A 72,089-nucleotide genomic window follows, 5' to 3' on the forward strand; every position below is an offset into this window, starting at 1 on the left:
CCCTATTTGCCTTAGCTTCTTCTTCTATCAAATCAGCTGGAGAAGGAAGTGGCAAACCATCACTCCAGTACCTTTGCCAAGAAAATGCCAAAAGTGGTCAGGAAGAGATGGACGGAGCTGAAAACAACAAAAAATGGAGTCTCTCACTCAAAGAGTACAGACATTGCTGCTTTACAAAAAGTTTTTTTTTACTATTTCACAGCTTTACTACCTATGTATTATTATGTCTATCTTTCCATAATTCCTCCAACATTGATTGGTGCCATTTTTAGTCATTTTTGCCAATAAGATGAAAATTTATGGTTGTTTTGATTTGAATTTCTCTCTTAGTGATTTGGTTCATTTTTAAATGATTGTGAATACTTTGCAATTCTTTTAAGATCTACTTATTCATATTCAAGATATATATGTACATATATAAGCAATTTATATATTTATACACACAAATATATACATATATTATATAAATTGACCATTTATCTTTTAAGGGATGGCTATTAGTTTCACAAATATATTTTTACATATATTCATTTATATATATTTACACATATATACACACATCTACATATAACTGATATGTATTATGTTTATACAGTTATTTTATATATTATAATGTACATATAATAGTAATATATAAACTATATATGGGTATGTGTGTATCCGTGTAACAAAATATTTCAAACTCTTTATTGCATATCCATTCTTTTCTCTTCATAATTATACTCAGATTTTCAGGAAACGATCCTCTGGTCTGCATCCTGAGCTCTATAGCTCTTCAGGACAAATTATTCCATTTCTTCCCCTTTTTATAGTAGTGGCAAAAAGTTTTTTTATATTTGAATGCCTTTGTATTTCAAGGTCTGTCTTTTAATGATCTAAAGGATTTGTTTATAAATTGAATTGTTAAATTTAACCATTATGTGTCTGGAATTTGTAAACTTAGGTTTGTTTGTTTGTTGTTGTTTTTTCTAGAGGCTATCTGTGATTTTCTTCAATTGGAATTTCATTTTCTATGTTTAGAAGTTCTGGGCAATTCCCATTTATTATTTCCTTTGTCATAATGTTAAAGGGTTTTTTCTTGTTCATTCGGCTAGAAGATCTATGATCCTTAGGTTGTTTCTGTGCAGCCTGTTTTTGAGTTCAGGATGTTTTCCTTGAATAGAGAGCATATTTTCTTTTAATGTTATTTTTAAAAAAAATTCTCTTCTTCTAAGCTGTCCTTTACTTCTACGTATTTGTACTCTCAACCTATTGTTCTCTCCTTTGTTTCTTGAGTGAAGCTTGCTGTCGCAGATCCAAATTCTTCTATTTCTATTCTATTATGTTCATTATTTTTGCTGTGTAAAGCATAAATTCGGATCTCATAATTCTTATTTCACTTTTAAACTACTCAGGAATAGCACAGCCTGGTCCTATATCTCTCTTAAAGTCCATGGAGTCCTTTATCATTAATATATTGGATCATTTCCCTTTCTTTTGAAGTATTTATTCAAAGATATTACTGTTTCGTCATTTTCAGTCATATCTGCCTCTTCAGGATCTCTTCATTGAGATTTTCTTGGTAAATATACTGGAGTGGTTTGCAGTTTCCTTCTTCAGTTCATTTTACAGATGAGGAAACTGAAGCGAACAGGCTTAAATGACTTGCCCAGAGTTACTCAGCTCATAAATATATGAGGCTGGATTTGAAGTCAGGTCTTTCTGACTCCAGGTCCGGCACTCTATCTCCTAGGTCACCTAGCTTCCTGAACTGATTTACTCACTTACTAGATCTGGAGGTCATGTTTTCTTCTGGTGTTACTATATTTTCTTTTGATTTATCTATGTTCAAGATCTTTGAGATTTTTTTCTTGCTGATATCTGTTTCTCTGTCTGTGTCTCTGTGTCTGTGTCTCTGTGTCTCTGTCTCTCTCTCTCTCTCTTTTCCCACCTCACCCCCACTCTGCCTTCTTTTCTTTATCACAACTTTCCTTACTCCCTCCCCTCTGATTGTATATATTCAGAACTGCACTCTACAGTTATAATTATGTAAAATATGATCATTGGTTCTCACAAATAATTCTATTATTTCATAGAATTCTCACTAATTTCATGAAATAATTCTCACTAATCAGAATCTACCTGTCCTAAGTCAGCCAGTCAATCAACACACATTTATTACTATGTCCCAAGTAAAAGACCAAGTCACTAATTTGTGAATAGAAGTGTTCTCCCACCAGAAGTTCCATACATTCCATTTGATCATACCACTACCTGTTAGTCAAACACCTCCAGCAAGGATGAAAATGGCATCCAGATCAGCTTCTACACTGAAGGCAAAGTGTTTAACTTGAAAAAGCTACCCGATAAGACCAGAGTGGAGAGAGAGTTGGTGCGTGACTTTTTGATCGTAGATAGATCAATTTTCTGCTACCTGTGCTGATTTTGATCTGACAGTTAACACCAAGAGAACAGAGGCTACACCAGCCAGCACTGTATCATCCCTATGTGGAACTAATCAGGGAGGAGGAGAAAAAAGGTTAACACTACCATTGCCAATTCAAAAGGAAAGAGTTTCACAAGAGAGAGAGAAGTAAAAAGAAAAAAAAAATATTTTCCCTGGAGTGAATTAAAGAAGACTATGGCAAGGCCAAAACATAGAAGGAGAGTTTTTTTTTTTCTATCAGATATCCCCTTTCTTTCCACTTTGCTCCATGGACATATAGAACAAGGAAAACATATTTTGAATAAATAAAAACATCAGCTGGCCTAAGGTCAGGTCCTAAGGAACGAGTTAAGACTCCCAAAGTCTGTCCTTTCCTTTCATCAACATACAGAGTGAAAGGCTTTCCCAGATTGGGTAGGTCTAGTGCTGGGGTGGTGATCAAATTAGTTTTCAGAGTCTCAAAAGCTTTAGCCTGGTCTGAGTTAGTGCCCTGGGTAGGGTCATAAAGGGGTTTAGCAATAAAACCAAAATTAGGAATCCAGAGTCTACAAAATTCAGCCATGCCTAAAAACACTGGAACTTGTTTCTTAGTGGCTGGAACAGGGATAGACAGGATTATCCTTTTGCTCTCAGAGGTTAAGGAGAGAGAGGAAGGCATGAGTTCATGGCCCAGATACTTTATGGACTGGCGTGCTATCTGGATTTTGTTCAGAGACCCTATAGCCTTGAACTCCCAAGAAATTAAGGGCTTCTGTGGCAGCAGCCAAAGAACCCGCCTGGGTGAGGCTACAAATAAGAATGTCATGCACATACTGAATTAAGCTACTACCTGCTAGTTTCAGGTCCTGCAAAAATAAATTGTCAATATTCTTCATTGGGTTTTTTTGGAGGAAGGAGTATAGTGTTACATGGAGATGAACAAGGGACAAGGATTTTTTACTTAAGGAATTTTTCAGTTAAAGGTTGTAGTTCTTACCAGGCCTCAGGCTCAATCAGATACTGGCTGAGATGGGGGAGCACTTTAGGGTCTGAGAGGCTAACAATGGCTGGGGTAGCAGAAGTAGCTCACCCTGGAATTCCCAGATCCTAAATAATTGACTCGACTGTCTCCCACACACTCAAGCGAACATGGGGAGATTTAGTGAACAGAGGGAAAAGGGAGATGGGGGGAGTAACTAAAGAAAATTGGCTTCCCAATTTCACCATCAGGTCCCTTTCCAGCAAGAGGGCAGGGCTAGAAGAGGGCATAAGGAAGGAGTGTTTAAACAACAGCTCCTTAAGTAGGCTGGGGAGGGGATATGTCTGGAGACATTTCTTAGTTTCCCCTTCAATGCCTATGATCTGAGATGTCAACAGGCAGGTAGGGCCAGTGTAACTGGTTAAAGCAGAGAATTTAGCCATGTTAAAGTGGGTAACCTTACCTTCAGCCTTTGTTTTTGCCCTCTCTAAACAGAGAGAGAGGTAGAGAAAGTGGGAGCACTGTCAGGACCCAGGTTTTCCTGTCATTCCAAATCTTGAGAAGACTGGAGGACAGGGTACTGGGGAGCGGCTCCACCACTTTACCAACCTAAGGGACATTCTTTCCTCCAATGTCCCTCCTGGTCACATGGGCACAGTTCCATAGGCGTCAATTTCCTGGGACTCCCTGGGGGGGCCCTGGAGGGGCACTCCTTGGATCAATGACCATCTTTGTGGCATCAAAAGCAGGTTTCCCCACTGGCCAAGTAGCCAGGATTCCTCCAAGGGGGCACCCTGGACGGGTGCTCCCTGGGTCTTTTACTGGCCATGGCAGTAGCCAAGAATTAAGCATGTTCCCTGTCCCTGCCCTTCCCCTGCATTCTCTTTCCTCTGCTACAACGAAGCCTCTGTTGTTAAAGACTCCAAAGGCGATCTCCAATAATTAGGCCTGAGGTGTTTGGGGTCCCATTCTCAATTTCTGCAGTTTCCTTCTAATATCTGGGGCAGACTGATTAATGAAATACATGCTAAAGATCGCTGCTTCTTCTATGGAGTCAGGATCCAAATTTGTATGCTTTTTAAAAGTTTCTACTAGCCAGTCTTGTAAAAGGGCAGGGTTTTTCTTTTATCCATGAGTAATTTCCCTAACTTTTTGAAAATTTACTTGTTTTTGAAATGCAGTTTTTAGGCCTTCTAACAGGCAAATTACTGTATGATCTCTCTTTCCTCTGCCCTCACTCTTTTGATAATCCCATCCTGGGTCACTGGTGGGAACAGCAGCGGCTCCTGGGGGGTATTTTATGGGATCATTGATAGCCATACGATCCTCAAACTTTTGAGTATGTTGCCAACTTCTCCCCTTCTCCTCAATGGCACAACAGGCAGAAAAAAGAATATGCAGATCCTTCCAAAAAAGTTTGAATTGTAGGGATAGGTCCTTAAAACCCTCAGTAAACCTACTGGGGTCTTCAGTTATCTTCGCAGTTTCTCTTTAACCTGAATGAGATACAGATCATGCACTTCCCTCTTGAGAAAAAACCTTGAAGGTGCTGTGGGGACAGAGGCTTGGTTAAAGAGATAGGAAGTCCCAGTTTTCATGAGGGAGGGACTGGGAAATGCTGACTCATCTGGTTTGGGCTTGAAGGCCAGGGCATCTGGCTGGCAAGATCAGCTGGCACCTGAGGAGGCAAAGGGTTTAGAGGAGGAGATACCCCAGACACTGCCTTGGGGGTGGGGCCTGAGGCCTGAGTGAATGTTGCCCCAGAGAGAGGGGCTGCAGACGGAGGCACCTCAGCAAGACCTGTGGCTGGGAACTGAACAGGGGTTGCCAAGCGGGGAGGGGCCATGGGAGGAGATACAGGATAGGAAATATGGAAAGTAAATGAGGCAGGAATTGAGGAGGGTTGGGGTAGAGGAAAAGGGAAGGGAAACCAGGGGAAAGAAGGGATGGCCAGGGTTAGGGGAGGTAAGGGAGCAACTGAAGAGGCTGAGGAAGAATGGGGTGGGGATAGGAATTGGAATGGTGGAAACAGAGTTAGGGAAGGTGGTGAGGCCAAGACCCTAAGGTCCAATTCACTGCATTATCCTTTTGTGGGGAAACTCTGGCTACAAGCATCTTACAATCTTTTCTGAGAATATGGTCTTGAGAGAGCTTGACAAAGGCCCTTGTGTAAGGTATTTCTATCCATTTTTCCTTTTGGCGACAATATAATTCTATCTGTAAAAGAGTATTACATTGTAAGGTCCCAAAAATGGACTATACTTTAAGGTCTTCCAGGTGATACTGAGGCCAAATTGTGCTGCAAAAGAACACCAAATTTTTCTTTTTAACTTCTTTAGAAAAGTTAATTTTTTGAGGAGCCAAGATGGCAGAGTAGAAAGATACACATATGCTAGTTCTTAACCCACAGCCCACAAAATATCTGCAAAGAAGAACTCCCCACAAATTCTGGAGCAGCAGAAGCCACACAACAATTGAATGGAGGAGATTTCTGCTCCAGAGAGACCTGAAAAACTGGCACAAAAGGTCCATCACACCCCAGACCCAGAGCAGAGCCCAGCCCTGCCTTGGACATGTGGCACCGAGAGGAGCAGATCTGAGCAGGCTTCAGGGACAGAATCTCCAGTGGCAGCACAGGTCCCTCCACCCACAGGCACTGAAGGTCAGTGAGAGGGTCTTTTTAGCTTGCTGAGAGAGGAGTAGGGTGTCTCCATAACTTAGGCCCCCTTGGGAGGCAGCAGTGGAGGCAGCAGCAGACAAGGGTTCCCAAAGCAGGCAGAAGCTCAGATCCATTGTTGAAGGTCTCAGTATAAGCTCCCTGAGGGAACTAAGCCCTGTGTGGTGGTCCTGTCCCCACCCAAGCACCTAAACTTAATCTCACACTGAATAGCATCCTTGCCCCCGCCAAAGCCCTAAGGCTGGGAAGCAGCATTTGAATCTCAGACCCCAAGCACTGGCTGGGCAGATCTGGAGGTGAGGTGGGTGTGGAGAGGACACTCAGAAGTCAAGTAACTGGCTGGGAAAATGCCCAGAAAAGGGAAAAAAAAATAAGACTATAGAAGGCTACTTTCTTGGTGAACAGATATCTCCCCCCATCCTTTCCGAGGAGGAAGAACAATGCTTACCATCAGGGAAAGACATAAATGTCAAGGTCTCTGTACCCAAACATCCAAAATAAATATTCAATGGGCTCAGGCCATGGAAGAGCTCGAAAAGGATTTTGAAAATCAAGTTAGAGAGGTGGAGGAAAAACTGGAAGAGAAATGAGAGAGATGCAAGAAAAGCATGAAAAGCAGATCAACACCTTGCTAAAGGAGACCCCAAAAAATGCTGAAGAAAATAACACCTTGAAAAATAGGCTAACTCAATTGGCAAAATAGGTTCAAAAAGCCAATGAGGAGAAGAATGCTTTCAAAAGCAGAATTAGCCAAATGGAAAAGGAGGTTCAAAAGCTCACTGAAGAAAATAGTTCTTTCAAAATTAGAATGGAACAGATGGAGGCTAACGACTTTATGAGAAACCAAGAAATCACAAAACAAAACCAAAAGAATGACAAAATGGAAGATAATGTGAAATATCTCATTGGAAAAACAACTGACCTGGAAAATAGATCCAGGAGAGACAATTTAAAAATTATGGGACTACCTGAAAGCCTTGATCAAAAAAAAGAGCCTAGACATCATCTTTCATGAAATTATCAAGGAAAACTGCCCTGATATTCTAGAACCAGAGGGCAAAATAAGTATTCAAGGAATCCACCAATCACCACCTGAAAGAGATCCAAAAAGAGAAACTCCTAGGAACATTGTGGCCAAATTCCAGAGTTCCCAGGTCAAGGAGAAAATATTGCAAGCAGCTAGAAAGAAACAATTCAAGTAGAGCGTGGAATGTGATATTCCAAAAGTCAAAGGAACTAGGACTAAAACCAAGAATCACCTACCCAGCAAAACTGAGTATAATAGTTCAGGGGAAAAAACGGTCTTTCAATAAAATAGAGGACTTTCAAGCATTCTTGATGAAAAGACCAGAGCTGAAAAGAAAATTTGACTTTCAAACACAAGAATGAAGAGAAGCATGAAAAGGTAAACAGCAAAGAGAAGTCCTAAGGGACTTACTAAAGTTGAACTGTTTACATTCCTACATGGAAAGACAATATTTGTAACTCTTGAAACTTTTCAGTGTCTGAGTAGTTGGTGGGATTACACACACACACACACACACACACACACACACACACAGGGCACAGAGTGAATGGAATAGGATGGGATCATATCTTAAAAAAAATGAAATTAAGCAGTGAGAGAGAAATATATTGGGAGGAGAAAGGGAGAAATGGAATGGGGCAAATTATCTCTCATAAAAGAGGCAAGCAAAAGGCTTTTTAGTGGAGGGAAAAAGAGGGGAGGTGAGAGATAAACATGAAGTTTACTCTCATCACATTTGACTAAGGAAGGAATAAAATGCACAATCATTTTGGTATGAAAACCTATCTTACAATACAGGAAAGTGGGGGAGAGGATAAGCAGGGTGGGGGGGATGATGGAAGAGAGGGCAATGGGAGGAGGGAGCAATTTGAAGTCAACACTCTTCAGGAGGGACAGGATCAAAAGAGAGAATAGAAGCAATGGGGGGGCAGGATAGGATGGAGGGAAATATAGTTAGTCTTACACAACACGACTATCATGGAAGTCATTTGCAAAATTACACAGATATGGCCTATATTGAATTGCTTGCCTTCCCAAACAGAATGGGTGGGGAGGAAGGGATGAAGAGAAGTTTGATCCCAAAGTTTTGGGAACAACTGTCGCGTATTGTTCTTGCTACTAGGAAATAAGATATACAGGTAATGGGATATAGAAAGTTATCTGTCCCTACAGGACAAAAGAGAAGATGGGGACAGGGAAGGGACGGATGATAGAAGAGAGGGCAGATTGGTGATAGGGGCAATCAGAATGCTTGGTGTTTTGTAATGGGGAGAAAATTTGGAACCCAAAATTTTGTGAAAATGAATGTTAAAAGTTAAATAAATTAATTAATAAAATAAAATAAAATACAAAAAAAAATGAAATTAAGCAGTGAGAGAGAAATATATTGGGAGGAGAAAGGGAGAAATGGAATGAAGCAAATTATCTCTCATAAAAGAGGCAAGCAAAAACTTTTTAGTGGAGCGAAAAAGAGGGGAGTTGAGAGAAAAACATGAAGTTTACTCTCATCACATTTGACTAAAGGAAGGAATAAAATGCACACTCATTTTGCTATGAAAACCTATCTTACAATACAGGAAAGTGGGCGAGAAGGGGATAAAGAGGGTGGGGGGGATGATGGAAGGGAGAGCAATGGGAAGAGGGAGCAATTTGAAGTCAGCACTCTTGGGGAGGGACAGGATCCAAAGAGAGAACAGAAGCTATGGGGGACAGGATAGGATGGAGGGAAATATAGTTAGTCTTCTACAACATGACTATTATGGAAGTCATTTGCAAAACTACACAGATATGGCCTGTATTGAATTGCTTGCCTTCCCAAAGGGAATGGGTGGGGAGGGAGGGATGAAGAGAAGTTGGAACTCAAAGTTTTAGGAACAACTGTCGAGTACTGTTCTTGCTATTAGGAAATAAGAAATACATGTAATGAGCTATAGAAAGTTATCTTGCCCTACAGGACAAAAGAGAAGATGGGTACAAGGAGATGGGGAAGGGAGGGATGATAGAAGAGAGGGCAGATTGGTGATAGGGTCAATTAGAATGCTCAGTGTTTTGGGGTGGAGAGAGAGGACAAATGGGGAGAAAATTTGGAACCCAAAATTTTGTGAAAATGAATGTTAAAAGTTAAATAAATAAATTTTTAAAAAAAAGTTAGTTTTTTTCCAATTTTGTAAGAGACAACCCAAAGGTGAATTTTTGGGGATTGAAGAGGATTGACCCTTTATAGGCATGGGACTGGAAGTCCTTCCCTCCATAAAGGAGGATGTGGGAATAAATCTTGAAAAAAAACAAGAGGAAAAAAAAATTAACTGACTTTTCCCTAATTCCCTAGCACCCATGAATTTAGAGAGTCAGGCACACATTTCCCAATAAGGTGTTTGTCCTCTATGCTTTGGAACATGTGCCCAGGTCCACCACCTCAAACATAGCCACTGGACTGACAACTTGAGAGCATCAGGCTGAGTGCAAGACAGACTTCTAGCTGCCTGACCTACTGGGACCTGAAGTCAGGTCCAAAAACCTCCTCCAATGTGCTTGGAGAGCAAGAAGGGCATAGGGAGAGGGGGATGCTTACATACCTTCCAGTCTTTGCAGAATAACTTGAGATTAGCAGTTCTTCCTGGTCAGGGAACCATAAATGATGAGGTTTAGGGGTGCTAGGAACCCCAAAATACCGACACACCGGGTCCTGCTTGAATGAATTTGACACAAACCTTCTTAAAGCCAAAGAAAAACAAAGTTTATTAAAGATTCACCATACTGGGTTGACTCTTAAGAAGACTAAACATTTGTAATACTTGTATTCACAAGCAGGCCAGATAGAATCTCAGCTAGACAGAGTCTGAGCTGGACTGAATCTGAGCACCTTCATGCAGGCAAGATGGAACTTAAGTACAGAAAAAGACTCAGGGAAGCATCCAGGCGTCACCAGGTAGTCTTGGGGTCCTAGGGATGGTCTTCATAGATCAACCCCTGGGAGGATCCTGATGGGAGTGGCTGGTAGTTCAGACAATCGACAAACCAGTCAGGGCAGCTTGGACTTCAAAAGAATGCTAAGTAGTCAGGAATATCAAAAAGATGCTAGAATCAAAGGAAGAGAATGCTAAATGGTGATCAGACAGGGAGTATCTGGGCTGAGAGAAATGGAAAGGGAATCCAAGGAGCCCTCCCATCCCCCCTGCAGACAAATGTGACAAAAGTCCCCCTGATTCACGGGGAAAAGGTCTTGGCTTGGGTTTGTACCTCATCAACAGTAAATGGAGAAATTTTGAATGCTGTGGTTAAGTTCATTTTCCTTGGCAGTATACTTCCTAGGGATGCACACATAGATGATGAAGTTGATGCATATATTGCCAGAGCTAGCTCAGTGTTTGGGTGGCTCCAGAAAAAAGTGTGGGAAAGAAGAAGAATCTGGCTGGATACAAAACTGAAGGTCTCCAGAGCCTAGAACATACTCCTCCTTCACCTTTACCTACTGGCTTCTCTGATTATCTTCAAGATCAGGTTCAAGTATCACTTTCTACAGAAGGCTTTTATTGATTCTTCCCTTTTCTTCTCCTCTTCACCTCAGCCTATGCTAGTGCCTTTCCTCTTAAGATGACCTCCTATTTAGACTATATGTCATTTTTTTGTACATCTTCATTTGCATATTGTCACCCCCATTAGAATGTGAGCTCTGAGGGCAAGGTCCATATATTTTTCTCTTTCTTTATATACTCAGCTCTTAACAAGAGTCCCTGGAATATAGTAAATGCCTGATAAGTGTCTGTTAACTGACTGAATGCTGTGAATCTTTTAAGCATGTTCTTGAATTTCAGTGCACTATATTTCAACAGAGAAAGATACATTTTTGTCCAGAGGCCAAAGAGCTTTTTGTATTCATTCAGAATCTGTGAAAAGCTTGAATTTGCATTTTTCCTTACCTGATTACTTGGTTTTTCTCTTGGAAATAACAATTGCTGAGTAAAATTAAGATAACCATCTGAAATCTAGCCTACTGCTAGGCTAAGGTCAAACTCAGACGTAAGAAGCCAGTGCTATGCCTGCAGACAATGATAATATGGTGGGTGATGATGATAACAACAAACACAGGGGAAAGGTTGTGACACATGCCATTAAGCCTTTATTTCCACTCAGCTAGGCTTTCTTTTTACTTGTATTTACTTGGAAAAAACAACAAGACACAAAGATAAAGCTTTCTCTGATAATAAAGTGATGAATTGGCTGAAGAAAGATGGTAGTGCTATTGACTTGGGTTATAAACTTGGAGAAGGGTACCAAGCCTCAAAACCAGCTTCTTTATAGTTACCATGGGCTGGGGTGGTTGAAACCAAGGACTAATCTACTCATGATAAACAGTGTTCTAAATCCAGATGTTTTTTCCTAAGCATAAGATAAATAAATAGAACCACATAAGCTACATTAACTTTAAGAGGTAGATTTTCCTTACCATGAATTCATATAACATACACAAGCCCTCTTATTGGCATTGTGGAGGAATTGTTTTCTTTCATGTCATGTAAATGGCATTGTGCTCTTCCCTGAAGGGTCTGGCTGGAACTCAAAAAGCAAAGAAAGACAAATTAAGACTTCCATCTTTTTAAGCTGTCCTTTTGTTCTTCTAAGCAGTGCTAACCTTCCATGGCAATGAACTTCTTGCTCAAGCAGGAAGGAGACTTGCCTTTGGTCATGAATCTATAGTTGAAAAGATAACAAATTTCAAACTGAATGGGTCTTTAGAGATCATCAAGCTCAGCCTTCCTCCCTTTACATGTAATGTGTATACGTAACTTGTCCCAGTATCACTTCTCTGGGTTTACTTGGACTAAGTTCAATCTATAAGGCTATTCATATTTCATATCCTTTAGTTCATGTACCCATTTGGGGTTTCTCCTAAAAAGATCAGAATCAAGCCCAGGTCTCCACAAAAGAGAAAAGGATCATCTGGTCTACTCAATGTGAAGTCCCTTTTCTTTTATTCTTTTTATCTCAAAATCCCTTGACCGTCTTCCACTCTGTTCCTGTCAGTCTTTAACAAAGAGCTGTCCCTTCTCCTTGCAAAGGATAGCCCCTTTACGTATGTGTCTGATCCCACTCCAACCCATCTTCTCTAGCAGATTACAACCTCAGTTCCCTTCTCCCCCTAATCTTTAATATTTTCTTATCTATTTTTTCTTTATCTATTACTTTCAACCAATCCTTTTCCTTCCCCTTTAAAAAACTTCACTAATTGCTACTACCCCTTCAAGCTATTATCTGATTTCTTTCCTCTTTGACATGCTCCTTTAAAAAATATCAACAATTGCTGCCTCTACTTCTTCTCTTACTTAACCCTATTCAATTTGACTTCTAATCTCTTCACTCAACTGAAACAGCTCACTCCAAAATTACCAGTGATATATTGTCAGATAAGATGGCTTTTTCTCCATCATCATCCTTATACTGCATTTGATACTATTGACCAGCCTCTCCTCTTGAATGCTCTTCTGGTCTCCTCTCTGGATACTCTTCAGTCTCTGGGCTTTTGTGACATTAATTCTACCTGTTTCTCCTTCTACCCATCTTCCTCTCAGTCTCTTACTGCTTTATCATTTATTCCTCAGGTTTGGTCCTAGACCCACTCCTCCACTGCTTCTACACTCTCTTTCTTAGAGACCACTTCAGTTTCTATGACTTTAACCATCATCTTTAAGCAAATAATTCGTGCAGATATACTAAGCCACCAAGTGCCTACTTGTAAGTCTCTTCTTTAAAAAAATTATTTTTTGACATTCTTTTTTTTAAATCTTAAGTTCCCAAATCTCCCCTTCCCTCCATTAACTCCCTAAGCCATTGAGAAGACAAGCAATATGATATCAATTAAACATGTGAAGTCATGAAAAAATATATTTCCTAATTAGCCATGTTATAAAATGCAAGAAACATAAAGAATGTAAAAAAAAGTGTACTTCAATCTGCATTCACAATATATTATTTCTCTCTCGAGGTATGGGTAGCATTTTTCATCATGGTTCCTTTAGAATTCTCTTTGATTGAACAGAATAGCTATCAGCATTACAATATTGCAGTTACTGTGCATAGTATTCTCCTGGTTCTGCTTACTTCATTTTGCATCAGTTCATATAAATCTCTCCAGTTTTTTTTTTCTGAAACCATCCTGCTTGTCATTTCTTTAGCACAATAGTATTCCATTATAATCATATTGCATCATAACTTATGCAGCCATTTTCCTATTGATAGGCATTCCTTTAATTTCCAATTATTTGCCATCAGAAAAAGAGCTTCTATAAACATTAACAGCTTTACTATATTTATTAATATAATCATGTAACTTTTGTTGTTTTTATTAATGTGGTCAATTATAGTTATTTTTCCCTAATATTGAACCTAACGTAAATCCCAGCTGATGGTAGTGTATAATCTTTTTGTTGTATTGCTGTAATTTTTTTGTTAGTATTTTATTAAATTTTTTGCATCAATATTTATTGGGGAAATTGGCCTATAACTTTCTTTCTCTGTTTTTTGCTCTTCTGGGTTTAGAAATTAAAACTATACTTGTGTCATAAAGGAATTTGTTAGGATTCTTCTTTATTTTTTTCAGAGAGTTTATATAATATTGGGATTTATTACTGTTCATTAAGTGTTTGGTAGAATTTACTTGAAAATGCATCTGGTCCTGGGTATTTGTGTTTTTAGGGAGCTCATTTATGGTTTGTTCAGCTTCTTTTTCTAAGAGAGTTAAGTATTCTATTTCTTCTTTTTTAATCTGGTCAATTTTTGTTTTGGTAGACATTCTTCCATTTCATTTACATTGTCATTTCATTTAGATCTAGATTGTCATTTCATTTAAATTAATAAATTATTGGCATATAATTGAGCAAAATAACTCCTAATAATTGCTATAATTTCATCTTGATTGGTGTTACATTCATGCTTTTAATTTTTGATACTGGCAGTTTGATTTTCTTCTTTCCTTTTAAAAAATCAAATAAATAAATCACTTGTTTTATTATTTTTTAATAAAGTTAGTTTTATTTACTCTTCCCATTTTATTTATTGTTCAATTTTTTGTTTGTTTTGTTTTCAGTTTTATTATTCTTTCCTTTGAGTTTTAGGATTTTGGGAGCAGGAGTATTTAACTGGAGATTTTTAATTTATTCTTGTTCTAGGGTTTTTTTTAGTTGCATACCCAGGACCAGAAGGATTTACAAATGAATTCTACCAAACACTTAAGGAACAATTAGTAAAGAAATTATATAAACATTTTCCCATCACAACTCTATCCCTTACTCTTTTCTGATTCTCTGGTTCTTTCTTGGTCCTGAAATTTCTCTCCTTGGTTCACTATTGTGGCATTGACCAGGAGTTCCTCCTCTTGGTCATTGTAGAGAAAGTTGATAAGGCCCTTAGAGATTATCAAGTCCAACTCCCTCATTTTATATTTGAGGAAACTGGGGTCCCAGGGCCCAGTGGGTTTGATCCAGGACTTTATGTGCTTGTCCAGGAATTCCTGCTTTGATTTTCTATATCCTCTATGCTGCTGATAGCTCTCAGCCTTTCAGTCCTAGCTTGGCCCAATAACTCTTTTCTAGTTCACCACTACATTTTCTGAGGCCATGTAGTTCCTTCCTTTCCTGGGTTCACTTAGTTATCTGGTGCACATGGTTCTCTTGTGGAGGAGGAGGAGTGGTTCTTTGGGGCTGTCCTATAGAGAACGAGAGTATACAGTTCTCTCTTCCACATTGCAACTTTCCCTCTTGCAGTTTTGATATATTGAGGGTCAACATTAAGAACTTTTGGGGGAAATTTTAGGGGGAGATTTGTAGAAGCTGCAGGTGACACACAAAGTCCAGCAGATGACACAGAGCCTATGACCAAATACTTAATCTAAATTTTAAAATAAGGTACTGGAGACAACCCATAAAAGAAAAAAGAAAAAAAAAAATCAGACTTTTTTGGTATGATGTGGAAGGAATAACTGCATTTGTGTCTGAGCAGTTTTCTTTTTGGAACCTCAACTCTGATTCTACTCATCTGTCTCTAGTTTCTCTTTTAAAATCCAAACCCAAGAATATAACCAGGTGCTTTGGGTTTGGTCTTGAATGAATAACCTGCAAATGTTAAAGGCCAAGTACCTAGGGTACAGTCAATTCCCACCTCATGAAGAAGGCATAATGACAAAACAAAGGCTTTAACTATGACTAGAAGTTAATACAAGGAATCTCACAAAAAGTTCTTACCACCCTGTATATATGGAATAGAGGGATTCTTTCCAACTCACTGGACAAACATTATCACAAATGTGGGCTGGTAGCACAGATGTGGTTCATGTTGATTATACATGCCTTATTTTATTCTGCTTTACTTAGCCCATTAACAAGACAGCATTTCAATCTGCAGCAAGACTGAAAGATTCCTGGTAAGTTGAGGACAGCCTTAAAAGGTTCACAAGATGGTCAAAATAGCTCTTGGTGCATTCTGAATAATTTTAGATTTTCTGGTGGTCAATTGAGTGTCTAGCAAGTAATCCCAACAGATTAAGCCATTGTAGGGTGTTCAGATCACAAATGTAGAACTGCAAAAGAGCTTGGAGCTAAATCTGTCCAACTCTGCCATTTAATTTAAGGCAGAAGTGACAAGAACTCTGAATTTGAATTTAGAGCTTAGTTATAGTGTTTATTTTATGTGTGACTTTAAGCAACTAATTTAACCTCTGTGGACCCCAATTATCTTTTTCTGTAACGTAAAGAGGAAAAAAGAAAGGAAGAACATCAAAGAAATAAACATAAAATACCCATAAGAGAGCAGAGAGGGGAAAAAATGGCATCATCAAATGTAACACACACTTTAAAATGTGTGCAACAGAAGTATGTAGTTTCGCGTAAAATCTTTTTCTCTTTATATTTGAAATGTTCATGTTTCTTGATATTTGCTGATTTCATAACACATTATTAAAAATAAAATTAAGGAAATTGTACTAGATGACCTCCGAAATCCTTCTAGCTCTAAATCCTATGATCTTAATTCTAGTGCTTTTGTGCTAAGTAGCAAGGCTGACCCCAGGCCAAACTGAGAAACAGGCAGGATTCAGCTTTAGTAACTGCACTCCCACCTCTCTCCCTCTCCCTCTCTGTCTCTCTCTGTCTCTCTCTCTGTCTCTGTCTCTGTCTCTGTCTGTCTCTGTCTCTCTCATACACACACACACACACACACACACACACACACACACACACACACCCCTTTCTAAATTCTCCATTCCAATATGTCCATCATTCTCATGTGGCCCCCCCCTAGCTGGCTGCCAAGTCTTCTTTATTCTGTTAGCCACTCTAGGCAACCTTTTTCCTTTACCTTCAGATCCTACACATTATTTTACAAGCCGAGCTGTGATCTGTGCTGCAAAATGGGAAAATATCTACAGTGCAATAATTGACTGCTATCCTCTGCAGTCTCAGCATAATAGGAAAGGTGCAGGAAATGAGAGAAAGAAAGGAAACTTGGGGCTGGGGTTAGAGGAGCAGTGCTCAGAAGCAGCAATCTTTTTTGTTGCTGTTTAAAGTTTGTTTGAGGAAGTAATGGTATTTGGAAGCAAGGGTACTGAAGACTGGTAGAAATTTGTTGTATTTCAACAGTTGAAAAATGTTGCTCTAAACCAAGGGTTCTTAACCTGAGGTCTGCAAACTCGTGATTTAAAAAAAATAAAACATTTTGACAACTATTTCAATATAATCAATTCCATTGTAATCTTAGATATTTTATTTTATTCATTTAAAAACATTTACCTGAGAAGGTATTAATTAGGCTTCAATAACTAGACTATCAAGGGGATCCATGAAATGAAGTAAGTTAAGAATTCCTGGTCTAGATTTTTCCCAATTTTCTCTCACATTAAAACTTATCTATGCTATCCAAAATTCCGTTAAATTCTCCTTAGAGTTTCTAAAACATTGGATATTTATTGAACAAATTGATTTTTGCTAGTGAATTAATGAATCCTAACACATTCTGTTACCCCTTCCCAGAGTAGTTCTCTGGAGACATCAATGCTTAAACCAGGGGTCAATTGCTTTTCAGATATTGCTGAGCTCTGATCTTCTGGAAAAAATAACCAGTTTGATTTAGTTCAATTTAATTCATTAAGCATTTCTTAAGTACCTTCTTACCTAGTAAGTAGTGTAGTAGATGAAGTGTTGAATTTGGCATCAAGAAGATCTGAATTCAAATTCTATCTTCAACACTTACTAATTGGGTGACCCAGGACAAATAATTTAATCTGTGTGCCTCAGTTTCCCCATCTGTAAAACAGACAATAATAGGAATTGTTATGATGGTCAAGAGATAAGGTATTCAAAGAATTTTCTAAACTTTAAACAATTTACACATTAGCTAGTGGGATTCTTTGCACTATGAACTCTGCTAAGCATTGACCAGAAGATAGAACAAAGAATTTTTCCCCAAACCCTCTCTTTAAAGAGGGCTCCAAGACTGGCCATTGTTTAACTTTCCATAAGCTGTATTCCTTGGACAAGACTCTACACCAAGTGCTGTTCCCTTCCAACATTTTTCAGGTTTCTTTTGCATGTTTTCTTTCCCCATTAGATTTCTAAGTTCCTTGAGGAGTTATCTTTTTTTTTTTCATTTTGTATCCCCAGAACTTATCACAATGCCTGGAACATAATAGGTACCCAATAAATGTATATTGACTGTTGACTACTGATGTTGGGAATATAGTAACAAAAATTATATAGTCTCTATTAATAAAAGGCTTATGCAGACAATTAAAATGTACATGCAAAGTAAGTGGAAACTAATTTCCAGTAGGAACAGCACTAGAAACTGGAGGGTCAGAAACATCTCATGTTACAGATGGTGCTTGAGGTGATTCTTGAAGGGAGCTAGGATTCCAAGAGTTGGAGATAAGAAAGGAGTTCATTATAGAAATGAGGTTCAGTGTGTTCAAAGATATGGAGGTGGGAGATGGAATATCACAGAAGAAAAAGAAAATAGGTAATTTTCATTGGTACATAAATCATGTGTAAAAGGGTAGTATGAAATTAGTCTAGAAATACAAATCAGAACCTGATTGTAAAGGGGTTTATGTGCCAAAAAGAAGAGCTTGTGTGCTTTTTTTTTTTTCTTAGGACAGTAGCTAAAGATTTTTCACCAGGGAAGTGATATGATCACACATGAGTTGTGCTTTAAGGACAGCGACTGGGTAATCCATGGAGGACGCATTGGAGAGGAAAGAAACTAAAGGGTAGGAAACCAGTTAGGAGATTCCTACAATAGTTTAAGTGAGAGGTAAGGAGGACCTGAACTAGGATGACTGTTGCATGACTGGAGAAAAGGAGGGAAATGTGTGAGATGTTAAGCAGGCACAATAGACAAGATCTGGCAAATAATTGAACATGGCAGATAAGGAAGGTTAGATCCAAAGGTGATGCTAAGGTTGAGAATCTGAATGACTAAAGAATAATAGTATTCTCAATTAAAACAGGAGAGTTGAGAGGATGGGTGGTTTTGAGGCAATCGTGTGTTGGTTAGTTTAACAACCGGCTCTTTGAAAAGGCATTCCACACTTTTAAGTTTATTCTGCATTTTTAACATTTTCTCTATAGTTCTCCTAAATTTTGACAATAAACAAAACTATAACTCAAGCTTTAATTTATAGTGTTTGCTGATTTTCAAGGTATAAATGCTCACACTGAAAATTTAACAATTGGCTCAGTTCAAGCTACAATACACTCTCAATTTGGGGGAGGTGTGGAGATAATGACCCCTTCTGTTTCTAGTATATTGAGTTTGGAAGGCCTTCAGAACATCCAGGTGGAAATGTCCAGTGGTATTTGTTGATGTAGGACTAGAGCTCATGAGAAACATGAGTCCTGGATATGTAAATTTGCTCTCAATAATAAAAATAATCCTCCTATTCTGTCTATGTTAACCATGTAATCAAGAGGTCATTTCTATAGCAATAGAATCGGAATGGGAAGGTCAGTTGGTCAGAAGCATAGCAATGGTTCTTTTCAGTTCTGGCTCTCAATGGAGGTTTCATCTCCCAATTTTCTTTCCTTTTCTCCTATATAGAGTCCAGGTCAACTTGGCTCCTTTGACATTAAGAGCTAGGTCCAGGGATGCCTAAAGATATCCAGATGACTGTTCTATCTTCTTTCTCTTTCATTGTTACTATCGCTTCAGCTAGGACTGCAACTAGTCTTTGGTGCCAAAAGGTCTGTAAGGGTCTCTTTGGCTGAGATTTCAGGAGCAGGTATCAAGGAGGACAAGAAGGACAAAGTTTCAAGACTACTATTGCAATTCCCATTTCATTTCAAGATCCAGTTCAAATAATCATATTTTTGGTAGGAACAATATCCCAACCCCTACTTCTTGCAAGTTAGCTGGTTTTCCCCTGAAAACATATTGATCGCCTCGGGGGACTAACAGCTCAAAATGTTTATATCACTTCGTGGCTACCAAAGTACAATACAATCCCACAATGCTCTGACCAAGATGGGCAATTCAGGCAAGTTTGCTTATAGTCTGCTAAATTGGCTCAGTGTCCTTAATGCCTATCTTTACTGAATATGCTTTTGCTGTGGTTAAGAAAATATTCTTTTGTTAACAGTTGAATAACTTCAGAGTATTTTATTTTGTTCTAATATCAACCCTAAACTACCAGGTGAGTGATCTGAATCAGGTCCAGTTCCGAATACTTTCATTTGTGAAGATTCATCTGATCTCTTCATTTAGAAATTACCCTTCCTTTCTAAACTCTCTTGTATCTCAGTTAAACATGCATTTAATCACATTCTACTCTGTCTTCAAGTAAAGTGGACTTTTCAGCCCAAGACCTAATTTCAGAAAAAATGTGTCTAATAATGTAGGGTCAAAACTTTTTGTGAAAATAAGCTACCCTAGGTGATCCATTTATGAGGTATGGCCAAGCCCTCTGCATGATTTAGAAAGAAAGCAATGTCATGGGATAAAAACAGTAGGTTACACCTTCTGGATGACCTTTAATAGCTAGTTCAATTATTTCAAGAAGGAAGGATCTCAGCAATGAAGATCTCAGCTGATGAAACTCATACATGTTGAATGAATGATTCTCCCCCACCCCCACCCCTGGTACCTATGTCTATGAGTTTTAGTCTTGTTAGAAGTGTTTCTCCATGGACACACACACACACACAGACACACGCACATGCATGCCACCTTTTTGAGTCCTCCATCTAGGACCTACCATTCTTCAGGCACATGCTTCACTTCTCTCTGTACTTTTGTAAGTTTCCAGTTTATAAATGTTTATTAATCTTCCCCCTCTCTTCAACGATAGAAGATTCTTCAACCTCTACTTGACCCGACTCTCTGCACCTATTTAACAGTTCTCCCATACATTTAAACTTTATTTCATGTTTTGTCTTCCTTTAGAATGTAAGTTCCTACTAATTCATTGTTGGTGGAGCTGTGAGTTGATCCAACCATTTTGGAGACCAATTTGGAACTATGTCCAAAGGGCTACAAAAATGTGCATACCCTTTGACCTAGGGATATTGCTTCTAGGACTGTATCCCAAAGAGATCATAAAAATGGGAAATGGTTCCACATGTACAAAAATATTTATAACAGCTCTTTTTGTGCGGGCCAAGAACTGGAAATCGAGGGAATACCCATCAATTAGGGAATGGCTGAACAAGTTGTGGTATATGATTGTAATGGAATACTATTGTGCTGTAAGAAATGATGAACTGTTGGACTTCCAAAAAACCTGGAAAGACTTATATGTACTGATGCTGAATGAAATGAAATGAAATGAAATGAGGAGAAGATTATATACGTAGTAATAGCCTCACATAGTGTGTGAGGACTGGTTCTGATAGACTAAGCCATTTAGAGCAATGTAGGGACCCAAAACATCCCCAAAGGACTCGACACAAAATGCCATCCACATCCAGAGAAAGAACTGTGGAATTGGAACACATAATGAAACACTCTTTTCTCTTGTGTTATGTTATGTTTTGTTTTTTTTCTTATGGTTTCTCCCATTGATTTTAATTCTTCTAGGTTACATGACTAATGCAAAAATGTATTTAATACGAATGTAGGTCTAGAACTCATATAAAATTGCCATCTCAGGGAGGGAGGGGACAGGAAGGGAAGGAAGAGGGAGGGGAGAAAATTTAAGACTTATGGAAGTGATAGTTGGAAACTGAAAACAGATAAATTAATTAAATTTTAAAAATAAATTTTAAAAAAAGGAAAAAAGAATGTAAGTTCTTTGAGGGCAGGGACTCTCTTTTTGCTTATGGAACCCCTGTCACAATGCCCATTGATATGGCACTGTCTATTGGTAGAGATGATAGTTCTGCTCTGCATAAGAGGTGAGGTAGAGTTGGTAAGAGAGAGCTTCAGTTGTCAGCTAATCTTCCTTTGCAGACTCATCATTTAGGTGCTCTCAGCTTCCACCTTTGAGAAAGAAGAAGACAACTCCACTTCAAGATGCAGAAGGAAGAGACTGGAAAGTTGTGCAAGGAATGGTAGACTCTATAATGTTCCTATTCCCAGCTTGCTACTCTAGAGACTTCAGAGGCATTTCTCCTCAGGTAAGATCCAGGATCCTCTCTTGGTTCAGCTGAATTATCTCATCGCCAATGGGAGAACTCCTTCGTTCTCTGTTGTCTGATATATATTGTCTTTTGTATACCTTCTCTGATTTTTGGTTTGCTGTGATTTAGATGAATGGATCTCTTTGCTATTCTTTATGTGCATTCATTGTGGAATTAGTATTAATTGGGAAAGGGGTCAAACCTTGGATATAGATCTTGGGGTCCCTTTTCCCACAAAAATTACAAACTAACCAAAAATTAGATGACTCCAGTCCCCTAGAAGAACAAATTTTAAGGGAGCAGATAGAAAAACATCTAGCCTAGTACACTCTCCTCTCTGAAGGGAGTAGAGTGGCTTCTGTCCTGTTTTCCTTCCTGGCAGGAAAGAAAGTGTATTTTGGAGAAAGGAGAGGGGAGAAGAAACTAGAGATGTCTATTCTGCCCCACATTTGGCCCACACACAAGGACAAGCCCTGGTCATATGTAGGTTTCTCTATACATTTGGGGACCACTCCCTCTTCTATTGCTACACTGGAATTTATATCACCAGCACTTTGTGGTGTGCTTGGCACAGAGTAAGTGTTTAATAAAATTTTCTCTCCCTCTTCTTCCCTCCTTCCTTCTTTCCTTGCTTCCCTTCGTCTTTGTTTCCTTACCTTCCACATTCCTTCCATCATTCTTTCCTTCCCTTCTTCTTTCTTTCCTTCTTTCTTCCTTTCACCCTTCCTTCATTCCTTCCTTCCATCTTTTCTTCCCTCTTTCCTTCTTTCCCTCCTTCATTCATTGCTTCTTTCTTTCCCTCATTCCTTATTTCCTTCTTTCCTCGTCTTGCCTTTCCTTCATTTCTTCCATCTTACCTTCTCTCCTTCCTTCATTACTTCTTTCTTTTCCTCATTCCTTCTTTCTTTTTTTATCCTTTTCTTCCCTTCTATCCTCCCTCCCTTCTTTATTTCTTTCCTTTTTTCCTCAATCCTATCATTGAAAAAATACTATAAGCTGACTTTTTGTATCACATAGTGTTTTATAATTAATAACATATTTACAAAGCACATAAGATTTTGAAAAGTATTTTACATCCATTCTCTTATTTAAATTTCACAGCAGTCCTTTGAGATAGATATTATGACTCACCTATCATCATATAACCAGTTCCAGAAGCAATATTTTCACCCAAATATCCCTGAATCCAAATCCAGGGCTCTATCTACTATGTCACAATGGTTTTCCTAAATGATTTTCAATGATAAAGACTGAAAAAAAATAAATGATTTTCATGTGGATTTGATTTTTCTGTCCAAATGGTTCTTGGATGTATATATATCCTTACTTCCATTCAAATTTTCTGTTAGTACATCTTTCTGGTTGTAACATGGAAAGAGGGAGTTCTTGTTTTTTGTGCTAGGTCTTCAGGACCACATTTAACTTCCCCAGATTTTGTCTTGTCTCACTCAGTTCTTATCTGTAAGGTTCCTGACCATACCTCATGCTCTCCCTCTTATTTATTACTTTTCAAAACCTTAAGACTTCAGGACCATTTGCATATTTTGAGGTTCATTATTAACTCACCCAATGGATGGTCAGCAAATATCCTGGCAATCATTCAGGGAAAAATCCCCCAACTCAATCAACATTTCCCTTCAACATTACATCACTATTTAAAAAAAAATCAATCTTGGATGATTTTGTACAGTAATTTTAGGTTCAATTAACATATCTAACCAAGGTGTTATCAATGTAACATACTTTTATTTATAAATTAATCCCCAGGTAAAATAAAATTGTAGTTTACATTAAATCGATATAAAGCTTATAACACTAAACGGTGAATCAGTTAATTAATTAGCAGCTATGAAAGCACTTTGGCACTGAACCTACACTAAAGTGCTGACAAATACATTTAGTGCTCTATCTCAGGCTTCCTCTTTAATTAGTTTCTCAATATAGAACTGGTTGAATGACTATGCATACAGAGGTATGATTAATAATAAGTGTAAACCTGAAATGAGGACAGAAGTTGAGTGTCACAGGGGTCTGTCCTTAGTTCTATTTGATATTTTTTAAAGCAGTGTCTTAAATGAAAGGCAAACATGTTATAACAATCTGTTATAACTGTTGCAGCATTTTAAAACTCCATGAAATTCAGAGAAGTAACTAAGACAATGGATGACAGAATTCAGATCCAAGAAAATCTAGATGTTGTAGAACAATGAACCTGATCTAAAAAAGAAAAATAAATGCAATAATGATAAATATAAAGTCCTATATTTGAGTTAAAGCTCAGTTGTACAAATATGTCATAGAATAAAGTAGTTATGGTGAGTAAATAATTTGTGTGGAAAAAAAATCAGAAAATTTAGTGAACTACAAACCCAAAATGTCAGCAGTGTGGTGTGAAGGCCAAAAAGGAAGGAAGAAGGAAAGAAAAGAAGAAAGGAAGGAAGGAAAGAAGGAAGGAAGGAAAGAAAAAGAAAGGAAGAAAGGAAGGAAGGAAGAAGGGAAGGAAGGGAAGGAGAGAGGGAAGGAGAGAGGGAAGAAACAGAAAAGAAAGAAAAAAGGAAGGGAGAGAGGAAAAAAGAAAAAGATCATTTGATTTTAGGTGTGATTAAGAGTAGCATAGCATCTAGAATGAATGAAGTGAGACTATGCTATGCTCTCCTTTGGGTGTATTATATTTTATTCTCAGTTTCCCATTTTGAAAATGATACTGAATGGATTGAAATGCACCCAGAAGAGGACTACCAAGATGGTGAGACTCAAAACCTTGTTATACAAGGATCAGTTGAAGGAGCTGAGAATTTATAACCAAGAGAAGAATTATAGAGGGAAGCAGTGAGGGATGGTAATCGTCTTCTTGTATTCAATGGGAATACCAGTATTAGACTTATTTTCTTTTGCCCAGTAAAAAGAACTGAGAACTAGAGTTAGGTGGAAGTTATAGAGCACTAGTTTTTGGCTCAGTATAAAGAACCATTTCCTAATGATCAGAACTGTCCAAAAGAGAAATGTGACTAGAGGTCTTCAAGCAGTGGCTGGATGCCAACTTGTTCAGAATGAAATAGAGAAGATTTCTTCTCAAAAATGGACTGGTGCAGTTGACCCTTCCAGGTTTCAGGTTTTCTGCTTTTTTGACTTTGTGCTGTCCTCATTTCCCCCCTCAGTACTTCCTTCACTTGGTCTCCATTACCTCATCCTTTATTTTCTCTACTACAGTGAAGCTACAGTAATGATCAAAGAGCACTAGAGTCCTAAAGGAAGGTAATTGATACAATTGCATCTCGTGTATTCCCTAGAAGAACTTTTGAGTTCAAACCAAGACACTGTCACCAGCTCATTGTCAGAGCTTACAGTGTTAGGATCTGCACAATGGATTTGCTTATAATACTTCACAGAGATGCCCTCTCAGGATGACTGGGTAAGTTTCCTTTGGCTTCACAAACACCAGATGCTGAACAATGACAAATGATTTTCCAAATTCATTCCACTTGAATGAGGGCAGGCAGCCTGGGAAATTACTGTTCCTTCAAAATGTCAATCACATTGACTTCAGTAGAACTAGAAAGATACCTAGTGTATGTACTTTCTAACTTGTAGCAAGTGGTAATTAAACCGAATTTCTCTTGGAGGGAGCCTGAGGGAACTGTCTAGAGAGTGAGTGAGTAGTAGAACCTGTTCTGCCATTTTGCAGTGAAAAGTGACTTGATATTTGTATTTGTTGCAAAGGTGAGTGAAAGCAGGAAGTAAGTTTGAGTTCTGACTATTTTTCTCTCTTACTTTTGTACCCAGGCCTCTTGTCCATTCTTTGGCTACCTGGAAGAACTGTGGTTATTCTTTCTTTGTGTGAGATCTCTTTGATCTATCCTAAACACCATTAAGTTATCTTGGATGTACCATTATTTCTGGGGCATCATATTCAGATAACTATAGAATTTCACTGTGGGATGTTAAATATTATTATCTATTCAATTCAGTTCCAAGAAGATTTAAGTGTTCATCATGTGTCAGGGACTGTTTGAGGTATGGCAGGAATACAAAGAATTAAATAAAAATGAAAGCTCCTGATCTCAAGGATTTTACAGCTGGTACACACATTGGGTGCAAATAGATAAAATGTAAGTATAAGATAATTTATTGATGGGCTGAGAATGCAGAAACTGGCAGAATCAAGAAATCAAGAAAGGCCTTATAGAGGAGGTGCTGACAGAACTGAGCCTTAAAGAGAGTTATTGGTTCCAAATGCAGGTCAACACTACTCTGCACCTTTAATATTAGAGAGATACCTAGAACATTGTTTAAATGACTTGCCAATATGCCTTCATGAACTAGATCTTCCTGGTTCTGAGGCTGACTGTTCACTAAACCCAATGCTCAGAGAGGTACTTTGTACCTCAATGAGACTCTTGCTTCTGTGAAGTTCTAAATCTCTCCCCTCCCCCATCTCAGTTCCTTCGGAATATCCCTCCAGTGCCCTGAACAGAGTTCTTAAATGATGCTCCCAGGGGTGTCCACAGGGGTGACTGAATGCCCTGGCCACTGTTTCATCCTTTCTCTTTGCATATAATGCACATTACAAAGCAAACTGGAAGTGTTTCAAATTGGAATGTGTAAGTAAAGGCCCCAATTCCTGGATTCTTACCATCAAGTCACTTAGATAAGCCCCTCACCACCAGATCATTCAACTTTCAGCAGTGATCTGGAAATAGATACTAGAAAGTGAAAAATCAAGCCGGTATCTTACTGGGGCCCTGTAATAAAGCTATTCTTGCTGAAAGGAGGTCTCAGACATTATATACTAACAAGGACTCAGATTCTAGGCTTGTTGGTGTTAAAACTCTAGGAGCAGTCCCTCATCAACAGGACACCTACATTCCTGGGTATTTTTTTATGACCAAAGACCCAGAAATTCAGACTCCTTCTTCCTTCTAGTCAGACAGTGAAGATCAAAGTATTCAGTATAGGGCCAGGACCTGGGGCAGAGCTATCCTGTGCTGAGGTGGGGATGAATTAAAACAGATCCCTTAGTGCTCTATAACCAGCTATGGCCCAGATACCAGACTTTTCACTGTCCAAGGGGAAATCCAGATCCAGAGCTTCAGGATGGAAATATCTGAAGAGATCAAACAAATATCCTGGCTGCCTCCAGAGGCACTGGCCTCTTGCTTTTAGGAAAAATATCACTGCCTTGTGGCTTGCAGACATTCCTCTCTTCCTCTTAGAATCCTTGTGATGTGGAATTGAAGGATGCTTATTTTACAAACTGCCTTCCCTTGCTAACACTCGCTGCTCCATCACATCTGTCTGTGTCTTTGTATATTGCTGTCTGGAACCTGCATTCTGTTGCCACTGCCCCTTCTATTAGACCTCTTTTCATTCCTTCCATCTCCTTATAATCGTGACTCCTCCCAGAAGACAAGGCACCCATGACCAGTCTCTTCAGCACTCCCTCCTCTTCTCTACTTCCATGTATTGGTCAGTAGAAGGAATAACCATGCTCCTTGCTCATTGTTTCTGTTCTGATTTTCCTGTTGCCAATATTCAACAACTTTTGTGCCTTGAAGTTTCACTTCAAACAGAAAAATTGCCCAATCTAGATCATGGTGACAGTTATCTATCAACCCATAGGTAGAGGATGGGGCAGGAGGAGGTATATAATTCTCTCTCCTTTCTCAAGAAGGCCAATACAGGGCTACCATTTTTCCTTTATACCCCATTTCCACAATTTCATACTTGGTGCAATCAATGTATAGATTGCTATCCACTGTCTTGGTTTCTCTAATCTGCCTATTCATCTACCTCCAGTCAAATACAGAGGGATAGTATTACCCTCATCTCATCATTATAAAAAACATTCTATCTCCAGTATTCAGCTCTGAAAGTCCTCTATCTCATTATCATCTCCCACCCTTTCATGTCTCCCTGGGTCTCACCCCTTCTGAATATGGTCTTCCTCTCTACCACAAGCTGCAGTCACTCCACCTTCCCTGATTTCACTATTCACCATCCATTCTCTTGACCAGGGCTTCTAAAACTTTTTCCACTCTTGGCTCCTTATGCACTTCAATCCCATATGGAGTGATGACCCACAGTTTAAGAAGTGCTGCTCTAGACTGACACCTCCCACAAACATGATGATACTGGTAAACAATTGAACTTTGTCCTCTCATCTCCCCACATTCCATCCTTTTCCAAAACTCCACCCTAGATTGGCTCCAATATCCATCTGCTTTGCCCTAATTTAGGTGCTGCTGGAGAAAATCAAATAATACTACTAATTGCAAGTATACATTTTATCATTGAATCAATCAGCAAGCAATACTTTCTCAAATACCCTCTATGTGCTAGGCAATATGCTGGATTCTAGGGATAAAAATATAATAATCAGAATAACTAGTAGTATTTCATGCCTGTTATGTGCTACACAGTCCCTGAGATAAAGTGCTGCATACATGTTGACTATTATTATTAGGCACTATGCTAAGTGATTTACAATTACTATCTCATTTGATTCTCGCAGCAACTCTGGGAGATAGGTACTATCATTATCCCTATTTTGTGTATGAGGAAACTGAGGCAAACAGGTTAAGTGGTTTGCTCAAGGTCACACAGCTAATAGGTATCTGAGACCAGATTTGAACTTAGGTCTTCCTGACTCCAGGCTCAGCACTCTATACACTGTGCCACCTACTGTGTTTAACATGGAAACAAAACAGCCCTTATCCCATCTTCTGTAGGAGGACTTTCCAGTTGCCCAAGTTACAAGTGTTTCCCCTTTGAAACTGTTTTTTATCTACTTTGTCTGTATCTTTATCTGAATGGTAGAATTCTCCAGTGGGAAATAAGCTCTTTCAAGGTAGGAACTGATTTTTTTTTGTTACATACCTCATGTCTAACACAGTTCTTTGAACACAGAGATAGGGATAGAGATTGGACCAGTGACTTCATTGACTTAGGGAACTCCTAATGTGGTAACTATACCAATTTAAGTTGACCTGTTCTTTGTAACTTGTTGTTCATCCTTCCTTTTTGAAGACGACCAATAACATCAAGAGGGTGATGACTTGAAAGTGAATTGGATTTAAGTGAGTCAGGGTTGTGCAAAGTCATCAGCCTCACTCTCTCCTCCAGAGTCACTGTAGTCTAGTGGAAAGACATAGGTTGGGATGACTGGTGATGGCCTCAAATGTAGTGGGAGACCTTACATTTCTTTAAGCTTTTTAAGCTAACATCTTTCCTAAGTCTCATTTTGTCTGAGGGAACATGTACCCAGTGATTAAAGGCTAGGTAAGAATTCAGGCAAAAGATGGTCCAGTTTGCCTTTATAAAAGAATCTGTTTTGGAGGGGAAGGCCCTCAGAGGTTCTGACCAGAGAATTAAGCAGAGTTCTAGAAGATTCAGGGACTTGCCAAAAGTCTTATAGTCAAGTTAGAGGCAGGACAATGCAAGTATCTCTGACTTCAATACCAACTTTCTACCTGCTACACCACACTGCTGAATCATTGAATTTGTTGAACTATAATGTTGGATATGGTGGAGGATGAGTAACAGAGATAACAGACTCTCCAGCATGGCAAGTTGAAAAAGAGAGGGGCAGCTAAACTAGCAAAAAATTTACCAAAGAAGACAACAATAGGATAATTATGCTTTACTGTGTTAATAAAATGTTTGTGTCCATATAGTTTAAATCATTACAATGATCAAATTACCTTTGAGAGTAACAGAGTAGAAATAAGATTGTCCACACATAGCTTCCTCTTTCAAACAACCCAAGGAGTATGCCTCTAAGAAAAAAATGCATTTGAAATATATTAGGCCTTGGTTAAGAAACAGGAGGGTATAAAATTATATTGATTTCTTAAAATAAAAAATTGCCCAGGAAATTAAAAAAAAAAAGCTAATTGATTATTCTGAGCTAGACTTAACTCAAGTTGATCTAGTAACTCAGGGGTTAGAATGTAATAGAACATTTATGGTATATAAGTGCAATAAACATGACATTACTAATAACAACAGACAGGAAAGAAGGAATGAAAGACATAATAAGTGTATTATGTACTAGGCTTTGTGCTAAGCTCTGGTGACACAAATATAAGCAAAAAACCAAAAGGTATTCCTGCCCTAAGAGAACTTACCTTCTAATAGGGAAAGACAACACAGAAAAGGGAGCTGACAAACAGAGGAAAATTTGAGGATGAAGGTAACCAGGGCAGGGAAATGGTTTTGAAGTCAGAAAATCATGGAAAGGGCCAACAAGCAAATGAAAGTTTGCTTGGGCCCCTCCATAAAATGGGTGTCCCAGAAGGGCATCTCAGAAGGAACTCACTGGTGGGAGAAGTGGGTTGATCTTATGGAGGGATGATCAAGGATGAGAAACCAACAAAGATGGTTAAATGGATAAAAAGGATATAATGTCTAAGCTTAAAAACATACTGTGGAGCGTTTAGCACCATGTCTGACACACAGAAGACCCTTAATAAATGTTTGTTGATTGACTGACCTGTGACTAAATTGGCTTACAAATGAGGACTTAAAGTCAGAAAGTTGCCTGAGAGGTTAGGTGACTTAGACAGGGTCACACAGCCTGTATTCAATAGAGGCAGAATTTGAACTCAGATCTAATTAGTTCTAAGGCTGGTTCTCAATGTGCCAATAAAATGGCAACTCCCCTGTGCCTCCATTTTCACCATGGCAACTACCTACTGTAATAGAAGTCAGAGAGCCATTCCTAAAGGGAAATTAGCAAAGTCCACTAAAACCTCAGATATCAATTCTCTATACCTTGGATTTTTTAAAAGAAATTGTTTATTTTATTTTTAATTAATAAAATAAAATAAGCATTTCCAATAACAGTAAAAAAAGAGATGATTGCACATGAAACTGTAATTCTGTTATGTACAATGTACTGTTCCTTTTGAACATATAATAAAGTTATCATGTAACATTTTTCCCTTTTTTTCCTCTCCCCTCCCCACCCTGAGATGACTCAAGCAGCAAGAAGCTAGACCAATGACATTACTGAGAATGATCTCTTCATCCCCATGAAGGGAAAACAGTTCAGACAAAATTAAAGATGTGCTGACACTTGTATGATATTTGCATGATATTGCATTTGTATGATAATTTCTGCAAAACATTTTACATATTTCATTTTATTTGGGTCTTACAACAGTGCTGTGAGCTAGGTGCTACCAGAATTAAAATCTGCGTTTCCATGGTGAGGAAATTGAAGTTCTGAGAAAGTAAGTGACTTGTTCAGTGTCATAAACTTGTATATAGTGACTGAGATACCACACGAAACAGGGTTTTCTTGGCTTCATGGCCAGCACCATATCTATTTGAGCTTTTTGCCTCCCAATTGATTGAGCTGAAAAGAATTGTGCTGGGGGCTAGGGGGTGGGAAGTCTCCTTATACAAATTCAAAAATATGTCAAATTTCATCTGTGGTCTAATTTTGAATGAAGTTCTTGTTAATTCCTGAAATTAGGAGTCAATGATGCCAATTTTTGACAGGCTGATAATAAACGCAGCTCCTGTATAACTTGGAAGTCTCACTTCTTTTCTGGACAATTGATACTATAGGACAGGAGCTCAGCTACTGAAACTAGGGATGATGGGGGCACAGGAGTCATGTCTTGTCTAATTTACATCTTTTTTTTGGACAACAGGAAGGTACCGTACAAAATGATCACAATGGGACTTTTCTCAAAAACATTTTGAGATGTATGAACTAAATGTAGGAATTTGTCATCTTCTATGACATTATTTCAGGCTGATTTGCTGTGCAGAAACTGTCCTGTTGTCTTCCCCCAACAGAGAAGATCCAGTTCAGGCAGAAATAGCTTTCAAATATGTCCTTTACCTTAGTCAGAACAATTTTAATTAGTTGGAAAACCACAAAAGCCATCACGACCAATCACTTGCAAGTGAAGTGGATGAAATATTATCCCACTTACAAGTTGTTGGATTCTAACAAGAATGAAAAGAAGCACCTTGGGTTTGAAATTGACATGTCTATGTGCAGCCTTTAACCTGACCTCCTCAGAATGTCAGCTCAGAAACAAAGCAGCAAATGCTCTGAGTGTCTGTTGTACCTTTAGGCTGGGAATTCTAGCATCAATTCGAGTGACAGCCCCATCACATCTGTTGCCTGTCAAGAAGTCTTTAAATACCATATAGCACAAAGCTCCATGTCATTCTTTGAGGCAAGCTTAAGGAATTAGACTAACATGGTCATTTACCAAGTGAAGATTAATTTCTATAGGGACAGTGTGGTATAAGAAAATAGAAGCTAGAAGACAAGGTTCAATTCCATCTCTGCCCCTTATAATACCTCTGTACTTCAGGTAAGTAACTTAAACTCCTTGTTCCTCAATTTCTGAATCTACAAAAAGACAAGATAGGACTAGATGACATCTGAGGTATCGTCCAGCTCCAGATGTAGGATATGATGATCTCATGACTATTTGGCACATTGAATCTATCAAGAAATTACAGATCTACTAAGGTCTCCTGGATAAGATGAAAAGCTGAATTTATTTACAGAAAAACTGAAGGAATTAATCAAAAAAAGCATTTACTAAGAGCTTCCTATGTGCCAGACACCAAGACAAGCCGACTGATTTATTCAGTGCCATTTTGTTAGTAGTTATAGAATATCTTGCAGCCAGGTGGCCCAGTGGTTAGAGAACCAAGCCTGGAGTAAGGAAGACCTGAATTCAAATCCAGCCTCAGACACTTATTAGCTGTGTCACCTTGGGCAAGCCACCTAAAATGAGCTGGAGAAGGAAATGGCAAATCATTCCAGTATTTTTGCCAAGAAAATCCCAAATGGGAACACAAAGAGTTGGACTTTACTGAAATGATTGAATTAACAACACAGAACTTCTTGCCTCTTACTCATTACCTGACACTTAATAACCTCCAAGGACCTCAGTTTCCTCATCAGTAAAATAAAGGATTTGGATTAAATGATCTCTAAGGTCTTTTTCCATTCTATATGGGATTACATAATCTTATACACATTGATTAACCTTATTCAAATCTTTCCATGCTAAGAACAAGATTAGTAGAGGAAATATGTATTTACCTCTATGTTGACAGTGCGGTAGAAGTTAAGGAAAACTGGAGGTTTGGTTGTTGTATTCTTTCAACTAAAAAAAACAGAAACAGAGCTTAAGATAAATTTGAGGAATTGGCTTGTGTCCTGACTCCTGTAATGAAAATAAGGATGAGTGAATCCATTCAAATGAAATGAGAACCAACTTCTATTTAAACAGAGCTGTTGGGAAGTTCAGCAGAAGAATATTTTTCCTTACGTTTTTCATTTTCATGTAATTATGTTCTTCCTTACTTTGTCCGAGGCTATCAAATTGCTTAGAGATAATTAAAAATAATCTGGTTGATATTAAAGATATTTTCCTATAAAGCAATTGAAAACTCAGGGGCCTATTTTAAACATCTTGTAAGGGCAAAGCTACTTCATGGAGAGACTTAACCCTCCTTCCTCTAGCACTGAAGTACCAGGAGAAGAGAGTCATTGGGAACCGATTAAACTGTATACTTGCTCTCAATTGGCATGAGCTAAGACTTTATGTAGTATTTAGATGTAAATGTACATGACTTTTTTCTATTCTCTTTTGAAGTTCTTTGGGGATAGTGTCCAAGGAAAGATGGGCTACTCTATTGAGTAGTTGCCTAATGGACTGAGAGTAAATTAGGTTTTTGTATTTTTACCCAGGAATTGGAGAGGGAACAGTTACACTCTGAAACACTAGAAACTCTTCCTTATCATTGGGAATCATGGGAATTTGTCTAGCCTGCTTTCAAAAATTGTGCTGTGGTAAACTCAAGTGAGTCTTTCTTCAAAGACGGCTAGCCCATAACATTTGGCAAATATTCACTAATTTGCACTCATAGGTTGAGGTCTCCAAGACAGGAATGCTCATGCCAGGTTTAAGGTTCCCCATGAGCCCACGTTCCTAAAACTCCTAAAGCTCATATGCCCCCACCAGTGAGTTTATCTTTACTAATCAGTCCAAATGACTATTTACAATTAGCCAAAGCAAAGACATTTGCAGAGATGACACTGTAAGAAAAGTAGCTACAAAATATCCTTCCTATAAACTTTGAGTTCACTCTTCCACAAATATTCTAAGTGTGCATACACTTAGAAAATACCAGTACAGAAGCATATACTGAGGGAACACATGAGGAAAAAACAAACCCTGAGGTCTACAGTACTACAGAGCCTTAATTTCATTTATTTTCTCATAGTATCTGAATGTTGCTTCTTCAAGGTACAGCATTTCTTCTGGGAAAATCTCAGTTCAATCCCTGACTGCTAGTTCTTAACTCCCTTGATTCAGGAAACTCCTGTCTTCTACCTTGTCTCATCTGGACTCTAGTACAGTTTACACTGCCATGTGGTAGTCAGGGGATGAGGGAAATGAAATGCTCCTCCTGTCTTTGTTGAACTCTGCTAGAAGTGCTACTAAAAGCTGACAATCTTGACTCCTTAGAGAGATCATTTTGCTTTTAAAAGGTGACCAGAGTGTGTTGCTGATCTGTTAATGAGCAAATGCCTAGGCCCTGTAAGTATCTCAAGTTTGGTTGAAGAAATTTCCTCTTCCTTAAGTAGTAGGGAAAAGATTTTATGTTTCTTTATGCTTTGAGAGCTTGGCACTTCATTGTCTCAGTTACCTTCCTTATGTAATGCAGTTTCATCATGACTGGTGAGAAGAGGGAGACAGAACTCAATTGAGCAGTGGTCCTTTACTCAATCTTCTCATTAAATTAAATATAAATTTCAAGCTAGGAATTGCACCTGGGAAATATTTGTACCTCTTGATTTCCATGATTCTTAATTTCTCAGATCCTGAGGAGTGTTTAATGCAAATATTGTCTCCCTTGATCCTCACAATAGGTATGTGAGGTAAGTAATGTTCTTATTGTCATTTTGTATTTTACAGAGGTCAATGACCTGCCCAGTGCCTCAGAGATCCTAAAGTATCTGAGACTGAATTGGAACTTGTGCCTTCCTGACTTCAGACTCCATACTCTACCCCACTACCTACCTGTCTATAAAGACTTTGCAGACAGGAAACAATGTTTTCCTTGGACCACTTAGAGAACTCTTCCATTTTTGTTGTGTTTCCAGATCAAGGAGAGCCTACTTTATTATACTCCTTATCTAATAATTTTGACTATATATAAACATAAATATAGCTCCAGAATCTACTGATACTTTGTGCCTTTGGCCCTAGCTTTGCCATTTTCAGGCCTTGAATTAAGAATGCAGAAAGAGCAGTGACTTCATAAAACTGGTAGCAAAACCGTAGGAATAGCATTTGTATAGCAGAAGGTATAGACACTGATGGAAATTATGAAGTTGGTCCATACCTTCTACTTCATTTAGCTGCTCTGCTTGATTTCAGTTCCACAAACATCTTAGCCCTGTGCCAGGTACCAACCACACTCCTACTTTCATATTTTTTGTGTGTACGTCTTCCTCCTTCAGATTTAAGTTCCTTGAGGGAAGACATATTTTTCTTATTTATATCCACAGTGTTCAGAATAGTGACTGGCACATAGTAGGTGCTTAATAAAAGTTCTTGACTAATACCTCTCAGGTCTGTTGAGGAGGATCATCAGAATCTTGAAAAGAGAAGTTGAATCAGTAGGGAATGATTAGGAGTCACTGGTTCTCTGCCTCCCCCACCCCCACCGCTTTTTAACTTATACTCTTCCCAATGAAGACAGCAGTTAAGAGTTGAATTATCATTGTTCCAATTATAAATCACTTGATCTACTTCCTGCAAAGATCTTAAGGTTTTGGTATGTATCAGTCATACCACAGTTACTGAGTGCTGCCTCTTTAGAAAGCCAGTCACTTTACAGCAAGCTTGTTTTTGTACAGAAGGAGGAGTTTGGAGAATTGAGAAAGATGCCTTATAGTAGACTTGAAATTTAGAGCCTATTTGAACTTTGTGTTGCCAAGTTTAATCCTGAAGTCTTCTCCTTCAAAGTTAGATTCTCTTTAGCTCAGAATTCAGCAGATCCTCATGGGATTCTCTGGCCAATGAGGTTTTGACATTTTGGAACAACTTCCAAGCTTTTGTCTGAGTGTTGGTACCATACTTACTCTTACCCAATCTTGCTGAAGCCTTCCAAGTTTTCCATGATTAAAAGAACAAAGATAAATAAAAGTGGTTCCGCCACTTCCTTTAGCTGTGTTTTGTTATTGAGCTGCTCTGACTTTTCAACCTTGCATTTTCCAAACATTCCCCTGACTATTTGTCAATGGCTATCATTACGGTTAGTCTTTGATTTCCTTCCCATTCACATGGACTGGAAGGTTTATGTTAAAAATAGATTTCAAAGTATGAGTTCAGTTTGTCTGGCCTTAATCATAATTTCTTCACCTTCTGTCCTCATGTCTTAGTGACACAAATTTCTCTTGGAACCAGATTCTTCCTGGTGTGAAGGGAGACTCACGCCTTCTTTCAGGTCATTTGGGACAGACCCATTACAAGTCTAGCCAGAATATTTTAACATTGTCAGAGTATTCCATTTTCCTGTCTGTTGTTAGCCCCTTCTGCTGACACTTGTTCATCCATCTTGACTGCCTTTATATTTAATCTCTCCCCAATGGAATCTTTGAAAGTCTTTGTTTCCATTTTCTTTTTTTTTTCCATCCCCAATGAACTTTGACTTTTCTGCTTACAATTATTTGGGTTGTGTTATGAGATTATAATGCTTTTTGGGGTACTTTTGGTTCCCCTCCCAATCCTTTTTCCCCATATAATAAACACCTCTACATTGTATCTTGAATCATATTCTGTTCCAAGTGACTAGAATAAATGTGATAAAAGTTAAATGAATAAGTAAGGGAGAGCATATCTCAATGCATTCTCTGTGTCCAGTTCCAGAGCAGAGTATGATTTAAGTAAGTCATGTGATCAGAGATTTAGATCTGGAAGGAACCTGGTTCAATTCTCACTTTACAAATAATAAAAAATTGAAACCAAGAGAGATAAAATGACTTGCCCAAGGACATACAGATAGTAAGTGAAACAACTAGTATTTGAACTTAGATCCTAAGATTCCAAGTTCATTGCTCATCGTAATGTATCATGCTTTCACTATATTTAGTAGCAAAAGGAAATTAAATCTTTTGACCCAGAGATCCCAGTTCTAGGCATATATGCTAAAGCAGTTAGAAATGGTGGGAAAGATCCAATATATAAAACCAAACATATGTGGTGAGTTTTGACTTTATGTAGTTTATCACAGTGTGTTTTGTGGTAACAAAGAAAGGGAAACAAAGTAGGTACCCATTGATTGAGGATGACTAAAAAATTGTGGTAAAAGAACATAATAGAATATTATAGCATCAATATAAATAATTCAGTAAAAATATGGGGAGACATAGGAAGATTGAAGCAAACAGAACCAGGCAAACAATTTACACAATGAACAAAAGAATGTAAACAGAAAGAGCAGTAAAGTGAAATTTAATAATATACAATTGAGTATATATGAGTATAACTGAGTAATTATGATGGTCATGTTTGGTTCCAAGAAAGAGTTGAGAAAACAGACCTTTCCCACTTTTGAAGGGGTGAGGGACTAGGGGTGTGGAACATTACGTGTACCACCAAATACAGTTTATTTGTTGTTTGGTTTTGCTAAACTGGATTAAAAATATATAACATTTCAAGATTGACAAAGAATAGGGGGAGGAAGGGATATATTGGAGAATTAATAGAACACAGAATGCAAAAAATATCAATAAAAATAGTAACTTTAATTCTGGATAAAAGCTTAATCCCACTCTTTTCCTGACTGTTACTGAATCAGCAAGTAAAATGATGTGTTAATTAAGAATTGTGAATCCTTGACTAATTTCTCTGTAATACTTTACATGATAAAAACAAACGTTGGAATTTGGGTAAGTGAAAAGAGGAATTGTTCATGGGATCATAAAGTTCGAATTGATTTTCTAGTCCAACCTTTCCTTTTCAGATCAGAAAACTGAAGATCAGAGACTTGAATCCAAATCCTGTGTGTTTTCCACTGTATCCTACCCACTTACTCTCATGAAGCAGCTCCAAGAACATAGTGCCTTACTTAATAAATGATTGTTGAAAGAATGAATGGTTGATTGAATGAATGAAGTATCATTTCTGACTAGATCTCTCTCAAACTAGATCATCATAGTTAACCTCTGTTAAATTGATTAACTTTGAAGATGTCAAATACTCTTATTTTATTTTAGAGAGATTCTGTTTGATTTTCCATGCTTATTTTCCCTAAAATTGAGTACTCACATTACAGTACCTCTTCCCAAAGTGAGTCAGATGTGCTTAACATTTGAATACCAAAGTGGTGGTTCCCATAGCAGCCATAACCACAGGGAAGCTTACAATCACATACCAATATGGTCCTCCAAACCACTGGTGAACTCAGCTCCAGAAACAGAGTGAGGTAGGAGGGTAGGGATGACCCAGCATCCATGTGAGTTCTACATGAATTTTCAAAATAGAAAGAACCAGCTACTGTGCCTCTTGTTTAAGGGAAAGGTAATAATTTTGTTGAGAGTTCTTGGGTTTTCTCCTTCATACTCAGTGATAGCCCAAAGTTGTAGGCCTAAAATCAAGAGGGACTTCAGCAATAGTACCAGGAGAACAATTTACAGGAGCACAACCATACTATAAAGAGAAACAACTGATCAATATAATAACCAATTGTTTTTCTAGAAGACTAATGTTGTAATTGGCTACCCATGACAGAGAGATGATGGATCTGAGGTTCAGAATTGCATATATATATATATATATATGAATGTATGTATGTATGTATGTATGTATGTATATATGGGGGGGAACTTGTTTTGCTTGACTATGTACATTTATTATTTTTTCTTTTCTTTTTTCCAACGGAATGGCAAATGATAGGGAGAAACAATTGATTTCTGTTCACTTTGAAAAATAGAAAGAGGATAGTACAGATCTGAAATGTTGTATGTATTTTCAGATGAGACCATTGTATTATTAAGTTCATTTGATGCTTCTACTTTGTAACAAGAGACCTCTCATGAAGTAGGAATAAATAATCTTTAAATAGACATAATATAAAAACAAAATACATCAATAAAACTAGAAGTGATAAAAAGTAAAGCCACATGTTCATCTTCATTTGTGAATAGAGGGAATAAGGTTTCAGGTAAAACTAATAAAGGCAAGATTGTATAACTGCCTAACCTATTGGGTTGGAATCTGCAGTCATTGCCATTCCGAATCACCCCTAGGGTACAATATCAAACATTCATATTGAAAATTTTCCAGTTCTTTGAGTCATAATGTTGAGAAAAAATAATATGGACTCACCAGTTTTGAATACTCATCCTAGGAACAAGGTCAAAAAGGTGTATAAGAAAATAGACTTAGGCCTGCCTGGAAGAGACCTTAAAGGCCTTTTACTCTAATCACCTAATTTTACAGCAGAGGAAACTGAGACACAGAGGATAAGTGACTTGTCTAGGGTTACACAGATGAAAAATAGCAGAACAGGTTTTTGAAACCAGAAATCAAACAGCCTTTAAAAAATATAACCAGGAAGCAATTTGCGTATATTGTATAATTGAGTTTTTGGTGGTGATTGGTTTTTGTTGTTTTATGACAAGTGTAAAGATGTACTTCAAATGTAAAGAGTAAAGATGAACTTCAAGGTCAGGAAAAGATAATCAATGAAAAAAAGAGACAATATATCACTCTTTTGTGTGCTTTGATTAGTGGCAGGATGTGTAGAGCGTTTGTTTGTCTTGGAATCAGAACTGTAGGCAGCTTGTCCTTCATTCTTGAAGAGGACCGTAGCATCAGGGAGATAATGACATGACTTGCTATTGACTTTGATTTGAGTGAGGCAGGACTGTGCAAAGTCACCAACCTCACTTTGTCCTTCAGAGCCATCTGGGTCCACTTACCAGCTACTGACCAGGATGACTGGAAATGGCCCATTTGGGCAACTCAGCTTATTTTCTCCTCTCCTCTCCTCTCCTCTTCTCTCCTCTGTTCTCCTCTCTTCTGTTCTCCTCTTTTCTCCTCTCCTCAGTTTCTTCACCTGTAAAATGGGGATAATAATATCTGTAGCAGCTGCCTGACTGGTTAGTTGTGAGGCTCAAATAATAGTGCCTATACATCACATCACAAACAGAAAGTATTTCATAATGTATTATTATTTTTTCTAGATTATAATTTTAACAATTTTTATCATTGAAAACTTTAAATTCTAGAGTGAAAATGTACTTGGTCTTTCCTCAGCCTCCTCTGTCATGTAAAGATAAGAAAATTTCCCTCCATCCCGGCATCCTTCTGAGCTACCTCTCTGGTATTTTACCTCTTTAAGAAAAGAATTGTCCCTATAGGTCCCTGTGATACTGCCGATAGAGCTGGCCCTGTAACAATGTTTCCTTCAACACATGCAATTTTCTGAAAATCCTCTTGCTTTCAGGGTTACTTGTATCTGAGGGAAAGAGATTTTTCCCCTCCACTGTGGAGGACATCTCCCCCTCCATGGGTTGATGACAGCCTCCTTTCCCACCCCCAGGGTCAGGCACATATAGCACAAAGTTTCTTTGAGAAGATTTTCTTCCAGTGAGAAAGTAAATCCTAAACAATAAATCTGAAGTAGTATAAACATCCAAGATATGTATAAGATTTTTGGAAAAAAGAAGAATCCATATGAGTATACACACAGACACAGGCATACATATTTTTTCCAAAGGCTGGATGAAAGCCCAAGTTCTGGCAATTTATGTGAGGATTAGAAAAAAAATAATTGTGTACAGAGACGTGAGGGAGTAACAGCTCTCATAAGCATTATTGCTGCATGCCAGATAAAATAAAAATGAGTTGAGTGAGCAAGAATTCCTAATGACTCCAAAGTCATTCATTCTGTTAGCAGGTTAAATAGCTTTGGAAAGAAATCAAGGCAAAAGCAGCTACATAGACCCTGCCCTACTTTAATAAATCAAAGGCTCCAAGATATCCTCAATAGGGCTATCCTCTCCATTGGTGTAGAGCACAACTAAGTCTTCTTGTGTGATTCTAGTCTATGTCCTTCTTAGAGAATCTAGCCAATGACCTGGAAGTGTTCTTTGAACATTTTGTGGGTCCCCATAAAGGACTCAAAGTGTTCCCTCAAATCATCCCTCACTCACTCTCCCCATATGATCAACACACCTTCTTTTCCCATCATAGCATCTCCTGGGTGATGCCTCAAAGCATGTTTTTACATTCAAGTCATCCTTCCTACAGCCTATGTTTTAGTAATACACTGTAATATCTAGGTAGTACAGCACATAGAGATCTGGACCTGGAGTCAGACAGACCCAAGTTCAAAGTTGGCCTCGGGCATTTGTAGGTGTGTCACTCTGGGCAAGTGATTTAACCTTTGTTTGACCCAATTTCGTCAAAAGTAAAATGGGGATAATAATAGTACGTATATGTAAGGGTAGTTGTGAGAGTACCAATGAGACATTAGCAAATTATTTAGCATTGTGCCTGGCACATGTTGTCGTTTCAGTTGTGTCCAATGCTTTGGGGCCCCATTTGGGGTTTTCGTAGCAACATGGCTTGCTAGTGGTTACTACAGGGGTTTATCATTTCTTTCTCCAGTTCATTTTATAGATGAGGAACTGAGGCAAGAAGTGTTAAGTGACTGCCCCAGGGTCACACAGCTAGTTAGTGTCTGAGGCCAGATTTGAGGTCATAAAGATGCATCTTCCTGACTTCAGGCCTGGCTCTCTATGCAAGTTCTACCTAGCTGCCTATGACTGACACATACATAGTAGATGTTTAATAAACGCTTCTTTCCTGCCTATGTACTTATGTCCACCATACGTCATTATTCCACAAGCCCTTGGATTACCTATCATTTTGATTTCTAAAAATTTGAAAATCTTCAGTTTCCAGTCAAATTTCATCATGGGGAGAATAATAATAATGAATATTTAATAACAATAATGTCACTTCTATAGTGCTTTAAGGTTTGCAAAGGATTTTAGAAATACTATCTCATTTGAGTTTCATGACAATCTTGAGAGGCAGGTGCTATGATTATCTTCATTTTACAAATGAGTTAATTGAAGCAAAAAGGTTTAGTGAATTGTCTAGAGTTGCAGAGCTAGCAAGTATCTGAGACCAGACTTGGACTCAGGTCTTCCTATCTCCATTTCCAACATTCTATCTACTGTGCAATCTAGCTATTAAAAAGGTAGGTTTTAGAATCAGGGATCATCTTGTCATCTGTTAAAGTGTGGATGAGCTTTCTACCAGTCACTAAACTGGGTAAGTAAATTCTGTGTTGTAGTTTACATATAGTGAAAATACTAAACAAAACATAATCTTTCACATTTAAATTGAAAATTAATTTATGAAATTATGAAATGGGGCAGGAGTAGCTGGTTCTTTGGGCATTTTGTCTGCAAGAAATGGCCCAGCAATCACACTTTAATTAAATACAGAGGGTATGGGGACCAAAAGCCCAGAAAAGTAGAGACAAGCAGCAAAAATGGTCTAGTAGCAGATTGTAGTGTGGGGATGGAGAATGGGATGGTGAAGGAAAGCAAGCAGCTTGGAGGAAAGGATAGGGAGGGGGAGAGGCAGAAAATATCATTCATGTAATCATGACAGAGTTGGGAGAACTAGGCAACATGGACTTGATAGAGAGGGATGGATGCTTGGGGAGGTGGGGCAGGAGTTTGAGGTCTCATTTTTATAGGGTCTTTTGGGGGAAGGAGGAAACAGATCAGTTCCTATCTGTGCCACCTTAGGGTTAGTTCATTAACATACGCAATTCATTTCCAAGTTATCAATAAAATTTCAAATCCTAATCCACAGTTATCAACACCTTTTTGATGTTCTGGTAGTCTTCTGACTTGTGGAGATCTGGATTTTGGAATAGGAATTTATATGGAATTTACATATCATAGGACAGAAACTCTACTTGATAAGCAGAGATTCAATATTTTCTCCTGATTCAGCACATATTACCAGGATATGAATTTTAGTTAATATGTGATGCAATTTGTAAATTATCATCTGGTCTTGGGATAGTTTGTATGTGACTCTGAGGTTGTCCTTTGAAGTCTTGTTTTCCACTATTACTCTGTATTAGCTGCCTATTAAAACTTAGTTTTGCTGACCAGAAGACCTGAGGTTTGGAGGGTGGTTAGGGGCAACGTATTGATGATTCAGTTTTGCTTGTTGTTAATGTAATTTTGCTTCTTAATGGGAAGATCTTCCCCATCCATTAATAGACCCATGTGACCTGCTTAAATCACATGGAAGCCTGAATCACATGAATCAAGTCACATGGAACAGGAAGGGGTCAAGCAGGAAGGGTGGAACAGTAAAGGGCAGAGCTACATCAGAACTGAGAGGAAGTTAGTCAGACTAGTCAGAACTGAGGGAGAGAGGAATCAGGTAGCTGGCTGTGAGTGAGAGAAGGCATTTTGCTTGAGGATGTTCATTTGTGGGAAGGTCTGATAATGTGTATAGACTTCTTGGTTACTAGATGGATTTCTTTGTTACTATAATGCATTTGGCTTTCTGGTGTTGGGATTTGGCTTTCTGGTATCTGAGTAAATGTTTTGGTTCTGTCTTTCATGTGGAGATTCTGTTGTATTTTGTGCTTCAGAATTGTGCTGGGATATTCATGGATGTTGTAGGCGCTATGAATATGCGTTGGTGGTACAGGTACCAGAAAAAAGTACCATTTTACCATAATTTTGATTTATTTTTGCCCATAGTGATTTCTCCCTGCTCCATTCACAATCTCTTACTTAAGTGTCCCTGCATAAAAAAGAGTATAACTATAGGAGTTGTTTGGCCTGAGTTGGGGGTGAAATTCAGTTCAGCAGTCATTAAGTGTAATACATAATAAATGCTGGAATATCGAATGATGATGACACTCTCAGGAGTTACAAGCCTTTAGATCTCTTCTGTGATATAATTTGCATAAAGAAGTCCAGATAGGGAACTTCTACCTGTCCTGACTCCAAAATTAGAGAGCTGCCTGAGGCCCTGGGGCAGCTAGGTGGCACAATGAATAGAGCACCAGACCTAGAATCAGGAAAACCCTAGTTCAAATCCAGCTTCCAACATTTGGCAAGTCATTTACCTCTGTTTGACTCAGTTTCATTATCTGTAAAAAAATGAGCTGGAAAAGGAAATGGCAAACCACTCCAGTATATTTGCCAAGAAAACCCCAAATAGGGTGATGAAGCATAGGACATGACCAAAAAACAACAATTGAGGCCCTGAGTGGTGATGTAACTTGCATATAGCTAGTATGTGGGCAGTATGGGGCAGGATGTGAGCCCCTTTTCTGTGGCCTGCTCTCTCACTACTATTCCCTCACTTAATCTCACTTAAAAGCTTACACTTTGATTGTGGAAAAGGGCATATTTACCTGGACCAAAGGGGTATTGAATCCAAGACCCTTTGGAATATGGTTCCCTCATTAAATATGTGCATTTAATAATCACAGACCTTAGAACACTCACAAATATACATGCACACATGTACGTGTGTGCGTGGATGCCTCATTCATCTCCTTTTCACAGTTCACATTTCAGAAAAGTCATCTTTAATGTTATTTGAAATAGATTAATCTTGTTCTAAGGTGAGGCTCAGTGCCCTAATATACCTATCCAAAATCAGGAGAATTTTTTTTCTCTCAAAGCTTAGGTCATTAGTTTATTTGGTTATCTCCTGAAATTTGTACTTGGTTTATTCTGCTCAAAGTATGTAACTCTTTAAACATTTCTTTCATAATGCAAATGTTTATAAATGCTTTTATGACCAAATCAGCATCAAAGAGCACTACGGCATAATTGCAAAGAGCCCTAGATTAGCAATCAGAAGACCAGGATTTCAGTTCTTTCACTGTTATTCGCTAACTGTGAGATCATGGGCAGGTTACATAACTTCTTCAAAGCTCGAACTCTTTTCTAAAAAAGTTAATCCATATATTGATTTATTCATTAACTTAACATTCATTTTTATAAATTTTGAATTCCAAATTCTCTCCCTCCTGCTCACCCCTTCCCCAGCCATTGAAAAAACAAGCAATATATTAATGATATATGTGAGGTCATGCACAACATATTTCCATATTTGCATGTTGCAACAAAAAACAGCAAGAAATGTAAGGAAAGTTAAAAAGGTATACTTCAATCTGCGCTCAGAGATGAAGCTCAGATTCTTTACTTATCAAAGTGGGATAATAATGCTCATACTCCCTTGCTCTCAAAGCATGTGTGGTAAACTGAAAAGCAGGATACAGTGTCCCAGAAAATCTTAATGCAGTTTTAAGTTTTAGTACCTTAAACCTGCACCAACTTTTGGGATATTCGGTATACACTTAAAAATTAATAACAATAGCACTAATAAGCATAATATTACAAATGAATTTATTTATAGAACCAAATATGGCCACATGGCCCATATGCTTAAACTGGTGACCAACCTTTGGCATTTCTGGGAGCTGCTATGTTCTCTCTTTTCTCAAATCGTGTTTTGAGGCATTTGGGATTTTATAAAACCCTAAATATGCTTGCCAAAAGCCTTTTCCCCCTTAATATTTGAACACATGGATTTTAAGGGAACTGCAATCCATATGTTTCTGACTCATTTACACTTAAATCACAAAAAATGTTATTTTCTAAGAGTTATTTGAAGTTCCAAAGTCTTTTGAAGCTTTAAAAAAAGTATATGTTTTTAAGACTCCCCTCTTCCCCCCATTCCTTGCAACAGGAAGCCTAGTTTTGCCAAAAGTAAATTAACTCAGACACAAAAAAGGTCCAGGTCTTGTTTGAACCCCCAATTTTTAAACTTGGCAAAGGCCATCTGACTTTCCCTATTTGTTATGTTAACTTCAGAACCAGACAGCATTTTCATCCTTTTACTGGGAAGTTCTTATCACCAGAGCCATTATGGTCACCACTAATTCATCCCACACCTTGCAGTTCCTCAACAGAGCTTCGTTGTGTTTTGTTTTTTAATTCAAAAATCAATTTTAAGTCAGGCTTTTGGTGAAAAAAAATCTAAGTCAAAAGTAATTTTACTGTTTATTAAAAGTCTGAAATATTTTTTTTCTGCAAATCCAACTCCTCTCAAACAAACTCCCAAAAGGCATTTGTCTGTGTGACTCCAAGTCAGTTCTAAAGTCTCTTACAACATTTTGAAAACAAACAAATGTGGCTCCAGACAGCATACGCCAGTGAAAGCCTCCAATCAGAACAGACAAAGGTATGGTCCTAGAATTTAGGATAGTTAGATCCCTAAACTGTTACTTTGACAGTTCTCAAATGATTGGAAGCTTAAGAAGCGCTGACATGACACAGTGATGTACAAAGGCCAAAAGCCCTTCCCCTCCTTATTTTTTAGCAAATATTATTTTTTCACCTTCTCCAAGAAGTTCATCTAGTTGAGTGTGTTTCAAAAGCAGCCACAGACATGTTCCTGTTCCTCAGAGAAAATGTTCCTATTAATAGCTTCCATGTGTTGGCATCCAAGCTGATGTAAAGTTATCTTGGCCACGAAGAGACTCACTATTTACTTTGACGTGACATTGTCAGTATCATGTCTTTCCCTTCCATTCATTTTACAGCTTAATACTCTTGATGTTGTACAATTGATATCAGATTTTAAAATCTTTCTTGAGAAATTGAATGGAACCCAAGACCCTTCAGATGAATAATTGCCATTGGTCTTTTGAGGTATTTCCTGCATCTGTGTCAGCTTTGGCAATCTATCTTGTGATACAGTATTTATCTAAAGTGAAGGTATAATTAATAAGTGACAAAAATGTTCCATATCCATTAAACTTTTATTTAGAGGGGAGGAAGGAGAGAGTAGGGACATATCTGCGATTCCGCCAGTGTTGAGAATTCTTAGTGTGGAAATTCTCTCCACTGGTGCACACTTACAACTCGTTTGTTATTTTATGTCCCAGCCCAAGTCCCACCTGGTCATTATTTTTGACTTATAGCAACTGTTTCTGTTTTGGTCAGAAACCCTGAGAATCTTCCTCTCCCAGATTAATCTTTTCTAATGGAGTAGAAGAGGCCATTCTTTACCTACTTTTTTACCTTGCCTGAATCCCTGAATGAATATTGCCTCAGTCAAACTGAGACCTAGGAAAGACCTTAGCTTAAAAAGGCCAAGGTCTCCTACTATATACAGGGCTGTGTCCAGTTGTCCTGATCTATATCTTGCCACTGGACCCAGATAGCTCTGGAGGAGAAAGTGAGGCTGGTGACTTTGCACAGTCTTCCCTTACTTAAATCTAATTCACTTGCAAGTCATGACATCACCTTCCTGATGCCATAGTCTTCTTCTAGTATGAAGGACAAACAACAAAAATCCTTAAAGAAGATACTAACTGTAACAGCAAGGACCCCAACATACACCGGAGGGCCTGCTGTGCAGGTTTTTAGATCTGCTTTTCTAAAAGGAAAGCAACTTTAGAGGGATCAATAATCTACTTTAATCAAGCATATCTATTTTTCACTTAGTTCAGGGGAAAAAGCTCAGCACCCTGAGCTTCCGAGAAAATACAGAGGAAATACAAATCAACAGATAGGGCTTCTAATTCTCTGACCATAAGCAATACATACATTACAGATCAACAGACGGATCCAGCTGTCTGACCATTACATACATACATAGTTACCAGAGAGAGAAGCACCAATATCTGAGTTTCAAAGATGGGGGACTCCTTAACTGCTTCCAAGAGTCTCATCTGGCACACCAATCTTCTTCCAAAACCTAAGCCCCAAAGTAACACCTTACCTCAGAGTATTTATACACCTTTCAGAACCAGAGAACAGGGCCCTCTGACACAGTGCCTCAATAGAAATTAACAAAAGGTATTGAGGCCTATTAATGGGTAGGGAAGATCTTTAACTCTCCCCCACACCATTAACATTACACTAACAGGTCAAGTAAGTTGCCTATGATCATATAACTAATATATTGCCAGTAAATAAACACTTACTAAGCACCTACTATTTTCCAGCCACTGTGCCAAGTGCTAGGGATACACAGAGACAAAACATAGTCTCTTTCCTCAACAAACTTACAATATAATGCTGCTGGAAGTAGTTCTTAAATTCTAATCCTTCTTAAAGTTAATGCTTGCCCTCTATCTATTATGCCACTATTATACCTTTATTGCTTCTCATTAAGCTAACTCAAACAAAAAAAAATGCATTACTTTCTCTCTCAGAAAAGGAAGGGTCTAATAGACATTTGAAAAATATCAATAAGATTTGGGGGCTATGAAGGATATCATAGGTTGCTGGAGAATACAAATACATTATTAAGTTCAGTGACCCTCCATCAGAGGGTCTATACAGTTTGAAGGCTCAGCTCACTACAGACAAACTAGATATAGTGGTTCAATCTGTCACTATTACATGATGGAAAGAGCATAGGAAGAAGATGTAGGATTCTGTCATTTTAATCCCTACTTTGCCATTTACTAGCCTCAATTTATTCATTTACAAAATGGGAGAATTTATGGTAAATGATCACCAAGGCATCTTCCAGCACCTCAAGTTTCTGTTTGAAATGAGTAGCGTGTTTTAGGGGTTGAGAGCAAGAAGGAGGATGTTCTGGTCACTGTAGTCAAAACAGTTGACAGAAATGTTAGTGTCACCCCAATAGCCAAGATATCAGCTTCTCTGAGAATGCTTAAGGATTATTTTCCTTGCTACAAAATGACTCATCTAACAATCTATAAATCATTACAATCAAGCTATACCCAAACATGGATCTTCTTCTATAGCACCTCCAGAGAATGATCATACAACTTTGACTTGACCACCTCCAGTGAAGATGAACCTATTGCCCCCTGAAGCAGTCTTTTCTATTCTGTTTTTGGCAAAATATCACTAGGAAGCATTTTTTATGCGGAGACCTTCAACAATGGATCCGGGCTCCTGCCTGCTTGGGGAGCCCCTGTCCCCCAGCGCCCCCGCTGCTGCCTCCTGAGGGGGCCTGAGTTATGGGGACACCCCACTCCCCTCTCGACCAGCCAAAGAGATCCTCTCACCAACCCTTGTCACCTGTGGGTGGAGGGACCTGCACGGCCTCTGGAGATTCTGTCCCTGAAGCCTGCTCGGATCTGCTCCTCTCGGTGCCCCACGGCCAAGGCAGGGCTGGGCTCGGCTCCAGGTCCAGGGCATGATGGACCTTTTGCGAGAGGTTTTCAGGTCTCTCTGGAACAGAAATCTCCTCTGCTCCATTGTTTTGTGGCTTCTGCTGCTCCAGAATTTGTTGGGAGTTCTTCTTTACAGATATTTTATGGGCTGTGGGTTCAGAGCTAGCATATGTGTGTCTTTCTACTCTGCCATCTTGGCAACTCCCCCCAGAAGCATTTTTTTATGAAACCTCAATCTGCCTCTATGCATCTTCCATTCATTATTTCCCATTTTGTCCTCTGGAGGCATATAGACCAAGTCTTGTCATGCTTCCACATTCATGCTATTCAAACACTTGAAGTGAGCTATCATATTCTTTCTACCCCACCTTCTCTTCCCATTCATGACCATGCTTCTCTCACATCATAATCCTTCTTTGCTTTTTCAGGTTTAGTAAGGCTAATTCCTTTAATGAACCCTAGCACAGCATAGTCTCCAGGGCCCTTGTTACCTCAATCACATTCTTCTAGAGGACCTCCAGATTTCTAAAATGTGACATCCAGAATTGAACATAAAATGCCAGATATGGCTTGATATGTACATAATGCAGAATTAAAGGAGAAACTATCATCTTCCTTTGGCAGGACCCTCCAAACCTTATCATATAATACAAGTCCATGTTGACCTATATATTGTATGTAATGAAACACCTTCAAATAACACAAAATTCCAATGATGTATCTATCAGAAATATCTACACACAGTGACAGTTCCTTATAGGAAAGGACCCTAAGCTTATTTCTCCATAAAATGTTAGTATAAATTGTGTTGGGAATAAACTCTCTTAAGAGCAATTGAAAGAATGGGTCAAGAAGACTCATGGCTGCATGTTGCATTGCTGAATCATATTGAACCAACAGTCTCCTAAGATTCCCAGATCTTTTTTACACAAATTTCTGTTGATCTATTCCCCCATTCCCCTTATCTTGAATATGTTCTGATGACTCCTTGAATCTAATGACAAGAGCATCATGGTCTCACTGGTGCCATCCTTCTGACATATGGAGCTGACATCTCCTTGATTCATTCTTTCAGTTTCTCTTAAAACAATTTATTCCCATCACAGTTTTTACTAACATTTAAGGAGAAATAGGCTAAGGCATTATCACTAGATGTAGATATTTTTGATAGCTGCATCACTGAAATTTTGTGCCATTTGAATTCAGTCTCATTACATATGATGTATATGTCAAATATACAGAAATGTATATGTCAAAGAAAGCATGCTGAGGACTAAGATTCTTAGATTGTGGATGCTTAACCTTTGTTGATACTAATGTATATAGTTTCATTTACCTACACATTTGACATTTCAAGAATACACCAAAAAATAACTTTCTCAGAATTTTAAGCAACTGTGCTTGAAGGATGGTAATACATCAAAAGAACAAGTGTTGACATGACCAGTCCCAGGAATAGTCAATTATCTTCTATTTTTATGCCAACATGGCTTCAGATACTTGCCTTTTTCTTTTAGCTTCAGGACTGAAAATTACTGTTTTGATTCATATTTGAAACCAGAAAAAGGGAAAAATAAGGACTTTAAGCCAAGTTTAACAATATTGGGTGATATTGAAACAATTCCTCCAACTGAAGGACAGTCCCTGCCTGAAAGTATACATTCCTGGAGCACATGCCATGAGGATCTGGGAAGGTTAACGGTCAGAGTACTCAGAATTCTGGAGTTGCCCCAGGCTTGGTATGTGGCCTTGGACAAGTGCTACCTCAAGTAGCACTGTAAAAATAACATTTTTATGCCTGGAGTGTGGATGAATTAGAAAAATCTGAATATAATCTTCCTTAACACACATCTATTGAAAAAGAAAAGAAAGACGAAAACACTTGCCAAATGTCCTTTGGCTTTTATAGAACTGAAAACACCAGGGAAAAGATTTTGACAAGTTTTAAAAAAGACATACCAAAATAACTGTACTCTTGCAGTATTGAATAATCTCTGATATGAAACTCTTATTGGCACCTATGGTTTTGATATCGGTGATGAGACTAATATCTACTAGAGTTTCTGGAGCCTCTTTCTCATGTATGGGTTAAATTCCCTCTTTGCCTCCCTTTCCAGTGGATTCATTTTCCCTAAAAAGAGAAAAAGCTGTCTCCAGGGTCTGATTGGTCCCTACTTTAGTTGACAGTCTTCTGGCAGCCTCTGGCTTTATTGACACAACTTCCTGTCAACTAAGGGTGAAAAGTCTAACTCACATGGAGTCCTGACCATTTTGACTTGGTGAATGGCTAAAGAACACATGAGCCACCACATTTTGCATAACTGACCAGAGGGGTTGCCATCTGGAGATGAGAAGGCTCTTGTCTATAGAAACGAAGTGCTACTGCATCCTTATTGTGTATCCTTTCTATGTTTAGGCTAAGTAAACATCCTTTTGTCCATTCTTTAAGGGCCTAAAAGTGATTTACCCAAGCATTAACTAGAACTAACAGAGTACAGATATCAGATCCAGTCATAACAGTAATCTATGATTCCCAATTTATAACCTGTTCCCTTCTTACAAATGGCATATCACCCAAGTCTTACTTTAAATTCCTTCCCTTCACCTAGTCTACCCCTCAACTATTTTAAATATTTTTCTCATTTTAATCAAGGAATCTGTCTTGTGTCCTCAGGACCATGTATCTCAGGATCATGTTCTTTCCTGGATTAATAATAGTTAAGACTTTACTCATCATAACTAAATATATGCTGTCCATTTTATCAGGTCATTCACTCTGGAAACAATGCTCAGGAAAGCTACTCTGTTTATAGGTATTTCTAGGACCATGACAGATCAATAGATGAGAGCTTTGGGAGCAGTCAGGGCCTTTTAAGACTGCTCAAATTGCACTCAGTCCATCATGAGATTGTCTGGTGGGTCATGTCACAAGGCTTATAAAATGCATACAAATGGTCAATTGATAAGTGCTGCCAAGCTTTTCAATGACAAGATGCCCATGTCTTGACTATGCTGGGTATGAAAGTGTTTCTTTTAGACTCAGCACAGATTGAGTGTGTCAACAAACATAAGCAGCAAATTCTCCAGGTCTGGCAGACATAGAGAACATATGGGGAAAGAGCAGAGGACAGAGTCAATGGAAGGTTTCACTATCCACACGGAAAGGCAGATACTTTGAACTTAGTAAGGCTCAAAGAAGAAAGTCAAATTCAACAAGTTCTTAGTTTAGTTGGTAGGGGGAAGAACCTCCTACCTCTTAAGTAATTAACCCTATAGTTTACATGTTAAAATTCCTAGGAAAGCTAAAGTAGTGCAAAGAGAAAAGAAGGGTGATATCCTGCAAAAAAGAGCTGTATTCAAAATCAGATCATAAATTGCTATATGACCTCTCTGGGTCTCACTTTCTTTAAGTGTAGAAGAAGATCTCTTATTCTAAAATAAATGGATTTGCACATGCTGTGATGATGGCAACCAGGCTTGACATCATCTTGAATAAATTCTTCATTGTTACTTTGCCTTACCTCTAGTTTTAAAAGAATATCAATTAATTGACAAGTTTCTGTTAAGTGCTTATTATATGCAGGCACTGTGTTGAACTCTGGGGATACAAGTACAAAGACTGAAATAAGGTGTTTCACAATGACTTTAAATACTAATCCTAATAGATGGTGTAGTTACTTTGTTGCCTTCTGTTACAACTGACCAAATCTGCAGAAATCTGAGTTTCTTAGAATGTGGTAATTTATGATAATCATTCCATTTTCTAGTACATTTTCAAGTTGAATACCCAGAGAGGCATCCAATATGGCAAGTATAAATATGCAAAACTTGTTTCCATATCAATCATGTTGTGAAAAAATAGACCAAAAAAGTCTAGAAAAATAAAGCAAAAGAAAAAGCATGCTTTAATGTGTATTCAGACACCATCAGTTCTTTCTCTGGGGATGGATAATATTTTTCATCACAAGATTGTATTCCTGAGAATAGGTAAGTCATTCACAGCTGATCATCTTAAAACATTGCTATTCCTTTGTGTTCAAGGAGGACTAGTACCTCTGGTGTGATGGCTGCCACGCCCTTTTCAGGGCTGCTTCCACCTTTGCTGTCCACCTATCCCACCCACCTCTCTCTCACCTGTGGCTTCAAAAAGCTGCATCATGTGCAGTGGCCACACCCTGGTAAACCATTTTGGCAGACAGGTCAAACTACGTTGAGGGTAATGAAGAGCTCTCAAACCCACTGGTGAGTTAGGGGGGTGTCTACCCTAAACATATGAAGACTTCCCCTACTGGAATGAACAGATGAGAACAATTTGTTCCAATAGCCATGAAGGCAGCTGAAACAGACGATGTGGAGTGTTTGGAGCTTGGTTAGACACCAAAGAGGCCAAGGTCATCCACTGCATCCTGAACCATCATCAGTCATCTTGATTCTGTTCTGCCACTGGACTATGATGACTCTGGAGGAGAGAGTGAGGCTGACAACTTCTTGCAACTATGCCTCACTTAAACCCAATTTACGCACGAATCAAAAGACATCATCCATACTATTTTACTATTCTACCTCAAAGTCCTGTGACAACAGGCAAGTGATAAAACAGCAGGTGCAGATACACTGGGAGCTGTAGTCACAACTCTGCACAGGTGACTCAGGCCATAGGGTTGTTTCTCACTGGAAACAGCAGTGGGACTTGGCAGCCACATAGGTGTGAGGAAGAGGGATAGAAATTGTCTGCTTTCCCAGCCCTGGCCTAATTACCACGGCAGGTGGGGAATCCCACTCTACAGTTGAAACACACAAAAAATGTCCAGAATGTACAAAAACATCTGCAAAGATGACTCTACTCGCCATAGGCACATGAAATGTGTGCACACTTATAAATAACACAAAAACCACTAGACCTGAAAGACAAACTGCTCTTATTGCAAAAGAACTCAATAGGAATCACATCCAAATAGCAGCCTTGACTGAAACAAGGCTGGCAAATGAAGGCTAGCTTGCTGAAGTCAGAGCTGGATATACATTTTTCTGGAGTGGCTGCAGTGAAGAGGAGCACATGAAACAGTCACAGGTTTTGCAGTCAAAACTAATCTAGTCAGCAAGCTAGTATGGCTGCCAAAAAGTGTAAATAACAGGCTCATGACAATGTGATTGCCACTCACAAGAAAACACCATGCTACCATCATCAGTGCCTATGCTCCCACCATGACAAACCTTGATGAGGTCAAAGAAAAATTTTATGAAGACCTAGAGACCCTTATCATCAATGTACCAAAAGAGGACAAGCTTATAATTCTAGGTGACTTCAGTGCTAGAGTAGGCTTAGACTACCAGACTAGGGGGAATGGAGTTGGAAAGAGCAGCAGCAATGGTCATTTAGTGCTGAAGACTTGTGCATTGCATGACTTTCTCATCACCAACACTGTTTTCCATTTACCTAAACACAGTAAAACTTCATGGATGCACCCTTGCAGGAAACACTGGCATCTAATGGACTATGTGATTGTAAGCAGAAGAGACAGACAAGATGTGAGAGTGACAAAGGCAATGTGTGGTCCAGAGTGTTGGACTGATCATAGACTTATCCTTTCCAAGCTAAATATTTGCATTCATCAAAAGCGCCATCTCCAAGGCAAAATGACTACCAGAAGAATTAATGTCAACAAATTAGAGCTCTTCTCTGAATGTGAACAGTTTGCTTCTGATTTGGAGGGAAAGTTGAGCAAACAGCACAGTTGATAACAGTGGAGCAGAAAAGGAGTGGGTAGCTTTCAGAGATTTGGTGTACAGTAATGCATTTGCTCATCTGGGTCAGAACACTCACAAACACCACGACTGATCTGATGAAAATGATGGGAAAATTCAGAAGTTGCTAATCAAAAAATGAGAACTCCACAGGATTTACCAGCAGAATAGTTCATCCACCCCTAAGAAAGCAGCATTTAATTCCATTAAAAGCACAGTACAAGCAAAGCTTAGAGAGATGCAGGATTCTTGACTCAGTAAGAAAGCAGATGAAATTCAGTTTTATGCTGATAGTAACAATTCAAAGCGCTTTTATGATTCCTTGAAAGTTATTTATGGAACAAAAATCTATGGTTCATCACAACTACTCAGTGCTGATGGAGTCACATTGATTAGTGATAAGGACATGATCCTAGAGAGATGGGCTGAGCACTTCCAGAGTGTTCTCAATGGACCATCATCAATCAGTGCTGAGGCCACTGATCATTTACCTCAGGTTGAAGTCAATTCCTCCTTGGCTGAACTTCCAACTGAAGAAGAGGTTTTGAGGGTCATTAGGCTCCTTTCATATGGCAAAATACCTGGTGCTGATTCTATTCCAGCTGACATTTACAATGTAAGGGGACCATTGCTCATACAAAAGTTGATTGAAATTTTCCAGGTTATATGGCAAGAGGAGGTTATCCCCAAGGACCTCAAGGATACCTCCATTGCCCACCTCTATTAAGGTAAAGGGAATAGATTCTCCTGTGACAATAACAGGGCTGGGGGTGTCTCTCTCTTAGTCATTGCTGGTAAAACTCTTGCTAGTCCTCCTTAATAGACTGATCCTTCACTTGGAAGATGGTTATCTACCTGAGAGCCAGTGTGACTTCAGAAAGGACTGAAGAACAGTTGATATGATGTTTGCAGCCTGACAACTCCAGGAGAAATGCCAGGAGCAGAACAGAGGTCTGTACACAACATTCATACATCTGACCAAGGCATTTGACACTGTTAGTCATGAGGGCTTATGGAAAATTATGTCAAAATTTGGTTGCGTGGAGAAGTTCATCGGTATTGTACGTCAATTTCAAAATGGCATGTTTGCCTGGGTTCTGGATAGTGGACGATGCTCTCATGTCTTCTCAGTAACCAATGGAGTGAAACAGAGTTGTATGCTTGCTCCCATGCTTTTTAGCATAGTGTTTTCAGTCATGTTGTCAAGTGCTTTCAATGAGGATGAACACAGCATCAAGGTCAACTACCGTACTGATGGTAAGTTCTTCAATTTGAAAAGGCTACAAGCCAAGACCAAAGTGGAAGGAGTTTTGGTGCATGATCTTCTGTTTGTAGATGACTGTGCACTCAGTGCAACCTCTGTAGCTGAGATGCAACAAAGTATGGATCAATTCTCTGCTGCCTGTGCTAATTTTGATGTAATAATTAACACCAAGAAAACACAGGTGCTCTATCAGCCACCACCACACCATCCATACGTAGAACCATTGGTTACAACAAATGGAGAAGTTTTGAATGCTGTGGATAAGTTCACTTACCTTGGCAGTGTACTTTCCAGGGATGTACACAATGACAATGAGGTTGACACACGTATTGCCAGAGCTAGCTCAGTGTTTGGGAGGCTCCAAAAAAAAGTTTGAGAGAGAAGAGGTATTAGACTGACTGTCAAATTGAAGGTCTACAGAGCCATTGTGCTGACCTCATTGTTATATGCCTGTGAAATATGAACAGTCTACCAATGCCAAGCTAGGAAACTGAATGGCTCCCATTTGCACTATCTTAGGAAGATTCTGAGGATTACCTAGCAGGATAAGGTACCAGACATGGAAGTCCTTGCTTGAGCTGAACTGCCAAACATTCAAACTATACTTCAGAGAGTGCAACTCCAATGGACTGGCCATGTTGTTCGAATGCCAAATGTTTGCTTGCCAAAAAGACTATTTTATGGAGAACTGGCATGGGGCAGTCGATCACATGACGGTCACAAGAAATGAGACAAGGATACGCTCAAGGTCACTCTCAAGAACTTTGGATTTGATTGTGTGGCATGGGAGACACTGGCACAGGACCACTCAGCATGGCATACCCACATCAGAAAGGGTACTGTGCTCTATGAGCAAAGCAGAATTGAGAGAGCACAAAGAAAACATAGGATGTGCAAATTTGGAATATCCACCCCAAATATTCACAACTCTTTGTGCCCAATCTGTGGTAGAGCATTCTGAGCTCATATTGGTCTGATCAGCCACAGCAGGACACATTGAAGCTTGACTTTATCATGGTGATGTCATTTTGGTCCTCTTCAAAAATGAAGGACAACAATCAATTGCTATTTCTTTGTACATAGTACATATCACTTTGAATTAGCTTCTGTAGGTCTTCCCAGGTTTTTCTGAGAGCATCTTGCTCATCATTTCTTATAGCATAATATTCCATCACAATCACATGCCACAATTTGTTCAGGCATTCCTTGACTGATTAGCATGCCTTCAATTTCCAATTCTTTGACAAAAGTAAAGAGCTGGTATAAATAATTTTTTACATATAGGGCTTTTGCTTTTTGTTTTTTTTTTTTTGTTCATCCCTTTTTGGATAGAGACCTAGTTGTATGGTTTTATAGTTCTTTGGGCATACTTCCAAATTGCTCTACAAAACGGTTGAATCAAGTCATATTCCATCAGCAATACATTAATGTCTCATTTTTTTCCATATCCACTCTAATATTTGCCATTTTCCTTTTCTGTCCTATTAGCTAATCTAATAGGCATGAGGTAGTACCTCAGATTTCTTTTAATTAGCATTTCTCTAATCAATAGGGATTTAATCCTTTTTTTCATATGACCATATATAGCTTTGATTATTTCATGTGAAAATTGTTCATTTGTTTTCATCTCTTATAAATTGGGGAATGGCTCTTATTTTTATAAATTTGACACAATTCTCCATCTGTTTGAGAAATGAGGCCTTTACCAGAGAAATTTACTTCAATTTTTTTCACAGTTATGATTACTATTTCCCTTCTATTTCCCCTTCTGTTTATTTTATTCTCTCTATCCTTTCACTCTGTCCCTCCTCAAAAGTGTTTTGCTTCTCACTACTGCCTTCCCCAATCTGCCCTCCCTTCTATTCACCTACCTATCTTCCCTTATCCCCTTCCTCCCCTACGATCCTGAAAGGTAAGATACATTTCTATACCCATTTGATTATGTATGTTATTGCCTCTTGATGCCAATTCCAATGAGAGTAAGGTTCACTCACTCCCTCTCACCTCCCTTCAATCTTTCCTGTCACTATAAAAACCTTCTCTTGCCTCTTTTATGTGATATAATTTGCTCCATTCTACCGTTCACTTTCGCTGTCTCCCAGTGCATTCCTCTCTTACCCCTTATTTTTTTTTTTTAGGTATCATCCCTTCATATTCAACTCACACCTTTGTCCTCTCTATACATACATACTTTTTCTAATGAGCCTAATAAGGAGAAAGTTTTTATGAGTTACAAGTACCATCTTCTATGTATGCATACAAATAATTTAAGTCTTTTATGATTTCTCTTTCATGTTTACCTCTTAATAATTCCCTTGAGTCATATCGGAAGTCAAAGTTTCTGTTTAGTTCTGACCTTTTTGTCAAGAGTGCTCAAAAGTCCTCTATTTCATTGAATATCTATTTTCCCTCTAAAAACTTAATACTCAGTTTTGCTGGGTAGGTGATTCTTGGTTGCAATCCTAGTTCCTTTATGTTTCAGAGTATCATATTTCAAACCCTCCAGTCCTTTAATACAGAATCTGTTAATTCTTGTGTTACCCTGACTGTGGCTCCATGATATTTGAATTGTTTCTTTCTGGTTGTTGGCAATATTTTTCCTTGATCCCTGAAACTGGCTATAATATTAGTGGGAATTTTCATTTTGGGATGTCTTTCAGGAGGTGATCAGTGGATTTCTTCAGATTCCATTTTACCCTCTGGATCTAGAATATCAGGACAATTTTCCTTGATAATTTCTTGAAAGATGATGTCTAGGCTCATTTTTTAAAATCATGTCTTTCAGGTAGTCCAATAATTTTAAATTTATCTCTCCTGGATCTGTTTTCCAGGTCAGTTATTTTTCTAATGAAATATTTTACATTGTATTATTTTCATTCTTTTGGTTTTGTTTTATTGTTTCTTAATTTCTCATGAAGTCATTACCTTCCATTTACTCAACTCTAATTTTTAAGGAGTTATTTTCTTTAGTGAATTTTTGTACCTCTTTTTCCATTTGGTCAGTTATACTTTTCAATGCATTCTCCTCCTTTGTTTTTTGCACCTCTGTTACCATTTGTCCTAGCCTGTTTTTTAGACGTTATTTCTTCACTATTTTTTTTTGTCTCCTTTACCAAAACATTGACTCTTTTTTCATGATTTCTTTGTATTACTCTCCTTTCTCTTCCCAATTTTTCCTCTACTTCTCTAACTTGATTTTCAAAATCCTTTTTGAGTTCTTCCATGGCTTAAGACCAATTCATGTTTTTTTTCTTGGAAGCTTTGGATATAGCAGCTTTGACTTTGTTATCTTCTCCTGAGTGTCTGTGTTGTGATTTTCCTTGTCACTGTAGTAACTTTCTATGGTCAGAATTTTTTTTTCCTCTTGTTTGCTCATTTTTCCAGTCTATTTCTCGACTTTTAAATCTTTGTTAAAATGGGGCTCTACTTCCAGGGTGGAGGATACTCTGTCCCAAGTTTCAGGGTTTTTGTGTGGCTGTTTTCAGAGATACTTCTAGGGATCTATAAGTTTTCAGTTGTTCCAATTTAGTATGTTCTAAGGAGAGGTGAGTATACCACTCTCCTGCACTATGCTCTGATTTATGAGTGACCACAAGCACTCTTTTCTGCCCTGGAAATGGGAGGAGTGTCCCTGCTCCAGTGTAGCTTGCAAACTCTACTGTGCTAGTTTTCCTTCTTTTCATGGGACTGCCACCCAGAACTGTGACCTGAATCTGAGTATGGTCAAAGCAACACATTCCTGCTCCCAGTATTGTTAAAGAGTCCCTTGTAAAGGGGGCTGATCAGTTGTTCAGCCCCCTTACCATCTGTGGACTAAGAGCTCCAAAAGTAACCACTATCTGCAGATTCAATGGCTTCCAAAGCCTGCTCCTGGTTTGGGAATTATTTTATGGCCTTATTTAAAGATGTTCAGAGTGTGTTGGAGGAAAACCACTGCCTTTCTCTACCATCTTGGCTCCATTTTTCCATCAAATTAGTGTTGTTCTGATTGCCCTTAGGCATCAGAACTAAAAGCAGTGAGTAAAACAGAGACATATTCATAGTTAATCTTCAAGGGGATGTTTAACCTGGAAAAGAGAAGACCTAGTTGAATGTTAGCTCCTTAAGTCCACAAACTATCTCACTTTCATATTTGTATCTCTGGCATCTAACCTAGTTCCTGGCATATAATTTGTTGTTCAATCATGTCTGATTGTGATTTCATGGACCATACTGTCCATGGGATTTTCTTGGCAAAGTTACTGGAGTGGTTTGCCATTTCCTTCTCTGGTAAATTAAGGCAAGGAGAGATTTAGTGACTTGCCCAGGGTCACATAGCTAGCAAGTATCTGAGGCTAGATCTGAACGCAGGTCTTTCTGACTCCATACCCAGTCATCTATCCATCGAGTCATCTAGCTGCCTGGAACATAACATGGACTTAATAGATACTAACTGATTGGTTTGTAGAGAGAAAAAGGCTAGCAGTCTTGAAGTATCTGAAGGACTATTATGTGGGAAGAAAGGTTTGATTTATTCCACTTGATCCCAGAGAACAGAACTAGGAATGACAGCTGGAAACCTCAAACAGGCAAATTTAGGTTGATATCAGGAGAAAACTTCCTAACCATGAAAGTTGTCTCAAAGTGAAACGAATTACCTTGGAAGATAGTGAGGTTCCCCTTCACTGGAGGCCTTCAAGTAGAGGCTGGATGGTCACTTGTTGGAATGTTGCATGGGGGAATTGTCAATTTGGCATCAGTTAAACTAATTGACATCTGAAGTCTCTTCAAATGCCCAGATTCTATAATTCTATGCCCCCTCTGGTAGCAATGTAATATTTGAGGGGGTTATAAAAATAATATCTTATAAAGCTCAAAGATTAATAAGACTGCTAAATATGATGTGCCTGAGTAAATTGTCTTTGTCACCAAATGACAAGTTTCACCTTCTGTTTCAAATAAAATTTGAGGAAGCCATTACTTTGAATCAATTCAAAATGGATTACTGTGCTACTCAGACCCTTTCAAAATCTATCATGCTCCAACATCAGTTATGCTTCCTTAGTGATAGCATCTGGAAATAGCTAGTGGCACAAGTTATTATAATAACTTTAAAGAGAAGGGTCAGAATGGGGGGGGAGAGAATGCAGTATAGACCAAGAAAAGATCAGGAAGTAAAACCCATACATTAATCAGTAAAGAGGAAGTTTGCTGAAGACAGAATTAAATTTGGCCATAACTTGAGGGAAATGGTTATTCTTTGATTTTTACAGTACCATATCACTGAGTTGTTGTATGTCATTCATTCATTATTAAGCAAGTTATTTTATGTTCATTACTTAGATAAATCTGTAAAACATGACTTTGACTGTAGTTTCATCAGTGATGGAGAGTCCTGGTAAGATAACTCTCTCCACCAATGCTAATTAGCACCTGTTTGACAATGTAGATATTTAGGAAGTTATCTTGGGCACTGTAAGGCTAAATGATTTCTTTGCTTAGTATCAGTCAGTAGATGTTAGGACTTGGAACCCATGCATTCCTTATTCCAAGATGAGGCTAGCTCCCTTTTCACTATTCCACATTACTTCTAGGAGATGATAAATAAATGGATATAATGACTCTTTTAGTTATGCAGTTTAACTAAATGGGTAATTGGTCCTTAGGGAAACTAAGTGGCATAGTAGATAGATCTCCAGGCCTGAATTCAGGAAGACCCAAGTTCAAAACTAGCTTTAGACACTTACCAGCTATGTGAATTTGAGCAAGTCACTCAACCCTGTTTACCTCGGTTTCCTCATCTGTGTAATAAGCCGGAAAAGGCATACCTCTCATTTTCCCAGACAATTACTTGACTTTTGAGCTCTTTATTAACTGGAGGGTATACTTCCCAAAGCTTCAGGGGTTTTGTGCAGCTGTTTTCAGAGATATTTCTAGGGATTTGTAAATTTTTAGTTCTTACAAGGTAGTATGATCAAAGGAGAGATGTTTACTCCTCTCCTGGCCTGTGCTCTGGGCTGTGGGCAATGACAAGCACTCTTTTCTGCCTTGGAACTGTGAGGAGGATTCCTTCTCCACTGCCATCACAAACTTTGCCACACAGCGCTCCTCCTCACCCCAGGACCACCACACAGGACTGTGACCCTGATCTGTGCATAGGCTAAGCAAGAGAATCCTGTCTCAGAGCCAGCAAAGAGATCCCTGCAATCCCCCTCTGATCAGCTACTGGATTCCCCCACCATCTGTTGACCAAAAACTCTAGAAACAACCACTGCTGCAGCAATGGCTGCCACCACCCTGGGGCTGGGGCTGGGGCTGGGGCTGGGGTCAGACCATGCTCCTCTCTCACCCAGGTAAAAAACCTTTCCTACTGACCTTCGAACAGTTCTTGGCATTTGTGGTTTGAAAAGTTTGGAAACCACTGCATCTGAGAGTGATTCAGTCTTATAAGGCCTGTTCTAGCGCCATCTATGCTGGTGCAGCCTATGGTGGACTGCGTTCCTCTCCCAGCTCTGTGAAATAGACCTTTTCTGTCAACCTTCCAGATTGTCTTGGGCTGGAAATTCATTTCAGTCTTTCGTTCTGTGACTTTTTCTGCTCTAGAGTTTGTTTAGGGTCATTTTTACTGGTATTTTGAGGGGTTTGGGGGAGATCTCAAGAAAGTCCTTACTTTTATTCTGCCATCTTGGCTCTGCCCCTGAAAAGACAGACCTTTCCAGTATCTTTGCCAAGAAAACTCCAAATGGGATCACAAAGAGTTGGATATAGCTGAAACGAATGGATAACAAATTGGTCTTTTCTTTGCTCTGTCCGTGCTGTGGCACAGAGAAAGGAGTGTTAGATTGGAAGCCTCTGGATTGGGATCTTGACTCTGCCACTTGTGAATTGTGTGACCTGAGGCAAGCTATTGAACTCTGGTGTCAATTTTCTTATCTATAAAAGGATGGTTTGGGATTCGTTGATTTCTCAGGTCACTTGCAGCTCTACAGCTATGATTCTTGACCCCTGAGTTTGTAGCTCATACATTTGGCTCTTGTTCAAGAGACTAGTGCTTATATTTGAGGCATGGTAGTACAAACAAGAACCAATCAATTCAAGCCTCAGTGGTTTTCCCAGGTTCCTCAAATGCCACTGTACATTCTGTATACCCCGTTCTAAGGGCAAGAGAAAATCACAAACCAATAAAATTTCTTTTCCTCTTGCAGTTACATATCCTGTAGGAGACTAGTTGTCCCTGTGCTGAGGTGCACTGTGACATTCAAGACTGAGAACTATGTGGAGGCAGATATTTGCCTTCAGCAAAGCCTTGACAGTATTGACTATTGATCCATCTGTCAGGAGTCACATTATGTGGCAAACAACCCTTAAATTTTTCACTCCCTTGAAGCTGGAGGGCAATAATTCTTTGGTTCATTACCCTCATCTATAAAATATGGAATGTGAGAGTGTGCAGGAGGGATTTCAAAGCCATTTGGATTTTGTGGTCTTGGGATCTATGTGAGCTACCCCACTTTTGCATTTTGTGAGTCTCTCCCTTTTACAGTTTATTTCTTTTGGGGGGACTGGGTAGATAAGCCTCATTTCTGTCAACGAAGTCAGGGACAGGGAAATACAGTTTACCCAGAGGTACTAGACACATAATGGCTTTTATCCACATAATGGTTATGATATATGATTATTCACATCATTGCCTAATACATTGTGATTGTTGGCTCAAATGTGACATCATAGGGGTCAGTCAGTGAACAAGCACTTATTAATTACTCATTCCGTGCTAGGCATTGTGATAAGTACTGTGAATAAAAATATAAGCAAAAAGAAAGATAGCCTACATTATAATGGGGGAGGACAATTTATTAAAAAAAAGTTGAAAGCATGGGTGGTTTGCCTGTATGTTCTCCTTAAACCGAAATTCTTTGAGGATCTATCCAACCAGAAGGAAGGGCCAAAGGGGCAGAAGATACTTTTGAGGTGTGAATTGCAGAGCAGAAGCGATCTCCTAGGATGAAGAGGTTTCTTTGGAATGATAGAGGAATCCAGAATGCAGTCTGATGAGAAATGAAAGGTAGATCCTAGTGTCTAGTCATAGGTAGACTCTAGTGTTAATTGATAGTCTAAAAAGTTTATACAGGCAAGGATAAAGTCAGAAGTTTTAAAATGATGCCAGATGAAGAGATATAGTTCATACATTGGATGGCAGATTTGGCATCTCAAGAGACTTTGATAAGATAGAAAGATAGGACTCATCTGATTTTCCTTGGTATTTCAATAATTCATTACTTTCTCAGAATAGGTACTCTCTCCATTGCTGCAGATAACAGTCCTGCTACAGGAGACAGCATGAGAAAATGGTAAAAGCACTTCTTGAGAAAGAGAAAGAGAGAGAAAGAGCATTGAAATTTTAGAATTTACTTTAGAAAGATTTTTTTGACATTAAAATTAAAAGCACATGTTTGCAGTCAGTGAACTTGAGTTCAAGTCTCACCTTTAATGATTGCCACCTGAGTGACCTTGCCACTTCAATCTCCCTGAGTCTCTTTCATTATCTATAGAATAATGGGATTGGAGTAGATAGTCCTAGGTCCATTTGAACTATGTCTTTGATTCTATGATCTTAGTAGATGGTATTTATGTGTGGCTATGGATGAAAAAAAAATATCTTTTAATGGCCAACCTTCTAATTATGAATCTTGAGAAATTCAGCTAGACTGGTCGTGGGAAGACAACCTGGATGCAAGCATATATTTGTTTTCTTACTTTACTTTAGTGTTGTCAGTGGATTTCATTTTAATACCCCAGTCATTTCTGGGCTTGGCCCTGCCTTCTCTCTGTCACTACTTCCAAATGGGAGTTCTTTCACAGCAATAACAACAGTGACAAGACAGCAACAAGAATGATGATGGTAACAGCAGCAGCAGCAAAAGAAACACGCCAAATTAACCAACGTAGGTACAATGTCATACAACATATTCCAACAATATTCTGTTCCCATAGTGCTCCTTCTCTTTGAGAAAAGGAGAAAAGTATATTCCCTCATCTCTTCCCAGTGACCTAGATAGTTAATTATGATTATGTCACATTCAGTTTCAGTCTAGTTTTCTTTTTATTACTGTAGTTGTTATTGATATATATCATATATTTATATAATTTATATTATATATGTTATGTGACATATTATATATGTTGATATATTATATGTAATAATAGAATATAGTGTATATATATCTACATTACATGAATATATATTAGTTATTTTCTTGCTAAATCTATATTTGAAACCTTTCCTTTTTTTTAGGAATTGCTAGAGTTTATATCCAACTCAGAGACCACCTTTGAGCTCACCTGTGATCTATGAGAAGGCAGTGGAGTAGGACTTTAGAAATAGGGAAAGAAAATGTGTTCCTATGTCTTAGGACTTATTCTTTTTAGGCATCTTCCTAGAGATTCTAGCTCCCATTGGATGTGAATTTGACCTTGGTTAAAAAGCTCTTCCCTTTCACTGTTTTGTAAATTCCCTTGATTCCTGAGTTCTAACTAAAGGACTCATCAGCCCTAAACCTCCTAGTGTCCATGGATTCAAAGATATGTAGCACCTGGTTCCTCATCACCTTTTCCTTTCTTCAGTTGCTGACCCTGGAATTGGAGGCTCTCCTCAGGCATCTGCATCCTTTTTTCATTCTATTCCCTTTCACCACACACTACAGATCCCAAGAATGTATTTTTCAGGGTTTATTCTCAAGAGAAAAAGTTACACCCAGATGTAGAAATATAAGAGGAGTGCATGTAAAAGGAAACTACTCAGCCTCAGACTAAACTTTATCACTGTATCCTCAATTTGAGTTCATTGTGGTTATCTTTGTCTTCAAAATCCTCTTCTTTTTAATATATAATTTATTTATTTTCAATTCTTAACATTCACTTCCACAAGAATTTGAATTCAAAATTTCCTCCCCATCTCTCCCCACCCCAGGAGAGCATGCACTCCAAGTATCCCTTCCTCCATTCTGTCCTCCCTTCTATTACCCACGCTTCTTCCACCCCACTTCCCCTCTATTTTCCTGTAGGGCAAAATAAATTTCTGTACTGTGTTGCCTGTGTAGTTTAATTTCCAGTTGCATGCTAAAACAATTTTTAACATTCATTCTTAAAGCTTTGTGTTCCATACTCTCTCCCTCCCTCCCTCCTCACCCTCATTGAGAAAACAAGCAATTGAATATAGGTCATACATATGTAACAATGAAAAGCACTTCCATAATAGTTGTGTTGAAAAAGATTAGCCATATTTCCCTCTGTCCTATCCTGCCCTTCATTTATTCAGTTCTCTCCCTTGACCTGTCCTCCCACAATAGTGTTTGCTTCTGATTATCCCTTACCCCAATTTGCTGTCCCTTCTATTATCTCCCCTCTCCTATCCCCTTCCCTCTTGCCTTCCTGTGGGGTAAAATAGATTTCCATATCCAACTGAGTGTGTTATTCCATCCTTAAGCTAAATTTCATGAGAGCAAGGCTTAATTATTTTCTTTCATCTCTCCCCTCTTCCCCTCCATTGCAAAACCTCTTTCTTTCTTCTTTTATGTGAGATGATTTGCTACATTCTACTTCTCCCTGTTTCTTACTCCTAGTACATTCCATTAAACAGATTTTTATTTTTTTAGGTTTTCTCCCTTCATATTCAGCTCACTCTGTTCCTTCTATGTGTCTATGTATGTATGTATATATGCATATACATATGAGTGTATATGTATATATACATACACATACACCCATGTACATATACATACCTACATATATATAATATACACATGCATACATACCCAAACACATCTCCATATATATTTCTTCTAACTACCCTAATGAGTTACAAATAACATCTTTACATGTAGGAATGTAAACAGTTCAAATTTAATGAGTTCCTTAAGTCGTCTTTTTTCTGTTTACCTTTTCATGTTTTTCTTGATTCTTGTATTTGAAAGTCAAATTTTCTATTCATCTCTGGTTTTTCAGCAAGAATGCTTGAAAGTCCTCTATTTCATTGAAATTCCATTTTTTCCCCTGAAGTATGATACTCAGTTTTGCTGGGTAGGTGATTCTTGGTTTTAATCCTATCTCCTTTGACCTCTGGAATATCATCTTCCAAGCCCTTCAGTCCCTTAGTGCAGAAGCTGCTAAATCCTGTGTTATCCTGATTACATTTCCACAGTACTTGAATTGTTTCTTTCTGGCTGCTTGTAATATTTTCTCCTTGACCTGGGAACTCTGGAATTTTGTTACAATATTCCTAGGAATTTTCCTTTTGGGGTCTCTTTGAGGAGGTGCTCAGTGGATTCTTTCCATTTCTATTTTACCCTCTGATTCTAGAATCTCAGGGCAGCTTTCCTTAATAATTTCTTGGAAGATGATGTCTAGGCTTTTTTTTTTTATCATGATTTTCAGATTGACCACTAATTTTTAAATTATCTCTCCTGGACCTATTTTCCAGGTCAGTTGTTTTTCCAATATTTCCCATGGTCTTCTATTTTTTTCATCCTTTTGGTTTTGTTTTGTAATTTCTTGGTTTCTCATAAAGTCATTAGCTTCCATCTGCTCCACTCCAATTTTTAAAGAACTATTTTCTTCAGTGAGCTTTTGAACCTAATTCTGCTTTTTAAAGCATTCTTCTCCTCATTGGCTTTTTGAACCTCTTTTCCCATTTGGGTTAGTCTATTTTTAAAGGTGTTATTTTCTACAGCATTTTTGGGGTCTCCTTCAGCAAGCTGTTAACTTGCTTTTCATGATTTTCTTGCTTTGCTCTCATTTCTTTTCTCAATTTTTCCTCCACATCTCTTATTTGATTTTCAAAATCCTTTTAGAGCTCTGTCATGATCTGAGACTGTTGCATATTTTTTGAAGGTTTTGGATGTAGAAGCCTTGACTATGTTGTCTTCCTCTGATGGTATGCATTTTTCTTCCTCATCCAAAAGAATGGAAGAAAATACATTTTGCCAAGAAAATAACTTTCTAGAGTCTTATTCCCCCCCCTCCCGCCTTTGGGCATTTTCCCAGCCAGTTACTTGACTTTTGAGTCCTTTGTCAAGTGTAGAGTGTTCTCTAGAGACGTGTAAGATCTCAGTTCCTCCAAGGTGGCACAATCAAGGGAGAGGTGTTTACTCCTCTCCTGGCCTGTGCTGTGGTCTGTGAGAAATCACAAGTACTCCTTTCTGCCCAGGATTTGTGAATAAGATTCCCTCTCCAGAGCCTCTACCAGCCCCATCACACCAGACCACCACTCAGAACTGAGACCCAGATCAGCAGCTCGATTCTCCCAGGGTCTTGATTCAGAGGTCTCCAAGAGTGGACACTGCTGCTGCAGTGGCTGCTGCAGTGGCTGCTGCCACCCCGGGGTCAGGACTGGGGTGGGACCACGGTCCCCTCTCACCCAGGTGAAAAAGCTTTCTTAGTGACCTTTGAAGCTGTCTTTGGCATTTGTGGCATAAGAAATCTAGGAAACACAGCTGCTACCCATGATTCCATGCCCTGGAGCCTGCTCCAGTCCTGTGCCTGCCGTGCCATGGCCAAGACTGGTCTGTGCTCCACTCTGAGCCCGGTGCAATAGACTCTGCCTGTCGGCCTTCCAGGCTATCTTGAGCTGGAAATCTCCTTCCCTCTGTCATTTTGTGGCTTCTGCTACTCTAGAATTTGTTTAGAGTCATTTTTAAAGGTATTTTATAGGCTATCGGGGTAGAGCTAGAGTAGGCCCATCCTTCTATTCCACCATCTTGGGTCCATCCCCTCCAAATCCTCTTCTTGCCTGGAAACACAGACCATGACATTAGTCTGCTTTGTGGCCTGATCACCCAGATAATGTTTATTTCTACTGCAAAATCGCCTCTGTCTAGTTGTGCTTCAGCAATACCAAGGTAGTTTGGATTGAATTCATTTATCCATCCTACAATCCAAGGTTTACTTCCTGTCCCTCAGGAAGCCTCTCAGTTGTCTTTGAGACTCTGTTTATCCTCTTATATAACCACTTGGCCAGTTTAATATTTCTCTTTCCTCCAAATGGGAGTAGATGCAAAAATAATTATCACATATGCTTAATCTCATCACACAGCACAAAGAATAATTCAACTGAGTACCTAGTTCATCTCCAAGGTTCAAAAAAGACAGTCCCCTTCATTACTGTATTGTTCACTCCCTCATTCTCTGAGCTCTTCTCCTGACTTTCTAGACTTCTTTTTCCCCACTATAGCCCAGAAGTCTTCACTGGCTCTAATGCTTCATCCTTGTCCACCTTTGCTCTGATTGGTCAGTTCTTTCAGAAAGTCCATTTTAAGAAACATGTCCAGGGTAACCATATTTATCCTTTCATTCTTCTCTGGGCTCCAAACTTTCTGGTCTTGCACTTTAATTACACATAGACCTTCCATCCCCCTTCACCTCACACTGTTTAAATGTCCATGTTTTATTTGCCATCCTCCATTGGAATATAGGGGCTGTATAGAGTGCTGGGTCTGGAGTCAAGAAGACTTATTTTCCTGAGTTCAAATTCTGCTTCTGTCCCTTACTAGCTATGTGAACCTGGGCAAGTCACTTAACTCTGTTTTCTCATCTGTAAAATGAGTTAGAGAAGGAAATGGCAAATCACTACAATATCTTTGCCAAGAAAACCCCGATAGGATCATGAAAATCAATAAAAAATGACTAAACAATAATAATTACAGTATAATCTTCTTGAAGACAGGAAACATCTTTATTTCCATTTCTAATTTTAGTACTTGTCACTGTGTCTAGATATAACATTTAATAAATATGTTTGATGATGACTTGAATTATTAGAAAAGAGTGAAGTCTTGTGAATATAGTAAAAAAAATAAATCATCTGTACAAGTACAGGATGGGCAGACATAGTGTGGTAGCAGCGTATGGTATTTGTTGAACTATATGGTCTCTGAAGTCATTTCTAGGTGTCAGATTCTACCATTTTATGTGAAAAGATCCTGGAAATTTTAGGGGACTGAAAACTCAATCTGATTAAGCAGTGTGACATTGTAGACAAAAGAGGTAACTCATTCTTAGGCTGGATTAGTAAACTAATAACATTCAGGCAAGAGATGTTTATCCATGAGGTACCCTATTCAGATCTTCAGTACCAGATACCACATATAAGAATGCATAGTGATAAATCAAGAATTGTCCATAGGGGAATTGTGACAAAAATTGAAAACCATGTCATATAAGTAATATAGAACATATTTAGAACGAGACAACTAGGATAGAGCACTGGACCTGTAGTCAGGAAGACTCAAGTTCAAATCTGCCCCCAGATAGGTATGTGACCCCCGACAACTCACTTAACCTCTTTTCACTTAATCTCAGTTTCCTCAAATGTAAAATGGGGATAATATTATCATCTTCCTTCTACGGTTATTGTGAGGATCAAATTAGATAATATTTATGAAGTTCTTAGCCCAGTGCCTGGAACAGACTGAGTGTTATGTAAGTGCTATTATTATTATCATTATTAATATTGTAGGAAGGATGCATTTTATAGGCAGGAAATGAACTATATGAATCCTGAAATCTCTTAAAACTAATTTTCTGAGATACCTTCTCTAGAATAAGAAGTAAAAGATAGAACACAGCTGATTTTTTATTCACAGTTTTCACAGAGAAAATAAAATGTCTCTCTCTTCATTTCACATAGAAAGAAAATACTCTTCAAATTCCAGAATGGGCCTCCTGATCTGCAATTAAGTTATCTGCCCTTTTGGCTCTGTGTAACCACAAGGGTGGATTTTAGTCCTCCTCTAGAAGAGACTTACAAATTATGATATTTTGAGAGAAATAAAGAGTGAATTTTACTTCTAGTAACTTATTCAACTCACCTTGGGTGCCCATAATACATATATACATATATATATATGTATATATACACATACACACACACACATATAAAGGCAAACTTCTCCTTCTTGCTTCATACATAGAAACTGGCACAAGCTCATAGATTTTGAAGCCTGAAAGAAATCTATTCAAGACTGCAAACTGCACCGTGAGTAAAAACTGTAATTTGTCAATATGTCAAAATCATAATAAAAATGGAAAATAGGACCCATAGCTCAGATCCTCTATTTCTGGAAGCATAACTTTCTGAAGCTTCCAAGCACTGCCTCATATTACTCCCTCTGAAACATTCTTTGCTCCAGCCAAACTGAACTGCCCTTGACCATATTCTGTGCTTTTCTTCTGCCATGCCCTTGTTTATACCATTTCCTTTGCCTCGAATGCCCTTTATCCCATTCTCACTGGGCTCAATTCCCACCTGTCTTTTAAAGATATCTTTAAAGACATCTCACATGTCATCTCCTTCAGGAAGTCTTCCCTGACCCTCCTATTGACAATGACCTCCCCCATGAAGTTCCAATAAGGGTTCAGGGACCAGATTTTTTATTTCATTAGTTTGAGCTATTCTCAGACAAGCAGAATGTCTCTCCTAATACAGTCCAACCCATTTTTTACAACTTAGAGTCTTTGATAAAGAGTTGCCCAGAAGTGACTTATTTACCGTCATATGGCTAGTAAATGTAAAATGCAGGATTGAAACCTAGGTTTTTCTCTCTCTGAAGCCAGCTATAAAGTTACCATGCCACAGTGTCTCTCAAGGTCATGCAACACTTTATTTTACAACTTTCAAAAAAACCTGTCGTTTTCATGTTATTATTGTTGTTTTAAAATCTATATATGGGTATAATTTCTGACTAGATTGTAACTCCTTGAATGTAGGGGTTGAAATTTATCTAAATTTTTGTATCTGACCCAGTTTCTAGCACACTGTTTTTTCCACAAAAGATATTTAATAAATGCTGTTGCAATTGAAAAGAAAATACATTGGGGTTATGATTTTATTAAGTTTATGAAGAGTCAGAGGAGAAAATGTGTAGGCCTTCAAAGAACTTAAATCTGTCTATAAAATCATGTAGCATTTGCTAGATTGATAGGTAAAGCATTTATTAAACATTTAGTATGTGCCAGGCCATGTGCTTAGTACTAGGAATAGAAATACAAGCAAAAAGAAAAACATAGCCTGCCCTCAAAGAGACTACATTTTAAAAAAATTTTTAATTTATGGAATAAAACAATCATTTCTATAATAGCACTATTATACTATGTTATAGTACAATAAAAGATGATTGTACAACTTGCTTTTCCT

At 38.4% G+C, this 72,089-nt stretch overlaps 1 long non-coding RNA gene across 1 annotated transcript; it reads left to right on the forward strand.

The window, feature by feature from the left end:
- Window positions 1–21,467: 21,467 nt before the first annotated feature.
- On the forward strand, window positions 21,468–37,828 carry LOC140498430 (uncharacterized). The gene is made up of 4 exons (XR_011965093.1): window positions 21,468–21,684; window positions 24,898–25,099; window positions 30,851–30,920; window positions 37,705–37,828. It is a non-coding gene; the product is annotated as an uncharacterized lncRNA (long non-coding RNA).
- Window positions 37,829–72,089: the final 34,261 nt, after the last annotated feature.

The sequence above is a fragment of the Notamacropus eugenii genome, chromosome 4, assembly GCF_028372415.1.
Source record: "Notamacropus eugenii isolate mMacEug1 chromosome 4, mMacEug1.pri_v2, whole genome shotgun sequence".
NCBI classification, from domain to species: Eukaryota; Metazoa; Chordata; class Mammalia; order Diprotodontia; family Macropodidae; genus Notamacropus; species Notamacropus eugenii.